The sequence below is a fragment of the Molothrus ater genome, chromosome 28 (genome assembly GCF_012460135.2).
Source record: "Molothrus ater isolate BHLD 08-10-18 breed brown headed cowbird chromosome 28, BPBGC_Mater_1.1, whole genome shotgun sequence".
NCBI lineage: Eukaryota > Metazoa > Chordata > Aves > Passeriformes > Icteridae > Molothrus > Molothrus ater.
In genome coordinates, this window is record NC_050505.2 from 5314254 (window position 1) to 5379661 (window position 65408).

General features: G+C 56.3%; 6 protein-coding genes across 11 annotated transcripts in view; 4 read left to right on the forward strand and 2 right to left on the reverse strand.

Annotated features, from left to right (window-relative positions):
- Positions 1-6347: 6347 nt before the first annotated feature.
- Positions 6348-14760, forward strand: SLC20A1 (solute carrier family 20 member 1). Its single transcript, XM_036396776.2, has 11 exons — positions 6348-6517; positions 6664-7113; positions 7201-7341; positions 7437-7522; positions 8727-8823; positions 10372-10491; positions 11997-12245; positions 12330-12879; positions 13125-13310; positions 13561-13645; positions 14103-14760. Exons 2-11 carry the CDS (start codon positions 6804-6806, stop codon positions 14256-14258), a joined length of 1980 nt encoding a protein of 659 aa, XP_036252669.1. The 5' UTR covers positions 6348-6517; positions 6664-6803; the 3' UTR covers positions 14259-14760.
- A 930-nt stretch (positions 14761-15690) lies between these two features.
- On the forward strand, positions 15691-20352 carry LOC118695297 (cytosolic purine 5'-nucleotidase-like). The gene is made up of 18 exons (XM_036396779.2): positions 15691-15779; positions 16199-16272; positions 16359-16476; positions 16555-16650; positions 16736-16827; positions 16918-16975; positions 17089-17182; positions 17299-17352; positions 17452-17535; positions 17690-17731; positions 18201-18308; positions 18465-18531; positions 18616-18786; positions 18960-19011; positions 19094-19154; positions 19273-19449; positions 19564-19665; positions 19765-20352. Exons 1-18 carry the CDS (start codon positions 15691-15693, stop codon positions 19810-19812), a joined length of 1587 nt encoding a protein of 528 aa, XP_036252672.1. The 3' UTR covers positions 19813-20352.
- A 2336-nt stretch (positions 20353-22688) lies between these two features.
- CKAP2L (cytoskeleton associated protein 2 like) lies at positions 22689-31768 on the reverse strand. The gene is given in 11 exon segments (XM_036396780.1): positions 22689-23077; positions 23167-23314; positions 23606-23669; positions 24981-25036; positions 25039-25099; positions 25101-25136; positions 25643-25835; positions 26214-26782; positions 28694-28760; positions 31056-31122; positions 31723-31768. Coding segments are annotated over 11 exon segments (1518 nt in total). The 5' UTR covers positions 31736-31768; the 3' UTR covers positions 22689-22833.
- Positions 31769-33166: 1398 nt separating this feature from the next.
- On the reverse strand, positions 33167-34590 carry LOC118695114 (interleukin-1 beta-like). Its single transcript, XM_036396521.1, is given in 5 exon segments — positions 33167-33456; positions 33616-33761; positions 33871-34041; positions 34145-34464; positions 34550-34590. Coding segments are annotated over 5 exon segments (891 nt in total). The 3' UTR covers positions 33167-33243.
- A 1393-nt stretch (positions 34591-35983) lies between these two features.
- OGDH (oxoglutarate dehydrogenase) lies at positions 35984-61490 on the forward strand. Of its 4 annotated transcripts, none has more exons than XM_036396517.2 (24): positions 35984-36101; positions 39225-39473; positions 44043-44228; positions 44650-44740; positions 48378-48422; positions 50793-50908; positions 52005-52159; positions 52562-52708; positions 53166-53256; positions 54141-54320; positions 55355-55483; positions 56033-56212; positions 56371-56523; positions 57169-57271; positions 57480-57608; positions 58308-58458; positions 58554-58681; positions 58769-58947; positions 59084-59155; positions 59635-59757; positions 60305-60377; positions 60767-60930; positions 61033-61187; positions 61275-61490. In XM_036396517.2, exons 2-24 carry the CDS (start codon positions 39252-39254, stop codon positions 61393-61395), a joined length of 3093 nt encoding a protein of 1030 aa, XP_036252410.1. In that variant the 5' UTR covers positions 35984-36101; positions 39225-39251; the 3' UTR covers positions 61396-61490. The 4 variants fall into 4 exon arrangements, with proteins under 4 accessions (XP_036252410.1, XP_036252409.1, XP_036252413.1 ...); XM_036396516.2 differs by lacking the exon at positions 44650-44740 and adding an exon at positions 44858-44960; XM_036396520.2 differs by lacking the exon at positions 48378-48422.
- A 990-nt stretch (positions 61491-62480) lies between these two features.
- The window catches only part of ZMIZ2 (zinc finger MIZ-type containing 2), a 6669-nt gene continuing 3741 nt past the window's right edge, over positions 62481-65408 (forward strand). The window contains exons 1-9 of one of the 3 annotated variants that reach the window (XM_036396801.2): positions 62481-62561; positions 63270-63391; positions 63680-63794; positions 63883-64085; positions 64175-64367; positions 64448-64702; positions 64779-64952; positions 65042-65107; positions 65182-65353. In XM_036396801.2, coding sequence (XP_036252694.1) covers positions 63342-63391; positions 63680-63794; positions 63883-64085; positions 64175-64367; positions 64448-64702; positions 64779-64952; positions 65042-65107; positions 65182-65353 — 1228 coding nt within the window. In that variant the 5' untranslated portion in view covers positions 62481-62561; positions 63270-63341. Of the gene's footprint in view, positions 62562-63182; positions 63392-63679; positions 63795-63882; positions 64086-64174; positions 64368-64447; positions 64703-64778; positions 64953-65041; positions 65108-65181; positions 65354-65408 lie in introns of those variants that run through there. The other 2 variants (XM_036396802.2, XM_036396803.2) reach the window with 2 other exon arrangements.

Consider the following 65408-nt stretch of genomic DNA (forward strand, 5'->3'; position numbering starts at 1 on the left):
AGCTCCAGGAGCTGCACCAGCAGCAGCAGCACCAGGAGCTACAGCATGGCATGGGCATGCTGGGCCCTGGCTCTCAGCCTGCTCCTGCTGGCCCTGCCAGCCTGGGCAGCTCCGTGGCAAGCAGAGCCCGTGGGTAGGTGGCAGCCAGGATGCTCTGCAGTGCCTCATGGGCAGCAGGGGCTCAGAATTGCCCTGACTGTCTCTCTGTGTCTCTGCAGCGCAGGAGGAGGAGGAGGAGGAGGCGCCTGGGGAAGGCCTGGCAGGCCCCAGGGAGAGCACCGTGCACACAGCAGGTGTGTGGGGATGGCTGTGCTTTGTGCAGCCCCACTGTGAGACCCCTGAGGCCCCAACACAACCCAGGGGATCCCTCCTCACAACTGGGGGGCCCAAAGGCGTGCACTCTCCTTGGCACAGGAATGGGTTTTGTTCACTCCAAGGGTTGATTGGTCAGGCAGCTCCTGTCCAGCTGTGCTCCCCCTGTCCAGCTGTGCTCCCTGCGCTCCCCCCATCCTCTCTGTCCAGCCCCCTGAGTCCCGACCATGGGGACAGCTGCATCCTTCAGCAAAGATGGGCAAGTGCAAGAAGAAATGTGAAGGATTCCCAGGATCAGGGAGCACAGCCTGGTGTGCTGTGTTCTTCCATGATCCTCTTCCCTGTTCTGCTGTTCCATCAGGACAGATGGTGCTCCAGGCTATGGGGGGAGCTCCTGGGGGAGTCTGGGTGCAGCTGTGGGCACTGTCAGGGCGTTCCCAACTTCTCAGCTCGACCCTGCACTGGAGCTGCCCTGGTCACTCGTCAGTGCTGACCGACTGCACAGCCTGAGGGCTGCTCACAGGGTTCGCTGGGGGCAAAATGCAACTTTATTCTCTGCATCAAGGTCCAGGGTATCAAGATGGAAGGGGACAATCTTCCGTGGAGACAACCAAAGTGCTGCATGACATCCTGAGGGAGCTGAAGGCGATAGTAGGAGGTGGGCACAGGTCACTCCTGAGCAGCACGGTCGAGACGCCGAGGTTTTGGGTGCATGGAGGGGCACACCAAAGACCCCCCAGCCACACTCAGATCCTCGCTGAGGGACCCTGTGGGCACTGGCGAGCTGCAAGGGTGGCCCAGAGTCTGTACTGCCAGCTGTGTCTCCAGCTGAGTCCCGGGGACCGTGATTGCCCCAGTCAGATCATCACTGGCCAGAGCACAAGAGAAATTGTGGGAAGAGTCCCCAGGAGCAGGGAGCAAAGGCAGACACTTGAAGAACTGGATTAGGGTTATTAGCAACACTCTGAGGAGAGGGAGGGTGCAGAGGGTGGGGACCTGCAAGGCCTTTGGGAGTTCCCTTGGTTTTACTGAGGCTGAGGAAACGTTGCCACCACAGGATATTCCCCTGCTCAGAGCTGTGACCGTGTTCACAGGGGTCTGAGGATGAGGGAAGAGATGAGGATCTGACTCCATGTTTCAGAAGGCTTGATTTATTATTTTATGATATATATTATATTAAAACTATAATAAAGAAATAGAAGAAAGGATTTAATCAGAAGGCTAGCTAAGAATAGAAAAAGAAAGAATGATAACAAAGGCTTGTGACTGACCAGAGAGTTTGAGCCAGCTGACTGTGATTGGCCATTAATTAGAAACAACCACATGACACCAATCCCAGATGCACCTGTTGCATTCCACAGCAGCAGATAATCATTGTTTACATTTTGTTCCTGAGGCCTCTCAGCTTCTCAGGAGGAAAAATCCTAAGGAAAGGATTTTTCATAAAAGTTGTCTGTGACACAGAGCTGCTGGCGAGGTGGCAAAGAACATTTGGTGGCAATGCCAGCCCTCTGGTGAGATGGCCAGAGGCATGCAGGACACACTGACGTGCACTCCTCTGGCAGGAGTGAAGAGCCTGGGGCTGAGCGGCGCTGTCAGCAGGAGATCGGCCGGGGGCAGCGGGGCCGAGCCGGGCACCGGGGACGGCGAGGCAGAGCCTGACACCCCCGTGCTGGGCAGGGCAGACACCAACGCCGTGGATGCCAGCTCCTTCCAGACCTACTGCATCGAGGGCATCGTGGCCATCCTCGGCTCCATGCTGCTGGGGATGGTGCTGTGCTGTGTGATCCATGTGTGGAGGAAGAGGAGGAAGTGAGCTGGTGGGGCGGAGGAGAGCTGCTGTGGCAGCACGGGGTGGCACGAGGCGTTTGGAGCTCCAGTGAGTGGAGATTGGTGCTGTGGGCTGGCCCAGAGCCCTCTGTGTGCCCTGTGCAGGGGTGCCCACGGCCCAGGGGTGCCCAGGCTATTCCACACCCTCACACCCACCCTGTGCCCAGCACGCCTCAGCAGCTTCCTCTGTCCACAGGCGCCTTGCAGCTGCCTGAGCCAGCTCAGAGGGCCCAGGCAGAGGAGCCAGCATAGTGTTTGGAGAATATTTGTATTTATAAATAAAGAGCAGAAGCACAATCAGTTGTGTTGTACTGGCAGCAAACTCACACGGGTGCCACTGCAGGTCCCCTGGGTACTAAGGGGGTGAGGGGAGCCCCACATGCCACTGATTCTAATTTATTCCAATTTGATTTTCACTATGTGTATTATCCATGCTGTAAGCAATACAGTGACCCTGGACATGACCCTTCGTTGCGTTTTTTGCAAATTCATATTAATTCCACCTGAATGTGAGGAAGAACTCTGTGCAGGTGGCCATGCACTGGGACAGATTGCCCAGGTTGTGGAGTCTCACCCACTTGTGATATTCCAGGACTGTCTGACCACAATTCTGTGCAATGTGCTCTGGATGACCTCGCTTGAGGAGGGAGGTGGGACCAGATGATCCCACTGTTGTCTCTTTCAGCCTTACCCACAATGTGATTTGTGTTCACTAATGCCTTTGCCAGTGATCCACCAGCACGCAGTGAGTGGAAGGGGTCTGCCATGCAGGTTGTTTCATATGCTTGGGCACCATCCCCTGGAGAAATGCATGGCAAGGAAAGGAGCTGGGGCTAACCTTGGCAGGGCTTTTTCCATCCCAGCTTACTGGAACACCAGGAAAAGGTGAGGTGCCTGTGCGGGTGTTTCCTGTGGAGCTCTGCTGTGTCTGGCTGCTGTCCAGAACAAGCACTGAGTGTCTCCCAGCCTCCAGCAACTCACAGACCCAGGAATATTTTATATCTATTCTGTTCTGTACCTTTTGCCATGACATATTAACACTCTGTGGTTCATGCATTTATTCTGAACCTGCTTTCCTGTTGCTCCGACAAACCAAACTATTCATGGATCACGTATATGGATCATGTAAGTTCTCACAGAACATGACTGCACTTTCAGTGCCCAGCTGGTGACACAGGGAGGGGCCATGGAGGCACATGTGGCAGGGGCGAGAGCCATGGAACAACTTTTGGGGTGAGGTAAGGAGACAGAGATCATTCAACAGTTAAGTCATGGGCAAAACGCTTGACTCAGGAAAATTAATTTTAATTTATTACCAATTAACAACCGAGTAGGACAACGTGAAGTAAGAGGATCAGTCAGGAGTGGAGCCCAGGTAGGCAGGGACGCCAACAGCTGCAGTGCTGGGGGTTTCTGGAGACTGCTGGTGACACCCAAGAGGTCCAGAGTGTGCCAATGAGTGCTAGGATGCCCAGTCACGCTGTTGAGCACCCGGGCACATCCAGGAACCTGCAGTCCAAGCCAGCACCAGGACTGGGAGTAGTGATGCCAAGCAGGTGGATTTCAGGGCACGCTCAGCATCCATCAAAGGCTCCCAGTGCAGGAGTTACAGACTTACTGGTGTTACTGGGGCGGGGGATGCAGCCCCTGGCTCTGTGGTGAGACAGCCACAGGCTGGAGTGTTTCCCAGGGCGGTTCCCAGCAGTTCCCAGAGTCCTGCCTTAATTGCCTCCAGTGTCACAGTGCCACCGCTCAGGGTGGGGCTCACTGCAGGGGTGAAGCTGACAAAGGTCTGAGGATCCCCTCCCAGTGCTGGGAACCTGCAGTGCACTGTCCTGGGGCTGCCCAGCCTGCTCCTCTCCAGCACATCCTTGGCCCTGAGTCCATCTCTTCAGTTCTGTGATCTGTGCAAGGTTTGTACCCCGCTGTGCCCCCTGCAAGGCCCTTCCACGCCTGGCCCCTCACCTGCACACTTTGTGCTGTGCCCCATTGTCACTTTGATTTTTTAAGATTTTCTAAGCCTTCTGATGTTGACATTCTTGTAGTGAACTTTCTCACACACTTTCTGTAAATAACTAATTGTTTTGCATTCCTTTATGGAAGAAGTTGATAGACTGTTGGTTTGTCCAGTGTCATTGGAGAGGTGGCACTGTTACCCTCCTGTTACCCTCCACTGTTATCCACTGTCACTCTTAGAAAACTGTAAATGTTAGAGTCAGAAAATAAAGTTCCCTTTTTTCTTCACCTTGAGAACAGTGGTGTGCACTTGTGTTCTTTCGTGTCCTATAGCGACATCCCATGTTTGGTGCACCCCACACACCCAGTGCTGCACCCCACGTACCTGTGGCTGCACCTGCATGCCCAGTGCTGCTCCCCAGACCTGCCCCTACCCCTGCAGGGGTGCAGACACACCTGGATCCCTTCCCAGCTTTGAGGGTATAGGGTTATGGGATCTGCGGGCCCACAACATGGATCCTACCAGCTTCATCCAGGGACTCCTGCCAGTTTCCTCCCCAGTTCATGCACCTAGGGCAGGAATGTGGAGTGGGGACAGGGGAAAGGTGTGGGCTCACCCCTGCTAAAGCTTTGGGGAGCTGAGAGTGCAGGGGTTCCCCAGGCCGAGGTACACATCCCTCCTTCCCCCAGCCCCAACTGTGGCTCTGTGCAGGCAGTGCTGCACGTGGCCCTGGGGACACAGGGCCCATGGGGACACGGGCTGGACTCTGCCCAGGTGACGCAGGGGCAGTCATGCAGCAGGGCTGGGGCAGCCTGGCCACTTCCCCAGGCACCAGGGGCCACCTGCAGCCCCTGTCACTGCGTCCCCATGACGTGGTGGTGTGCAGTGGCCCGGCCGTGCCAGCCCCAGCTGCTGACCCGTGTGGTGGCACAGCCCCTGGCCACACACCCCAGCTTCCTGTGCCGGCTGACCCCTGCCCCAGGGCTGCGTCTGGGCACTGAGCCGTGGTTCCTGCTGGGCAATGATCACCCCAGATGGGAATGGGAGAGGGGCTCCCCCAGCTTGGGGCACACGTGTGCCCCCAGCGTGGGCCGGGGCACGTGGGGCTGGCTGTGCACACACATCCACAGCTGCTGCACGCCGAGGGGCTCACCCCTCCCGTGGCACCCAGGCTGGGGGGACCCTGCAGGACCTCCTGGAAACCTCCTGGGAACCTCCTGGGACCTTGCAGAATCCCCTGAGCTGCCACACTCAGCTGTGGATCTGGTGCCGTAGTTAATCCTGGTGGGAACTAGTTTCAGTCCCCACCTATGGTCCTTGCCAGTCTAGTGGGGGACCCCTGGGCTGGTGCTGGTCTCAACCAGTGCAGGCACAAAGCCTGTGTGTGATGCCAGTTCAGAGCTGGAGTGGCACTGAGCACACTGGAGAGGTACTGAGGCACACTGGAGAGGGACTGAGGCACACTGGAGTGCCAGCCCCGTGGCCAGTAGCTCCTTGCCCACCTGGGCTGGCACAGGCTGGTCATGCTGGAGCTGAGCAGAGCAGTTCCATACCTGGGCCAGCCCCACATCCGTGCCAAAGCGAGTCGAGCTGTGCTGCATCCCAGCCTGGGCCCTCACACCTGCTGGGCTGTGCCCGTGCCACACTGGAGCAGAGTCCACATCGGTGGAAAGCCGTGCCAGATGTGCCCGGCCAGGCCATGCTGTGCCAGTGCCGGTGCCGGGCCATGCCGTGCCGTGCCGTGCCGGTCCTGGAGCCATGCCGGGCCGTGCCGGTGCCAGTTCCGGTGCCAGTGCTGGGCCATGCTATGCCATGCCATGCCGTACCGGTACCGGGCCATGTCGTGCCAGTGCCGGTACCGGTGCCAGTGCCGGTACCGGTGCCAGTGCCAGTACCGGGCCATGCTATGCCATGCCGCGCTGGTTCCGGTGTCATGCCGTGCCGGTTCCGGTGCCAGTTCCGGTGCCGGGCCATGCTATGCCATGCTATGTCATGCATTGCCGGTTCCGGTGCCGGTTTCGATGCCGTCCCTCCCGGGGCACAGCGGGCGCGCACGTGGTTCGCCGGCGCGCTGCCCGCACGGGGGGGCGGGGCCGGCCTCGGTCTCCGTGCTCGGCGCTGCCCAATGGCGATGCGGCCCCGCCCCTTTCCCTCGGAGCGCGGACCAATGGGCAGCGAGGGCGGGGCCGGGCCGAGCGAGGGCGGGGCCGGGCCGGGCGGGGGCGGGGCCGCGGTCACGCGGGGGCGGGGGGCGGTGTTAAAGGCGCTGCGCGCTGTGGCCGCCTTAGACCGGGTGGCGGCACCGACCGGGACCGGGGGAGGGTAGCGGGGTCCGGGCGGCACCGCATCCGAGCGGCACCGCACGCGGCTAGGCATTCCCGGTTAACGCGGCCCGGCCCGGCCCGGCGCGGCGCAGCGGTGAGCGGCGGTGACGGGCAGGGGCGGGCGCACGCACGCACGCATGGCGGCGGGAGGGGGCGGTGGCGCGCGCGGGAGCGGCCGTTACCGGCGGCGGGAAGGGCCGGTTCCGGTGCTCGCCCCGCTCAGCTCTGTCCTTCCCGCAGGATGAGGAGCGGCGCGGACCATGGCGCAGCAGCCGGCCCCCAGCCCCTGCGACCCACGGGCCCCTAGGACGTCGCGGTGTCCCCGAGCCCTATAGCGATCCCTCTATTTAATTTTGTACCTAATTTATTAACCCATCGCCATGGAGCCCACGGTGCCCGCCGCCCCCATGGCCGACTTCCTCTGGATGCTGGTCCTGGGCTTCATCATCGCCTTCGTCCTGGCCTTCTCTGTCGGTGCGAACGACGTGGCCAACTCGTTCGGCACGGCCGTGGGCTCGGGGGTGGTGACCCTGCGGCAGGCCTGCATCCTGGCCAGCATCTTCGAGACGGTGGGCTCCGTGCTGCTGGGTGCCAAGGTCAGCGAGACCATCCGCAAGGGTCTGATCGATGTCAAGATGTACAACTCCTCAGAGGAGATGCTGATGGCAGGCTCGATCAGCGCCATGTCCGGTAAGGAGCGGGGAGGTCACGGTGGAGGGGCACTGTGTCCCGGGATGCCCTGGTGATGGCTTTCTTAGCAGGCTGCTTCTTCTCCAGGATCTGCTGTGTGGCAGCTGATGGCTTCATTCTTGAAGCTCCCCATTTCTGGAACCCACTGCATCGTTGGGGCCACCATTGGCTTCTCACTGGTGGCCAAAGGGCAGGAAGGTGTCAAGTGGTCTGAGTTGCTGAAGATTGGTAAGTGCAGCAGGACCACCCCAGACATGGACCCCATGTGTCCCTGGGCTTCCTTTTCCAGCAGCAGGATGCTGATTGTGCCTCTCACTTTCTAGTGTTGTCCTGGTTCATCTCACCCCTTCTTTCGGGCATCATGTCTGCTATCCTGTTCTTCCTCGTCCAGAGGTTCATCCTCTGTAAGGTAAGGGCTGTCTGCCCTGTTTTCTGATGCTTTGGGGCTCTGGGCTGCTCTCAATGGACTTGTTGGTTGGCTTATGGCCACCAGGGCTTCTCCTGGCACATCCTGGAGTGTCTGTGTTGGCATCAGGGGAGCCCTTTGGAAACTGAAGACGTGAGAAAATGGGGCCTGTGACCACTCCACAGAGTGGACTTGGAGGGTTTGGGGCATCACCTCCCCTCTGAAACATGGGAGTTGTTTTGCCTGGCTTCAGCAGGAACAGCCCTGTTTCCCAGTAATGAAGTAGCTCAGAATTGATAAGACCAGTGCTGTCATCTGGGCTTTTCCAAAATCCTGGTGTAAGGGGCTTTTTTTCCATGAGGTAGGCTGCAGGTAAAGGTATTTATCCACAGCCATGGCATTCCTCAGCTAGGAGGGACAGAATTGTTTCCGAGTCTGGGGAAGCCACATTCCTGAGACCCAAACTATGCAGAGAAACTCCAGTATTCTTTTCTGCATATCTGAGGTTAAATTCCTTTAAGTTTTACCTCTAACAATTGAAGAGATGTTAAGATTTTATCAGTGGCAGTCCTTTAGAACAGCTCAGCGTCACCACTGTCACAGTAACCTTGTGTAACCAGCCTCCCAAAGCGTGGCTGGCCCTGTCATGCTCCATCCTGGTGCTTGTGCTGCTTGACATTCAGGGAGGCTTGGTGTGCTTGTCCTGATGCCAAATCCCAATTGCTGGGCAGCAGTGGGGATTAAACACTCCTTCTGCTGGGGTGAGGGCCTTGCTGCCAGGTATGTGGTCAAATAAGCTCCTTTGTGACTAATGGACTTTTTATTTTGTTCAAGAGAGCTGAAAAGGGGCAAAAGCTTTGAAAGTTATTGGGGAGTTGAAAGAAAAATGTAAGTGGAGGTGGCACTTTGGGGAGCCAGGGAAAGGGTTCAGAAGCCAGATAGAGATGAGTTGTTCCAGGCCTGGGAGTGCTGGAAGCCTTGGCTGGGTCTGCCCTAGCTCTGTGGGGAGGCTTGTGGGATCCAGGTGTTGTGCTACCTCCTGCCCTCCATCTGACTGGCGGCTGTTCCCTAAAGGCTGTTGGGAGCTGTCGTCTGTAGGTGACTGAGGGCACAAACCCCTTCTGGAGAGGATCTGTTGCTGAGCTGCTCCTGGGCTGCTGCACAGCCCCCACTGTGCCTCTCTGCAGCACTGCTCTGTGTTTTCCAGGCAGATCCTGTTCCCAACGGCCTGCGAGCTTTGCCCGTCTTCTACGCTTGCACTGTGGGAATCAACCTCTTCTCCATCATGTACACTGGGGCGCCCTGTAAGTGCACAGCAAATGCTTCAACCTGAATTTTGAAATTCTTTCCAAAGCCTCCATTAAATGCACGATTTACCCCTTTTTTGCTTTACAGGGCTGAGATCTCCTAGAAGGCGGCTGGCCTGTGCCGGTTACGGAAGGCGGCAGGCTAGCCTGCACTGTCTGGGCTAGGTAGTTGCCCAGCCAAAGAGACCTGCTCAAACTAAACTCCTCCAGACCTTTCTCCTTAGACTTGCCAGGACTGGCCAATAACATGGCTTCCCCTTCCCTTCTCTTACCTGTGCTAAAACTCAGGTATCTGCTGGCTGCCAGCAGTGGGGCTCGGAGCAGGGATGGGGCTGCGCCTCCTGCTTCATCCTGTCCCTAAAAACAAGCTAATTACTCTTGTCCAGAAGAGCTGGCCTGTGTGCTGCAGAGTCTGAGCTTCAGGTTGAAAAGCCAAGCTAGGATGCTGTGTGGCAGGGGACAAGTCAGGAGCAGGACTAAGGGAGGGCTCAGCAGGGATAGGTGGATTTGCTTGTGGAGCCAGAGGCTCCGTCACCTCCGTTGTTTGCTGGGATGACTCGGCCTGAGCTGTTTTCTGGTGTCAGCGTGGGTTTCCTGTTGTGGAGGAGCCTCTGGAGGTGGGATGCGGGCAGGCAGTGATGGCTCTGGCAGGGTTTGCTCTGTAAACAGTGGCTGGAAAATTTTTTGGAGGGATGTCAGCTTCCCCTTCCCTGGGCTCTGCAACATGGGGGAGAGGAGGGCAGGCCTGCCGTGGTGCTGCTGGGGGCACTGGGGCTGCTCCCAAATTAACTTGGCATGTCCAAAGTGGATCTGTGTTCATCCTGAGCCCTGAACTGCTGAGTGAACTCTAGGTTGCTTGAGCACAGGGTTTGCAGGCGGACCTGTGCCTGCTGGAGGTGTCTGGGCTGCTTCAGGAGCAATAAGGCACTGCCTGCAGCAGCAAATGCAGGGTTTGGATAGTCACAAGCACCTGATGCCCTACCTGGGCTTGTGTGATGCTAGTCCTCTGCTCAAAGTCAGGCTGCCTGTGAGAATGCTCCTAAGTGGGTCATGTATCACCTCAGATGCTATGAAGCCTAAATTGCCATTGACTCCTGGAGCACAAGAGCTGCCCTCCCCAGCAGCTGCAGGGGCTGGAGAGCTCCAGGGTGGGAGCAGCCCAGTGTCCGTGTCCTCTCCAGAGCAGGGAAGCAGCACTGGTGCTGCAGCAGCCACACTGGGAAGTGTTTTTCCCTTTGACATTGCAGCAAATGAGGAGACAAGAGCTGTGTGGAGCCCGGGGCATGCACCACTCTGTACAGGGCTTGGCTGGGGGAAAGGCTGTGAAGGGTCAGCTACTGATGGGAATGTGACTTGTGGGGCTGAGAGCATAGCTAGGGTCTCAGCAAGGTCAGTGATGCCTTCCCAGCAGTGCTTCTCCCTGGCAGGTGGATTAGCTCAGGGCTCTTGCAGGTGATGGAGTCCCTGTGCCTGGGAAAACCAAAGTCATATATCGAGGAGGGTTTTGCCCAGAGGTTTTCAAAGATCCGTTGTTTTATTTCCTAGTGCTGGGCTTTGACAAACTTCCTCTGTGGGGTATCCTCCTAATTTCGGCGGGGAGTGCTGTTGTCTGTGCTCTCGTCGTCTGGTTCTTTGTATGTCCGAGAATGAAGAAGAAAATCGACCGTAAGTACCACGTCCCTCTGCAATCCTCGGGGAAGGGCACGCTCTGGCTAACCCACTTCTCTTCCCAGTGGGAGATCCCATTAGCTGTGGGGCTGTTATTAACAGAATCCTCCTCTTCACTCGGGGATTAACCTGCTCTGAGTCACTGGGGCACTCAGCGTGCTGGGCTCTGCCTGCTCCTAACCCAGGCACCCAGACCCCCCCCCAGGAGCAGCTGTTGTGGTGCTGAGCAGTGTCTGGGGCTGATTGATCTGCAGGGTGGTCTCTCCTGGAGCTGTGGGCAGTGTCAGACAGCTTGTCCCTCTCTAACAGAGGAGAGAGAAGGCAAGAGACAACGTGCCTGTTGTAATCTTTAATCTTCTCATACCTGCTGAGCAATCCTTGGCCTGGCTGATGCAGATCACAAGTTTAAAGCTGATGAAATCCTTCCCCTGTAGCAAAAAAACCCAAAACACTCTATTGAAAGGCATCCAAAGGATCAGCCTGGAGCTCTGCCTCCGGAGCAGTGCTTGGAACTGCATGTGGTCCTGAATATCAATGATGTGTGCAGGCTGGGGCCTTGGGAGTTGGTGATGAGGGGATGTCCTTGTTGTGCTGGTGTAATTGGGGTGTGACTAACAGCTTTATGACTGCTCTTGACAGTCCTCCAGCTGTTTAACTTAACTCCTGCCCATGAGGTGAGGTGGGCTCTTCTGCCTGTCAGGCATACTATGCTCCCTGCCTGCCCACAGCATCCCTGGGAGGAGGTGGGCATGCAGGGGGAGACAGCTCTGCTGGGACTGGATGCCAGGATGGAGGGTTGATGCCACAACCCAGCCCTTGAGGCAAACAAAGTGACAGGGAAATGGTCATGTTTATGACAAGAAGGTGGTTTTGGTTGTTGTCTGAAGGAGCTGACCTCATGTTTTCACCTGGAGAAAACATGCTTTTACTGTTAGAGGCGGAGGAACAGCCTCAGGTTCCACAGCTTGGTGCTGCTGGTTTGGCTGCCTAGGGTGGACAGGAAACCAGGCTGCCTTTGGGGGGTGGAGACCAGCTCCTGTTTGGGTTTGTCGTCCAGCAGTGGAAGCTGGAGAGGAGCCCAGGCTGGAGCTGCTGGGCTGGTAGAGGAGCTGGGCTCTTCTGGGCGCCTCTGTCAGCTTCAGGGGTCATAGCCGCTCCAGAAGTGGGTCCAGAGCATCCCACTGCCCACGGGGATGGGACAAACATGGCCCAAAGAGGAACCTCTGCACTAGACATTACCGACATAAAAGCCCCATAATGGTGTTCACCACACCCCGTGTGGGTGGGGGTGTCTAAAAATAGGGGATGAGCTGGCATAGATGGTTTGGCTGTTGTGCCCGGGACAAGGTGTGACTGTCCAGCAGTTTCCAAAGTTCAGGATGTGGAGGAGCTGTAAATTTTATTTGGCTGCCATAAATCTGAGTGGCAAGGGGTGTGGGCTTGCTGCTGGCATTGGGTGCAATGGTGGAAAGGGGTTTGATGGTGGCTGCCCTTCTTTGCAGGAGAAATAAAATCAAGTCCTTCTGAAAGCCCCTTGATGGAGAAGAATGCTTGCCCAAAGGAGGAGCAAGAGGAGGCCAAGATGCCCTTGGAAGATGCCAAGGGCCCCGCTGCTGATGCAGGGTCAACCGCGCCCCCTCGGGCAGCGGGGGAGGAGAGGATGGTCTCCTTCAACCTGGGGGAGCTGGAGGAGGCCCCAGAGCAGGAGAGACTTCCCAGCCTTGACCTGAAGGAAACAAGCATTGATAGTGGTGAGTAGCAGGGGGTGATTGGGGTTCTGAGACTCCCCCAGCCCAGGCACCCCTTGGTGCTAACCCCGCTGTCCCCCCTGGCAGGAGCTGTGCGGCTGCCCAATGGCAACCTGGTCCACCTGAGCCAGGCAGTGGGCCACCAGCTGGGCTCAGGGGGGCAGTACCAGTACCACACTGTGCACAAGGACTCCGGCCTCTACAAGGAGCTGCTGCACAAGCTGCACCTGGCCAAGATGGGGGACTGCATGGGGGACTCGGGGGACAAGCCCCTGCGGCGCAATAACAGCTATACCTCCTACACCATGGCCATCTGTGGCATGCCCCTGGACTCTCTGCGGGCCAGGGACGTCGAGGAGGGGGAGAGGCTCAGCTGGTCTGTGGTGGACACGAAGAAGAGGGTCCGCATGGACAGCTACACCAGCTACTGCAACGCAGTGGCGGATGCGCACCCGGCTGCTGACGTGGACCTGAACACAGCCCAGGCAGAGCTGGGGGCCGCTGACCGCAAGGGTAGCACCGGCTCCCTGGAAGAGTGGCACGAGCAGGACAAGCCTGAGGTGTCTCTGCTCTTCCAGTTCTTGCAGATCCTCACAGCCTGTTTTGGCTCCTTCGCTCATGGTGGCAATGATGTCAGGTCAGTGGCGTTGTGGGAGCCAGGGAGGCTGCTAGCTGGGGCTAGTGCTCACAGAATCATGGAACTACAAAATAGTTTGGGGTGGAAGCGACCTTAAATACCTTGTTCCAACCCCCTGCCATGGACATGTTCCTCTTGACCTGGTTGTTCCATGTGCCATCCAACCTGGCCTTGAACACTTCCAGGGATATTCTATCTTGCCAAGAGCCTCTGGCCCTCTAGACCAGTTCCTCTTTCTCTTCCAGCAATGCCATTGGGCCCCTGGTTGCACTCTTCCTGGTCTATCAGACGGGCGATGTGGCTACCAAGGTGGCAACTCCCATCTGGCTGCTTCTCTATGGGGGTGCAGGGATTTGCATTGGCTTGTGGGTCTGGGGAAGGAGAGTCATCCAGACGATGGGGAAGGACCTGACTCCCATCACACCATCCAGGTAAGGGCTACCATGGAGCAGAGGGGAGGCTCCATGAGGCCTGAGAGCTGCGTTCTGCTCCAGGAGCCCCTCTCCATTCTCTCCTGGGGGTTTCAGTGGTGGAGCCGGGGTGTGTGTGGCTCCAACACCTTGCTGCATCCTGGGGGGTTCATCCGGGGGCTGCAGAGACAAGCTGTGCTGCCTTGAGCTGAGCCCACGGTGTTTTGGGGTATCCCGTGCCCCTATTCTGATCTGCTCTCTGTCCCTGCAGCGGCTTCAGCATCGAGCTGGCCTCAGCGCTGACGGTGGTCATTGCCTCCAACGTTGGCCTCCCAATCAGCACAACCCACTGCAAGGTAGGAGGGCTACCAGGGGCATGGCTTTGGCTCTGTGTGAGCGCAGAGTTCCCAGCTCTTGGTGCTCACAGGGCTGAGCTGTGTGGGAGGCCCCACTCTGGGCCACAGGCCACTGTCAGCTCCCAGCTCCGCTGCTTGCATCTCAATGTGGGGTGGCAGCAGCTGCCCAGCCTCGGGGTGGGCCCCTGGGGCACTTGGGAGGTGATGGCAGAACAAAACCCCTTTCATGATCCCCTAAGCTCTGCCAAGAGGCCATGGGAAATCGAGTGCTGCGGGATCCTGGTCCTGTCACCCCTCTGGGCTGGCAGCTCCTTGCCCTGCACTCCCTGCCTGCGCTCTGTGTGGTGCCCATAGGCCGGGGCAGGACCCAGGGCTCTGCCTGAGACGTGGAGGAGTGCATGTTTGAGGGGTGCAGAGGGGTGCTCTGGAGCTGAACGTGCCCCGGCTCCTCATGCAGGTGGGCTCAGTCGTCTCAGTGGGCTGGCTGCGCTCCAGGAAGGCGGTGGACTGGCGCCTCTTCCGAAACATCTTCATGGCCTGGTTCGTCACCGTCCCCATCTCCGGCCTCATCAGCGCTGCCATCATGGCTGTCTTCAAGTTCGCTGTCCTGTGAGGGCACCAGGGTCCCACTGCTCCTGCTTCCCACTGCTGTCCTCCCTCGAGGAGCCACCGAGGCTGCCTGCTGTGGGGTGGCAGCTGCGCCCATCTGCGCATAGTGCTGTCACTGAAGTACTGAAGTATCTTTTTTTTTTTTTTTATATAACTGTCTTGGCGCTAACATTGTGGGGGTGCACTGCCAGGGCTGTATGTGCCCCCAGGTGACCCCCCTGATCTGCTGTAGCTGTAGATAAGCAGTTACTGGGGGCCACTTTCTCACTTCTGCCGATCCCCTGGCAGTGATTTTTGGGGGAAGGACAGAGGTTGGTCCTTGCCTGCCCTGGAACAAAGGGCCAGGGAGTCGTGGGGTGCCCCTCTCGCAGGCTGTGCAGTGTTCAGCTTTGCCTCCATTGCGTAGTGCTGTGGACACCATCCTGCTCGGGGGCCCTGGGGGCTGCCCTCTGGCCCCCTGTCACTGCTGCTACCTCGGACTTAATAAAGATTTCCTTCGTATGCCAGTGCTGCCTGTGGTTCTGGGGATTTTGGACACGGCAGGGGCCCCAACTGCTGCCCCACAGCCCTCGCTGCCTTGGCCCTGAGCCCCAGGAGGGAGCTGGGGACAGAGATAAGCGCCCCACGTGCCGCCTGTATCACGGGAGGGGCTGTAAACAGCCCTGCGCTGGGGTTATCGGGGCCCTGCACCTGGGGGCGGCTCCAGCCCGCTGTGGGGAGATGTGTGGCTGTGTGTCCGGCCTTCTCCGTGCCTCACAGCCCTGGCTCAGCAGCTGCTCCGCGGCCCCTCCATGTGCCGTGGGCTGCTCCCTCATGCCTGGGTCAAGGCCGGGCCGGGCCCCGCGTCAGCGGCCCCGGGGTGTCGCAAGAGACCTGGCGGGGGCAGCCGGGAGAGGGGCCGGGGCCTTGGGCACACGAAGGGTTCGGGAGGCTCTGAGTGGGGCCGTGAGGGAGCCCCGGGCGGGGACAGCACACGGAGGGTTCGGGAGATGCCGTGTGGGGCCCCGGGCGGGGGCTTGCGGTGTCTCCCGGGCCGAACGTGCCCCATCCTCCCGATCCCCCCGAGTGAGGCCGGGGCGGCTCCGCGGTGCCCTCGGGGCGGCTCTGGGGCGGCGGCGAGGCCGGGCCCTGACCCCGGTTAATGATTCGCCGCTGGGCAAACAGGGCCCGGGGCTGCGGGCCCGGCCGGGGGGCGCGGGGGCAGCGAGCCCCGGTGAGGGGGCGCGGGGAGCGCTCCCCGTGTGAGGGGCACAGGCGGGAAGGGGTGTCCGTACCCTGGGGGAAGCACGGGGGAACGGCTGCCCCGGCCGGGGGTCACTGCCCCGGGGTGCCCCGGCCCCGTGCCGGCTGTGCCGCCCGAGGCGGGGCCGGGGGGGCGGTTCCGCAGGGCCCCGTTAAAGCGGCGGCGGCCCGAGGCGGCGGCGGAGGCGGTGGCGATGGGCAGCGAGGGCCAACGGGGCCCGGCTGCGGCCCGGGGCCCCGGGCAGGGCGACCCCCGGGCCCTGCGGAGGGACTGCCAGCACCGGTGGGCTGGGGACCGCGGGGGCACTGCAGGAGCGGGGATGCGGGGCGAGGGCTGCGGGAGGACAGGTGGGGACGGGAGCGGGACCCCGAGCAAGGGCCCCGGGCCTCAGGTACGGGACCCTTGTCGCAGCGGGAGGGGGCAGAGGCCCTGGGTGCCATGTCGGCATGCCGGGGTGGGAGCAGGTCCGAACAGGGGCTTACTGTCCCCCCCTCCCTCCTCCAGTTCCATTTCCAGCTCCACAGCCCGTTTTTCTGCTCCAATAATTTGCTGTGGGGGCCCTGGGCAGGGATGAGCGCACAACCCTCCCAGAGCACTGACCAGGCACTGGGATAGGGAAACACGACCCCATCTCTTCCTCTGTGCCACCCCCAGCCCTAAACCTCTCCTCACCTCATAACTCCCCCCGTGGTCTCCCCCAGGATCTTCGTCAACCGGAGCCTGGCGCTGGAGAAGATCAAGTGCTTTGGCTTTGACATGGACTACACCTTGGCTAGTGCGTTTTGTGGGGGCCCTAAGGCAGGGTGGGGCAGTGGTGGCATTCCCCCAGCCCCTGCCCACATCCCCCTTTCCCCCCTGCAGTGTACAAGTCCCCTGACTATGAGGAGCTGGCCTTCGCTCTGCTGCTGGAGCACCTTGTTGCCATCGGGTACCCTCCTGAGATCCTGGCCTACAAATATGACCCCAGCTTCCCCACCCGGTCAGTTTGTGGAGCGGGTCCCAGGGACGGGAGGGGAGGGGAAGGCAGCCCCCCAGCACTGACAGCTGTGTGGTACAGGGGGCTGGTGTTCGATGCCCTGTACGGGAACCTGCTGAAGGTGGATTCCCACGGGAACCTGCTGGTCTGTGCCCATGGCTTCCGTTTCCTCAAGGGGTGAGTCTGGGAATTCACCATCCTTGGGGCAGGGGGAAGTTGGAGGTCCCTCAGGGTGGAGTGCAGCTCCATGCTCCCTCCCCAGAGCCGAAATCCTCCACTATTACCCCAACAAGTTCATCCAGCGGGATGACATGAAGCGCTTCCACATCCTCAACACCCTCTTCAACCTCACAGGTGAGTGAGAACCCCCATTGTCCTGGCCCTCCCACCACCCTGGGGTGCTATCCTGCCCTGCACCCCTTCTCACGGCCCCCTCCCTCACAGAGGCCCACCTCTATGCCTGTCTCGTGGACTTCTTCACCAACTGCTCCAGATATGTCAAGTAAGAGGGAGGTGGTGGGTGGGGGCTTGGTGTTGGATCAGACAGGTGTAGATCTTGGGGGGAGCTTCCCTTAGCAGGGCAGCCCTTTCACATTCCCTTCCTGCCTGTTGCAGCTGTGACACTGGCTACAAGCACGGGAACCTCTTCATGTCCTTCCGCAGCATGTTCCAGGATGTGCGCGAGGCCATGGACCACGTCCACCTCTCTGTGGGTGCAGGGGGCAGGGGGCTGGGGCTGGGGCTGGCGAGTGCTGGCAGTGCTGGGGTTTTCCCACACACACCCCCTGGGAGGTTTTGGCCAGCCCCACCCCATTCCTCCTGCAGGGCTGCCTCAAGGAGAAGACGCTGGAGAACCTGGAGAAATATGTGGTGAAGGATGTGAGTTATACAGACCCCAGGAACCCCTCCCCACTCTGCTCTCCTGTCAATTCCTCGTGGGACCCCCACGCTTCCCCCCACTGACTTGCCCCTCACTAGCCCCGTGTGCCGCTGCTGCTGAGCCGCATGAAGGAGGTGGGGAAAGTCTTCCTGGCCACCAACAGTGACTACACCTACACTGATGTGAGTAGGGGTGTCCCTGTCCCCCACCTGCGTGGATAACTGCCCTGCATGGTCCCCCCTGCCCTGCATGGGGGAGGCAGAGGGGCTGGGTTGAAGCACAGGCAGGGTCTGCCTTGCCTGGGGGCAGCAGTGATGATGCCAGATGTCCTTGCAGGCCATCATGTCCTACCTGTTTGACTTCAGCAATGAGGACAAGGTGAGTCTGTCCCCATTATGGGCTGGCTGGGTATTATAGTAGCAGGCCACTGAACAGGGTAATAATTAGCATTGGCTCCATGGTTCCAGAAGGCTGATCAATCACTTTATTATACTATACTATATTATACTATTAGAAAACCCATCACCCTTCCAGATAGTCCAGACAGTCTGATACAGCTTTTTCCAGATTAGGCCATTGAATCCAAACACCATCACCATTGGCCAGTTAAGAAATCACCCCTTGGTGAACAAATCTCCATAGCACATTGCATATGTTCACAACAGCAGGTGCAGCAAGTGAAGATAAGAACTGTTGATCATTCTTTTCTCTGATCTTCTCACAGCCTCCCCCAGCACAGTGCCTGGGAAAGCTGTGCCTGCTGCTCTCCATGGAGAGAGCTGCAGCCACAGGTGGAGGGCACAGCGTGCCATCAGCACCCTCCTCCTGACCCCCTCCCTGTCCACAGGCTGACGTCCCACGGCGACCCTGGAGGTCCTACTTCGACCTGATTGTGGTGGACACCCGCAAGCCCCTCTTCTTTGCTGAGGGCACTGTCCTGCGCCAAGTGGACACGGTGGGCACCTCTCCCCTGCTGCAGGGCTGGGGGGGTGGGCACTGGTTGGGCCCTGAGGGGGCTCCTGTGGGCACAGCAAGGTGGGTTCATGGCCGATTGGCCGCCAAGCAGGCAGAGGTGACAGTGTCCCCATCCTGGGGTGCTCTTGTCCTGCAGGACACGGGGAAGCTGCGCATTGGGACGTACACGGGCCCCCTGCAGCACTGTGCTGTGTACTCTGGTGGTAAGCACCCAGCTGGGCTCTCTGGGCTCTGTAGGCAGCAAGGGGGACGTGCCTACCCCCCACCCTGACCCCTGGGTGTCACAGGCTCCTCGGATGTGGTGTGTGACCTCCTGGGTGTGAAGGGCAAGGACATCCTCTACATGGGAGACCACATCTTCGGGGACATCCTGAAATCCAAGAAGCGGCAGGGCTGGCGCACCTTCCTGGTGGTGCCTGAGCTGGCCCGAGAGCTGCAGGTCTGGACAGAGAAGAGTGGTGAGCAGTGCTGGGCTGGGGACACTGACTTTACCGTGCAAGGGGAGGTGTCTGGAGCCTCCTACACCCCTGGATAGTAAAACTGCCTCAGTGGGCCATGCCCTGACGCTCTGTTGGTCGTGCTGGGCAGTGGGTGATGCCCCTGCACTGAGCTGGCCCTGTTGCCCTTGCAGAGCTCTTTGAGGAGCTGCGGAGCCTGGATCTCTTCCTGGCCGAGCTGTACCAGTGAGTTGGTTGGGGTGGGAGACAGGCAGGGGTGGGAGCACACCCTCCAGGTGAGCCCTTAGCTGGGTCTGTTCTGTTCCAGGCACTTGGACAGTGGCAGCAGTGAGCGCCCAGACATCAGCTCCATCAAGCGCCGGATCCAGGTGACACCAGGCACTGTGCCTGCTGCACACAGCTTAGCTCACCCCCCTGCCACAAATTCCTCTGTGGAGGGCCCCCCAGGAGCTGCCGGGTGCCCTGACCTTCCTGCTGCACCCACAGAAAGTCACACATGAGATGGACATGTGCTATGGAAAGATGGGCAGCCTGTTCCGCTGTGGCTCGCGTCAGACACTCTTTGCCAACCAGCTGATGCGCTACGCAGACCTCTACGCTGCCTCCTTCATCAACTTCCTCTATTACCCCTTCAGCTACCTCTTCCGGGCTCCCCCTGTCCTGGTAGGCAGCCCCAAGGCCCTGCTGATTACCCACTGTGCCTCAGTTTCCCTCCCTGCCTGAGCGGGCATGGGGCTGGTGCCAGCCTCTCTCTGTGAGCCTTGTCACCCCCCGCAGATGGCTCATGAGTCAACAGTGGAGCACTCTCACCGGGACTCAGGGGATGCTGGCACTGCCCTTCCTCCCTGGCTGGCCCAGCATGGTGACCCTCACCAGCAGGTGGGTGGCAGGAACACAGGGGCAGAAGGACATGGGCATCCTGCCACGCTGATGCCCTTGGGGTCCTGTGCCCACTGAGCCCCTTCTGCACTGCCTCAGGTCCCCCAGGACTCAAGTGGGGAGGAGGAAGATGATGGAGAAGCCTGAGCACACCCCAACTGCCATGCTGCCCACGGGAGGACATTCAGTGGCCCTGGACCACTTGCGCTCATGGCCAGCTGCCACCTCTGGTGGCCACAGGATGGCTGGTGGCCCTGACTTCTGGTCCCTGTCACATCTGTCCCCTGTCCCTGGGCAGTTGGGACCTTCTCCTGACTCTGCCCAGAGCCAGGAGAGGCTCCCTCCCCAAGTCTGCTAGCTCCTGCCCCTTTAATTCATATCTGCCTGTTGCCCCTTGAACTCATTCCTCTCCCATCAGCTCAGTGCCAGTCTGGGGGCACCCAGCACCAGGGTGAACAGGCAGTGCCACTGCTGCAGCATCCCTGGCAGCCCCACTGCAGCAGTTGGGCTCCAAGCAGCTAAAGCCCCCTGCCCCTTTAGCCTCTGGGCCTGGCCATGAGCACCACAGTGCTGGGTGGATGGGGTGGGGCTCTGCAGGTGACACCTGCTCCAGGGGAAGCCCCCGCACCTGCTGTTTCTCTTTTCTTCTTTCTACCCTTTTCTATTTATAAAACATCCTCAAAACTCCTGGCACTGCAGAGACATAAAATTGGTTTTAAAGGAAAACTGTTTTGTCCCTGCACCTGAGATCTGGGGGCAAAGGGCAGTCCCCCAGTCCTCATCCAGCAGCTAGGGCAAGCACAAGCCCCTAGGGAGAAGGTGGCAGCCCCGAGCTATCCCCAGCTCTGAAGAGGGGCCAGGCCAGCAGCACTCCACAGAGCAGAGCCACCCCGTGCCAGAACTGCTCTGAGACTTCTGCCCGCATCCCTGGCTCAGTGGAGATGCTGAGCCAAGGCTGGGGTTGGGAGAGAGGAGGAGAAGAGTGTGATGGGGCCAGGAGCACTGCCTGCGGGGGCTGGGTGGGTGACAGCAGGGCTCCCCCACCTTCCACAGCTGCAGTGTGGTAACTGTTCCCAGCAGAGAGCACCTGCCAGTGTGGGAAGATGGGTTGGAGAATAGAGAATAGAGACAGTGCTGAAGGCAATCGCACCCCTGACAAGTTGCAGCTGTACTAATTACCAAAGAGTAGGAACAGGCCTGCCCTTAATTGGCCACAGCTGTGTCCAATAAGGGTGACTGTTAAAAAAGAGTAGGTTAGCTAGTTGAGAGGAGAGTTGGAGTTTGTTAGCTGTGCTGAAGGACAGGAAGGAGTCAGCTGGCCATGCAGAAGAAAGAGAAAAGGAGTCACCGTTGTGAGGAGCTGCCCGTGGGAGATCACAGAGAGAGGGTAGGAAAGTTTTACAGTAAGATAACAAAGTGGCAATGACAGTTTCCATGCACCACGGTTGGTGCCAAGCACCAACAAGGGTGGCCAGGATGGGTCCCAACATGCCAATCCCTTCGCCAGTCTCTTGCTCCTGCCTGCTCCAAGTGCAGGGACAGCACCAGTGGGGGCCTGAGTGCACTTACAGGGCTCATCAGTCCCCAGACCCCAACCATGTCCGGGAGCTGGTGCCTGGCCTGCTGCACCCCAAGGTCCTCCTCAACCCTTGGTGCTGCTGCCAGTCTCTGCACAGAAGCTGCTGGGGGCACTTCAGGGTCCCCAGCTCCTCCGGCAGAGCCATTGCCACCACCTGTGCCTCAGACGCCGGGGCTGCAGATATCCCTCTCAGGAGGGGCCATACAGGTGTGTCCAGGTAGGGCACAGGGCAGTTCCAGAGCAAATTGCTCAGGACGTTGCTTCCAGACACTGGGAGGTGCCTGCACATTGCAATCCAACTGAGAGCATTCTGCAGCAGGAGAACCAGAGTGTGTGTCATGGCAGGGGAGCTGAGGGCACTCCTGGGGGACACAATCCCAGGAGACACAGCTGCTGTCTCCACAGCACTCACTAGCCCACACACATCTCCACTGCAAAGTTCCATATTTAAACCTGCATTTAGATATTTAAAAACACACTCTTCTTGCATGTACTGAATCGGTGGGAGAGGTGTGGTAATCACATACAATCTGAACAGAGATTATAACTCCCCAGGAGTTTCCTGGGAAGCTGTGAGAAAACTTAGATAAAATAATTAAAAGAATTATTATCTCTCTTTCTGCACATGTTGTTTACAGATACAATTTTCCAGAGTGTGCTATTCCTAATTCACCAATAGTGTGAGAGGTTTTTACTCCAGAACCAATCCAGCCTTGGTTTAGCGAGTCGGGTTATAAAAGCCGCACCGTTCCCGCCATCCAGCGCCTCGGATTATGATACTCCACCTCTGCCGAGCGGAGTCTCTGCTCCGTCCCTGACTCAACGGCGAGCCCTGCAGAGCCCGCGTGGAACCGCAGCATGGCCCGAGCCGCGCGGCCCCGCCGCCCCTCGCCACCGGACGCCTCTCGCCCTCCGGAGTGAGGTAACGCTGACTGTGCCCCGCGCCGTTTGTCCCCTTGGGATCGCGGGCATTGACCCCGGGAGGCTGAGAACTGAGTAAGGGATGGGTTTTCCCAACACAGCAGACTGTCTCTTGGAGTGGGAGCCTGCTGAGGAATGGGTTTTCCTTAAAAACGGGGAAGCAACATTCCACAGATGAACAGGCAGTTGTTTCTGTGTGGAGGAATCTGATAACTCTCATGAGACTCCCTGTCTCTGATCAAGCACTTTGCGATCCTTTCTTTTGGGCCAAAATCACGGATCCGTGGCTCAATGGAGATGCTGAGCCAAGGCTGAGGTTGGGAGAGAGGAGGAGAAGAGCATGATGGGGCCAGGAGCACTGCCTGCTGGGGCCGGGTGGGTGACAGCAGGGCTCCCCCACCTTCCACAGCTGCAGTGTGGTCACTGTTCCCAGCACCTGCCAATCCCCTTGCCGGTCTCTTGCCTGGTACCTTGTGCTGCTGCCTGCTCCAAGTGTAGGCACGCACATCTCCACTGCAAAGTTTAATAAACATGCATTTATTATTTAAAACAAAATTTAGATATTTGATACATACTTATTCTGTGCCAAACCCTCCCCCCTACATCTGAGGGGCAGAAAGAGCAGTCAGGGGAATGTGTACAAGGCAGCCTGCTCCTGCTGGGAACCCTCAGGTGCTCTTGGGGGGATATGAACTCAAGCCCTCCAGCTCTGTCACTTCTGGTAAAGCTTTGTTTTTCCGGAAGAAGAAGAGAGTCCCCTCCTCAGCATCCAGGATTTCACTGAGGGATGACACCACAGGGTCATGGTCCTTTAGCATCTCTGGGTAGCGACTCCGAGCCCTCTCAGTCCGCAGGGAGCGCCGGACGGGTGTTAGAAATTTCAATTCTGGGCCTTCCAGGAATTCCCTTCCTCTGTGGAGAGAAGAGCCTTGGGTAAATCCTGCAGAGGACCACTGGCATGGAAGGGTGTGTGCTGCCTGGAGCAGGAGGTTCAGCCTTACCTGGATGCAGATGTAACCTGTAACTTGACTGAGGGGGGGAGGGAGGTCATGCACCTCCCCACCAGGCCTGGAGTTGATGCTATGGGATGCCTCTCAGCTGGACAAGGTGTGGTAGGCTCCTGAGGAGTGGGTTCCTCTGCCTTTTCTCCTGGCACAAAAGGAAAAGGGCAGCACAGTTGCAGCACTGGCTATGGATTACACCTCGTCACTCTGGACAGGGGCAGGGTGCCTGCCTGCAGAGGCTTGCAGGGCCAGGACCCTCCCTAGCCCAGGCAGAAGAACAGTGTCCCATTTTTCAGATCAGGATTCCAGACTTTCACCACACTCCTTAGGAGGGACACGAGGTGCTGGGACAGACTGTAAACTGTGTTGCCTCCAGGCTGGCAACAGCAAGGAGCACCCCTGCCCATGCTCATCAACCCCACAATGCTCAGGTTACCTTCCAGTTTTTGGCCTGCATCCTTCAAAATATTGAAAGCAGTTTGTCTGAGCTCTTCGACTGGCTGCAGGAAAAGCAGAACATGGGTCAGGGCAGGTCTGGCATGGGAATGGCGTCGTGGTTTGACAGGAAGTAGGTTTTCTGGGATATGCTGTGGTCACCAATAGGTCTTCAGATTTTAATATTGGCACTTGGTGTGGCCACTGGATACGCCTCTGAGAACACAGGGGTTAAAAGCAGAGCACTCCCGGGGGAAGTTCTCTTGGGTTTCTGGCAGGGAAGAGTTTGGGTCTCTGCCCCGGCCCAGCTGCTGGCTGGGCGGGCGGAGGGGAAAAGCCATGTGGCCGGGAGAGGTAGGCCTGACCCCGGGGGTGGAAGAGAGAGGGACACCGGGAGCCATCGGGCAGGCCCCCTTCCCCCTTGGCAGACAGAGACAGAGTAGAGCCTGTGCTTGTGACTGTGTTACCTTGAAACTTGATAAACATGTGCTGGCAGCACAGCTGAGAAGGAGAAGAAGGAGGGGTGCAGTGAGAAGGTGCTTGGCCGCTTGTGGGAGCTTTTAACCCCTTTTTGGACAATGAAAACTTTACAGAACATTAACCTCTCCTAGAAGAGAGACAGAGTGGAAGATGAAGAAGAAAATGGGCAAGTGTGATGAAGGTCTGGGCAAGTGAGAGATGTGGGAAGAGATGATGGAGTGGCTTTTGCTGGACTCTTTTTGTATAGGCATGGACAGAACCATGTTTCCTTGGGATACAGAGACTGCATCTAGGAGGAGGCAATGCCTCAGAACCAAGATGGTTCAGTGTTGGCACTCCTCGGCCCCAGGGGGTGCAATTTGGCGGGGACAGGTGTCCCAAAGGAGAGACGGTGCCCTTTGGATCGCAACAAAGCATCCTTAAAAAGACGACCCTAGAAGCAGCTCTGGTCCATGTGCAGTGGTGAGAGCACTGGACATGAAGGGAAGAAGTTTTCTTTATTTCTAAGTGGGAGCCTGCTTTGCTTATTCCTGGTCACATCTCACAGCAGAAACCAGGGAGATTGTAGTTTCATGGGGGGCACTGGCATTACACCAGCGTCAAACCATGACAAATGGAGACAAGAGTTAGAGATGAATGGGAGGAAAGGCTTTTGCTGCTCAGCCTGTGCTGAGGACAGGAAGAGGCTGCAGTATTCCCCTTTGCCCAGTGGGATCCATCAGCACCCAGCACAGCTGGCCAGGTGCCCACCCTGCATGGGCACATCCTGCAGCATGGAATGGGACTGGCAGCTCTAAATTACTTTTTCACCAGTGACTAATGCTGCTAAACTCATTCTAAAACCTGTCCCCTGGATCTTGTGGAAGCCTTCCAGAGCAGAGGCAGGGAACAGTCACCTCAGCCCCAGCGCTGACTGCTTCTCTGTACAGCTGCAACACATCAAAGGGGCCATCCGGGCCAGCAGCTTTGCTTGGCAGAACCAGAATTTGGCAAATTTCTCTGCCTGGAGCACAAGGGGACAGCACTGTTGAGATCTCCTCTGCATGGACACCCTGCAAGGAGAAGGGTAAGGGTCTGAAGAAAAGGTGTCCATGGCATGGATGAGTGTGTGCACCAGGAAGCAGACCGTGCCTGACCACAGCTCACAGCACTCTCCAGGAGGAGGCCCTCAAAAGTCTGGCTTTGCAAATCTCCTACATAATTGTGGCAGATAAAAACTGCCCTGCCTCTATCTTCCCCTTGGATTATTTGGTCTAGTATTCCAGAGGGGTGTCAAAGGATAGACTCCAGTGCTGGCATAATTGGGGCCAGTAAACCTTGGAGCAGGGCTAGAAGTCAGTGTTGGTCTGGTCTCTCCCTTCTCCCAGTCAGCACAGCTCACTGCCTGCCTTTGGCCTACCCATAACTTTATGAGCACTTGTATTTTCCTATGTTTCCCCTCTTGCCACTGAACACTTGTTCCCAACCCCTCTTAGCTACTGGAGGGACATGGCCCTCATCCCCTGGCATGCTTCAGGAGAGGAGAAGCTCATTCAAGCAGCTCCTTCCCTATTCTCACCGCCTCAATGAGCTTCGGGCACTCAGTTAATATGTTGTTTATCTCGACTTGGCAGTGCTGCTCTGGATTCTCTTGTTTCTCTGTTGGCTTGACCTTTCTGCAGGATGGTATCACCGCCTGCTTCTGAAGCAGAATCATCGGCGGCCGCTTGTATGTCCTGCCTTTGGCTGCCAACCACTCCTCCAGCTGTTTCCTGTCCAAGGACAGAGAAATCACAGTTACCACAGCAGACAGTAGCCTGGCAAGAGCTGGCTGTTTTTCCTTGGAGTCTTCCTTTAGCCAACTTCAGCTGCTTAAAAAGAATCAGTATATCTATCTCAGAAACACACCTGAGCGCTAGACTGGGAGAGGAAATCACACTCAAGCCGAAGCCTTGAGGCTGAAGCAGGAGAGTGGCCACACACTCTCCTTGCACTTACTGAATTGGTGGGAGAGAAACCCAGGGTGCCACCCAACATTATCCCCAACCCCTTTTTCAGGGCATCAACCTCCCCACAAGCTTTTGCTCATAAAAGACTTTGGACTCCATTTCCAGCAGGATCGTGCTGGCTCACTCAGAGCTGCCCCTTACCTACGATCTGCAGCTGATGGAGTCCTTGGAACGGGCCTAGAGTGCATGCCACTTGCCTTCGGCAGCTCTGGTTTAAGCTGATCTCTCCTGCTTCTCAACTCATCCTCAAGGACATGAGTTTTGGAGTTGTGTATGCTGTGAGACTGGTTTTTGTGACCTGTCCCTTGGGATGCTGCCGTGTGTCCAGGAGCCACCACCTTCATGTCCTTCCTGTCTGTTACCTTTTTAACTGTGGGCCTTGGCCGTGGTAAAGTGACACCTGGGTTCAGGTTTGATTTCAGGTTTGTGGTCCCCTGGGGCTTGCCCAAGGTGGGAGGCTTGGTGGGAAATCTTCTCACTGGGGGAGGCTGGCTGTGCTGCTTAAGACTTCCCCCTGCTGTTGTGCCAGGTTGCCTCACAGCAGTACTTTCTCCTTGCTTTGTCCCTGGGTATTTATGCATCAAATTAGAAGAAGCAGGAAGGGACTGAGAGGGCTGCAATGGCTGAGTTCTGTTATTTGTATTTTGTGACATGCTCCTTGATTCTGGCAGGGCTTTCCTGAATTTATCCAGAGCTGGCTCTTCCTTAGCCTGGTGGTTATATAAAAGAAACAAACAAAACTCAGGATGAAAACCTTCCAAACATTCCTCCTCCCAAGTTCCCAATGCATCACAGTAAGACAAAACCTTGGAATCTCAATTCAGTTGCCACCCCTCAGATCACTAACTCTCAGTCCATCACCACCCTTCAGATAATCAATTCTCAGTTCATTAAGAGGAGAGGAGTCCTTCTTGTGCTGTAGGCTTCCCCAAGAAACACAGTTGAAACTTTCTGTGTTTCCATGTCAGTTGTGGCACTGCCCGGAGAACATCTGCCATCCTGACATCTTCCTTCCATGTCCAGTGCTCTCACCACTGCACATGGACCAGAGCTTCTTCTAGGGTTTTCCTTTTAAGGGTGCTTTGTCCAGTTCCAAAAAGAGCACAGTCTCTCACCTTCGGGACACCTGTCCCCCCCAGATTTCACCCCCTGGGGCCGAGGGGTCTCAACACTGAACTCTCTTGGCTCTGAGCCATTGCCTCCCCCTGGATGCAGTCTCTGTGTCACAGGAAACACGGTTCTATCCATGGCTATACAAGAAAAGTCCAGCCAAAGGCCACTCCGTCATCTCCTGCCACCTAGAATTCTTCTCAACTTCTCTCGGACATCTTTCACTTGCACTAACTTGCATCACACTTGCTCATTTCCTGCTATTCATCCCTATCTCTCTTCTCATTCAGGAGGAGGATCAGCATTTGTAAGGTTTCCATCATCCAAGAAAAGGGTTAAAAACCTCAGGCTCTGCCTGTCCAGAACTCCCACTGCTGCCCTGCCGAGCGCATCCCCCCTTCTCCTTCTCAGCCAGCCTGCTATCACGTTTCAAGGTGGCACAGGCACCAGCTCTCTCTCTCTCTCCTCTCTCTCCTCTCTCCTGGTGGGGGATGGCTGCCCAATGACTCTCCTATGTTCCTCCACCCTTCCATCCTCAAGGGCCTCTTCACCTCCCTTCTCTGTCCAAGGCCTGGCCTACCTCACCCGGCCGCTTGGCTTCCCCTCCCCTGCCAGCCGGCAGCCGGGCAGGGCAGCTCTGAACCTTTCCCTGACCGACCAAGAGAGCTTTCCTGGGAGTTCTCTGCTTTTAACCCCCTGTGTTCTCAGAGGCGTATCCATGTCCTCAGTGGCCACACCAGGTGCCAATATTCAAATCTGAGCACCTATTGGTTTGACCACAGCATCCCAAAAAACTCACTTCCTCTCAAATTAAGACAGCTTTCTCACAGCTTCCCAGGAAAATTCTGGGAGAGTTACGCCTCTCTGTTAAGAGGATATGTGATTACCACATGACAAAGCAGCTGTCAACAGAACAATAACACAACAGCCACCAGGACATGGGCAAAGGAGCAGTCTCCTAAACTGAAACTCCTAACTAAGCTAAACTCCTTTGAAAAACAGCTAGTTGACTCATTGACAGCTATTTAGCAATCTGTGGTATGTCCCCCATTTGGAGTCAGGAACTCATGACCCTGATTTGGGGATGTGGTTTTCAAAGTAAGTTTTCTGAATTGCAGCCAGGATGAAAAATTATTATGACTAAAGTACATTCTCTTGTGACCCTATAAGCAGTGATCCCCAGTGAGACCTCTTGAGCTCTCTTGGACTGCTGTGGGCTGTGACCAGCATCTCCTGCTGAGTGGGGCTTCTCAGAGCCAGCAAACTCTCACATTTGCTGTACTTGGAGGAACATTTGTGTTCTGGTTTCAGATTGATTGATTTTAGATTTTAGCTTGCTTTTTCTCTATGTGCTTTAACCATCCAGTAAGCAGAGTGAAGCTTGACAATGAATTTTGTTGTGCTTTCTTTTAATATTAAACTTTTATATTAAACCTGCTTTTGCCTTTGCCAGTGATTCTTTAAGCAACCACTCACTTAAAGCATGAAAGATTCAAAAGCTTCCTACTTACATGCTTGAGTTTAGAGACTGGTTCTAAGGATGGATTCAGGCGATTAGTCCAGTCCTTTAAAAAGGGTCTGTAAAAGTCCAACAAGTTATCAGGTTATTTATCAGCCATAAGAAAAGCAGAAAGAATTAAGTATCTAACCCACTGCTGCTTGTCTCAGACACAGGAGCTTAGGAGTAGCTTTCAGAAATCAAAAACCTGTCAAGGAATAGTACCACATACTATTAATTCTTTTTCTTTTGTGTGGCAACAGAAAAGCAACACAAGCCTGTTGCAGACATCTTTTTATGAAAATCCTTTTCTTGGGATTTTTTTCTTCCTGAGAAGCTGAGAGGCACCAGGAACAAAATGTAAACAATGGTTATCTGCTGCTGTGGAATGCAACAGGTGGATCCATGATTGGTCTCGTGTGGATGTTTGGAATTAATGACCAGTCATGGCAAAGCTGGCTCTCTCTGTGGAGTGTGCCGGAATTTTCCCTCATCTGCCTCACAATTGTCATTGGGGGACCACTGAAGAGAAGACCCCCCCGTCTAGATTCTCTGGCTCTGAAGGAGAAAGTCACACGCCAAAGGCCCTGAGACCTGAAAGCACAGTGTTAAGCTATTTGTTTTCACAGGTGTTGTTTGCTGTATGCTAAGAAGGGAGCAACGTGCCCCGTTTGCAACAATAGCTTTGGAAGCTGTCCCTCCTCTCGGCCTGGCTGGACTTCTCCTGAGTTTCGGGTGGTCTCCCACAGAAGACCCTCACCTGTTTTACAAGCACCGTGACAGACAGACTGAGATGTAAGAAGCCTCTCCATCAAGGACTGAGAACGCCCCTCTCCTCCTTCCAAGAACTGGGACTGAAACCCCCAGCCCGGGGCAGCTGTGTGGGGGAGGCAAGCTGACCAAAGCGAGATGTTTGCCTGCAGGTTGTGACCACTGGACCAAGAACACAATGGCTCTCGTTTACTGCTGAGAACATGGACTACCTGTCACATCTATTCCTTATTGTATCTGTTCCCCCCCCCCTCACAATTTTCCATAATAAAAACCTCTGAGTTAGCTAGAGACTTTGAGATCTCCCCAGCATAACAGGCGGATCCTCGACTGGACCAAAGGACTTGGTCTCTACGTTGGTAGCTATATCCCCCCCCCCCCCCTTTCTCTATCTTTTTCTCTCCCTTAATCCCTCTATCTCATTTTTGCTGTGGTTATTTCAATAAAACTGCAATTGTTTTGATTATCGCTGCAAACCCCCTTGTACCGTGTCGGTTTTTTTGCACCCGGAGATCACTCCTATGAACCACCACGTTACCCGTTCACTAGGACGGGTCGTGACATTAATTGGCGTCACGGACAGGATTCTGGTAGCCAGAGGGATTTGCAGGTGTTAAAAAGCAAATCTCATGCTCAATTGAGTGCTCTTGTCTCCGGAATTGGCACAAAAAATCTCTCGGTGCAAAACGGGGGTAACTGTTACTGTTGTATTTGTGTGTACCTGGACTGTCTAGGAAGGAAGGGACACCTGATGCAACTACACAGAGCCTCCTAGACAGATTCTGTCCCTCACAGCCAGGGGAGTGAGGGGCGGTGCAGCAAAGGCTGAGTGGCTTTCCCCTGCCGTAGGTTCTGGTCCCCTCACAAAGGAATCGTTTGTGTGCATGTGTATACACTTTCTGGGAAGGAAGAGACAAACCTGATGTAACCACACAGAGCCTCCCAGCAGATTCTGTCTCTTCAACTACCCAGGGAAGCAAGGGGACACAGGAAAGGCTGTGTGATTTGTGTAGCTTAAGTTTACAATTAACTCCCTGGTGTAGCTTTGGTCCCCTCACAAAATGACTACAAACTTCAGTGCAAAAGGTGATGCTGAATTTTATGCTTTGCTTACTAAATACAATGCCACACCTTCTCCAGGAGGAGAAGAATGGGCAAACTGCAATTGGTTTAACTTAGAAAATGTTATTGATAGAATATCTTCTTTGCAACATGAAACAAAATTCAAACTGGGCACAAATAAAACCATCCTCTGCTCAGTTTTGGGAGCCTGCCTCACAGCAGCCATAGAAACTCGCTTTAAGCAAAAAAGTGAGGAAAATGCTATAATAGACTCCCTCCAAAACCTAGTTGAAGTTTTGTAAAACCAATTAGATTAAGAAAGAAATGTAAATAATTCATCACGGGCTGCCCCGAGAGAGGAACATGTTAAAAATTCGCATAACTACAGACTGGTACTAAGGTGCTGCGGGGGCAGAGCCTAGACAGGAGCTGGTTCTTTGTACACAGGCCAGAGAAGGTAGACACTGGCCAGTGGGCAGAGCCAGCTATACCTCAGACTTTTGCATATCATCTCATCCAAGCCCAACATCCTCCTAACTTACTTGGCACTTGAGCATTTCAGCCTTTCCTTGGCTACTTGGCAGTTCTGCAGCTGGCTCCTCCGTTGCGCTGCAAAGAGATGGCAGGAAATGCAGGGCACACAGGACAGTCTCAGTACTCAAAGAACTCATGACACTGGATTTCTGTTACTTTCAAACGCTACATGGCACACCTCTCGACCTCCCTGCCTGGGGAGCCTGGCAATGCTGTTCCCAGAAACTCCCTTGCACATGATAGTGCCCAGAGACTCGTTGCCACTTAAGCTTCCTGACCTTCACAGTATGATGCCACTCAACCCCTCAGCTGTGCAGGGCTCAGTTTGCAGAAGGAAAGGCTTCCACTGAGCCCAAGAGCAGCACGACCCTCCAGCACACTCCCACTACTCCCAGACCGCGTCCCTGGGCCCGTTTTGTGGGCACCTGCCGCGGATTCACACATCATTACTCACACCGCCCGCCCTCAGCAGCTCCCCACCGGCCCATCTGTGCCGCCTCCAGTCCAGCGCTCCCACAGAACTCGGGCCTCCCCACAAGGTACCCGCCCCCCCGGGGTCCGCAGGTCCGCATAGCTCCGTTCTCCTCCGCCAGTACCGGGACCCCTCAGACCCCGTTCCGAGGCTCCTTCACCCGCCGCCCCGCTCCCTCAGACCCCGTTCCGAGGCTCCCTCACCCGCCGGCTCCATCCCGGGCGCCACCGCCGAACGACCACCGGCACTCCCGACACCTGCCGCGCCGCCGTTATTAGCCACCGCCTTCTTCAAAGCGACCAATGGGGAGCCAGGCGCCGGCCGTGGCTCCGTGATTGGCTGGGCAGGGTGGGCGGGGCCGGCCCGGGGCGCTGCCCGCGGTGACAGATGCCGCGCCGTGACGGGCCGTGTCGTGCCGCACCGGGCCGCGCCACGCCGTGCTGTTAGAAACGGGACACGCGCCCGGGACTAAAGGGATTTCAGCATTTATTATAATTTAAAACAAGGCCTAAAGCATGATGGCCTGCGGGCCGAGCAGGAGCGTTCCCGTCGAGGATGCTGCAGCCCTGGCGCTGGGTTTGTTTGAGCAGCGATGTCCCCGATGTTCCAGGTGGAGCGGCACGGATTCACTGGCTCAGATGCCCCTTTTTATCCTGTTTTTGTCCGTTTGGATTGGTTTCTGTTTGGATCCTTCATTTGCATGAAGTTTTAAGGCGCTTGATTGGCCCATTACAGTTCTGTCCAGGCTGGCTCGTGGTGCACTTTACTGAGGTGTGTTATGGTACGGTGAGTACTATATTTCTTACAACTACCCTTTTAACCCCGTGCACAATATAATAACCAAACTAACAGCACATGCTTAACAATCTATCAACTATTTACAACAGTTTCTAACCTATTTTTGACACTGCCATGGCATGGTGTGTGATGCTGTGCCACATCTGGCCGTGCCATGCCATGCCATGCTCTGCCATGCCATGCCACATAATGCCATACCACGCCATGCAATGCCGTGCAATACCATGCAAGCACACCATGCTATACTGCACCATGCTGTTCCACATGATAAGACATGGTGTGATGTGACATTGTATTATATAGTGCACCACATGATACTGTGTGATATCATGCCATGCCTTGTAATGCTACGCCACTCATTGTCCTGCTGCACTGTGGCCCACCATGCCATTTGCTGGCCATAGCTGGGGCAGAGGTGACAGTTTCAGGCAGCTGCCAGGGATCCACCATAGGATGCCCACCTCAGTTGCCTCCCAGCTGTGGTGTGGGCATGGAGACAGAGTGGTGGAGGGTCCTGAATGGGTCAGGGTGGTCCCTGGGCTGTGGGGTGGCTCCCCACGCCCTGGATTTTCACTCAAAAAGCAGCCAAAGCAGAAGGATTTTCTCATCTGTAATCCCATTCCCCACGAGCAATGAGGTGAGCCATGCTGTCCTAGAAAACTTTTTATTTCCACCTCCATCCACATACAAGTTAAAAGCAAAAATGAATAAGGGGGCACAACAAGTAAGTACCAAAGCAATGGGCAGATACAATAAATAATAAATAAATAAATAAATATAGACTGGGATGGCTCAAGCCCATGGGGCCCAGAGCTGCTATTTCACATGAAATAGATGGGGAGAGGGGTTGTGTCCTGGGGGTTGTACTTAGTACATACAGCCTGAAAACCGGTGACTGCCGGTTGGGTTGGGTTGGTGCAGGGTCTTCAGCGCCCGCTCAGCTCGTAGGTAGCGATGTTCACCTGGTCTGGGGTGTTGGTGATGCCCACGGGCTGGCGGGGCTGCAGGGACGTGCAGACAAACCAGCCGGGGAAGGCAGCTGACTCGAAGCGTGTGGTCCCCTCAGCTGGGCTGTCCAGGCGGTAGAAGATGAAGCGGGTTAGCTCCACGCTCTCAATATCCCTCCTGATGTCAGCTTCCTGCAGCCAGAGGGGTGAAATGGTGGTCAAGGTTGTCCATAGGTTGACTTTATGAGTTAAAAATTAAAAGTTCTCTCCAAAATTTGCCCTGAACCAAAACAAAGGTGGAATGGAGCCCCCAGCCCCACAGAGGGCAGACTGCTGGGACCCCCTGCTCACCTCCAGCTGCAGCACGGGCTTGGTGCCACTCATCACACATGACATGTAGAGCTGGTAGCCCTTGATGCCCAAGGCCACTGGCACCCTCCCAGAGCCTGGAGCACCCTGCGATGACCGGGGACGGTACAGAGCAATGTTGAGCTTCACTGCAGAGAGAAGGGACAGGTAAAGGGGTGCTCCTGGGGTTGTAGGGCGGCTCCTGGGTGGTCCAGGGTTTGGAGACAGGGACATTGGGATGGGAGCATATGCTCTCACCTTTCTGTCCAGCAGAAGGTCCCTGCAGGTGCAGGGCCACCAGCTGGGTGGGTGACTCCAGTACGAAGCACTTGTGGTCAATGTCCAGGATGTCGAAGGACTGGGAGCGAGTGTAGCGGAAAACGGGTGCCCTGGTATAACTGCCCTTGATGCACTGGAAGGAGACGGGCTCTGTGGGGAGAGAGACAGTCAGGAGGATGCTGCTCCCAGGTCCAAGAATGTCCCCCAAGAATACCCTCTGCCTGGGGTGCCAGCCCTGACATCACCCTCATACCGAAAATATCATCCAAGAAGCTGCCAAGGTCACTGTCAGCAAAGTCCTTGCGTGCCGGCTGCTTCAGGAGCTTGGTCACAGCCACCACCAGGATGGCAGCCTGGCGAAAGGTCCTGGAAAGGGGTCCTTTTGTCACTGTCACCTGGATGCCCACCCCAGGTGATGTCCCCTCCAAGTCCAGCCAGGGCTTCTAGGGAAGAAAGGGGATGTAGGGTGAGAGTCTGGCTTCCATGCGACATGGACCCCACCACTCCCACCACCACAGCCTTACCTTCTGCGGGCACAGACAGCTGGGGCCATACAACGTCTCCTCGTTCAGGCTGAAAGGCAAAGGGACGTGGTGAAGTCAGGTTCAGGAATGCAGCATCACATCCCCAAAGTCCTCTCTGGCATGTCTATTCTTACCTGCTGCTCTCCAGTGTGTCCAAATCAGGGACGAATGCCATTGCTGCCACTGACTGCAGAGTCCTGGGCTGAGACTTCACAGCTCCTGCCAACTTCTGAGGCACTTGCTTGCCTGCTCCTGCCTGTCCTGCCTGCGGTGCTGCTTGGATCATCAGCGTGGCTGGTTTTCAAGAGCTTGTAGAAGGAAGTGCCGTCAGAGTGGGATTTCCAGGTTTTGCAACATCTAGGTTTGCCCAATTCTCTGTTGAGACTGGAGGGCTGAGGGGGGCTGAAGGGGCTCCAGGCAGAGCATGGAGCAGAGCAGGGGATACTCCAGGACCAGATATCAGAGCAGGGGATGATCTAGAGCTGGGTTGTGGGGCAGAGCAAAAGGATGCTCCAGGGCTGGTGTGTGGGGCAGAGAGCAGAGGGGAGTTTGGCATTGATGGGTGGGGCCTGTGACCATGTACCAATCTGCCATTTGGTTGACCCAGCAGGAACCTGGAGTCACTCAGAGCCAGTTCCGACCCCAGTCCCAGCACCAGCCCCAGCCCAGCTGTGACGACACCGTCAGGGCTAGGACTGTGGATGTCCTGGACGTGGCCAGTGATGCAAGCGCTGCCTCTCCACCATTTCGCCACAGCTTCCTCCCGTACTGCCCAGACCTCTGCTGCCACAGCCAGCTGTGCCTCCTCTGCCACCCCTCTTGTCTGCACTGCCCCAACACCAGTTGGGTGCAGGACTCTGCTGTCTGCTCAGTTTCTTGTGCCTACTCATACCACCCTGGGGACATGGCCTTCAGAGACATGGCCTTCAGGGGCCCTCCTCATCCTCACGTCCATTGGTGTGCCGGAGATTGCACCATGCTGGGAGGGCCACGGATGTGTGTGGCCAGGCTTGCGTGGACTCGGGCTTTTGGGGTGTTTTCCTGGCACCCATTTCACTTCCTGAAAGTGCCATCCAGCCCTGCACACTCCCGTGCCCGAGACTGGGACCACCATGACTCACTGCCAGGAAATTGCCAGAAAAGCAGAGTTCCCAGAGCACCCACGTGGCTGGATATCCCCAAAAGCCTGAGGTGCCCCAGAGCAAGGGGTTCTCCACGACACAGTGGCCGTCCCTAGGCATGGCAGAGGCCCCCAGGGCACGGTTGGGGTCCTGAAGCCATGGTGAGAGTCACCAAGCCACGATGAAGGCTGAGAGCCATGAACAACGGTGGGTGTCCCCGGGCCATACAAGGTGTCCCGGCTGTGGTGAGAGTTCCCCGGCCATGCCGGGGGTCCCCAGCCCGTTCAGCGGCCCTCGGGCCATACAAGGTGTCCCGGCTGTGGTGAGAGCTCCCGGCCACGGCGGGGGTCCCCGGGCCGTACACCGACCCTCGGGCCCCGCCCCGGCCTCGCCCCACCGCTGCACGCCGGCCGGCGCAGACGCATTGGGCCGGGATCGGAGCGGCAGAAGGGGCGCGGTGACGCGACGTGGTGACGCACGGGAGAGGCGGGGCGAGGCGGGGCGGGAGCGGCGGTCGGGGCCGCTGTCAGAGCCGGGACCACGAGCGGGGCGTACGGACACGCCGGTGAGTTCCGCGGCTGGGCTGGACGGTGGGGCCGGACCTAGCCGGGCGGGAGGGCCGGGGACGCAGGCCGGGGACGCAGCCGGGGACGCAGCGGGGCGGGGGTCGCGCCGGGGGCCGCGCCGGGCCGGTAGCCCGCGGTCGCGCCCCGGTGTCCTTGGCGCCGCCCGGGCGCCTGGGAGGAGGGGAGCGAGAGGGGGGGCGGGACTGCGGCGAGACGGGCAGCCCTGCGGCCAATGGGAGGGCTCGGCTGTTCTCTTCGGACCTATAGACGACGAGGGACGCGGAGCCCGGGCGGCGGCGGGCCTGGCGCTCTGTCGGGGGCGGGGCGGGGGGGGGGGGGGGGGGTCCCGCTACCTCTTCCCGCGCGCCTCAGGGCGCCTCACGCCCCCCCGGGCCCTTCGCGAGGCCGCTCCGGTCTGTCCGCCGGCTCCGGGAGTACCGCCCGTGCCCCCGGCGCCTCCCGACATCTCTGGAGGGCTCTGCTGGGCCGCGGTCGGCCTTGCAGCGGACACGGAGGGTCTGCCCCGGCCCCCGCCCGCTCTGAGGCCCTCGCCTGCCGCGGGCCCGGTGCTGGATCAACTGTGCCTACAGCCGGTGGCGCTGGCCCCGCTGCTTCCTGGAAGGTGGAATTTGTGCTGTTTTTAGCCTAGAAAGTATTGCTAAGTCGCAGTCCTTACCAAGCACCTGCCATCTGGGCCGCCGTCCCCATCCCGGCTGCGGGTGGGTCACATTTAGCACTTTAATCTGCTTATTGGCGCGCTCCAGCCGTCATCTGTTGTGGGCATTCCTGAGGTATGACCTTTTGGTGAGGTTTGGGCTGTGGCTGGCTGCCCCTCTGCACGCTCCTCAGGCGTCACTCCCAGTGTGACCTTTGCATTCCTGTGTGACCCTGATATCCCTTATCTCAGACTTCGTTTCCTATGTCCTTGCTTCTGGTTCTCTACTTTGATCCAACTTGCAATCATCCCAGCTCCAAGCTTGCCTGTCTCTGTCCAGGCTCCTAGCTAACCTTTCCTGCAAGAGATCTTCAAAGAGCAGCTAGTTCTGCTCACTTTGCGTCAAACTCTGGCATTAACCTCACTGTTTTCCAGAGAGGTCACGGGATGCTGCTGAGTGACAGCACCAAAACTGGATATGAAACTGGAGATGATGATGATGATGCTACTTCTGCCTAAAGCTTTTTCCCTGCCATATGCATGCCTGTGCTTTGGCACCAGATTCAGTTTGCTCTCTGAAATATCATGGAATGCTTTGAGTGGGAAAGGATCTTAAAGATCATCCAGTTCCACCCCCCAATAAGCAGGGACACCTTACACTACCCCAGGTTGTTCCAAACCCCATCCACTCTGGTCTTGGACACTTCCAGGAATCCAGGGCAACCTGTACCAGGGTCTCACCACCCTCACAGGGAATAATTTCCTCCCAATATCCCATCTAACCCTGCTCTCTGGCAGTGGGAAGGCATTCCCCCTTGTCCCGTCATTCCAGGCTCTTGTCCCTCCTCAGCTCTCTTGGAGCCCCTTTAGGGACTGTGAGGGTCTCTAAGGACTCCCTGGAGCCTTCTTTTCTCTAGCTGAACATCCCTGACTTTCTTAGCCTTTCAGAAAAATAACAGTGTGTGTTTTGCTGTGTAGATCTGATGAGGGTGAATTGGGAGAATCCCCAGTGCTGTGGCACTTGTGGTCCTGCACCTGCTGGCCTTTCTTGCCAGGTGTTATTGTGGGCAGGGTGGAAATGACAAGTGACTCTTTGAACCAAAACCTTATAGTTTGCAATGGGGAGTGTAGCCCCTGCCATGCTGGGCAGCCAGAACTACAGAATCACTGAATATGCTCAGTTGGAAGGGACCCACAAGGATCACCAAGTCCAACTGCTGGCCCTGCACAGGACCATCCCAAGAGTCACACCCTGTGCCTGAGAGCACAGCCTAAAAGCTTCTTGAACTCTCAGGCTTTGACCACTCCCCTGGGGGGCTGTTCCAGTGTCCAAACATCCTTTGAGTGAAGAGCCTTTTTCTAATATCTGACCTAAACCTCCCCTGAAGCAGCCCTCGGGTCCTGTTGTTGGTCACTACAGGGGAGAGATCAGTTTCTGGACTAGATTCAGCTGGAAGGCTGGCTAGCAAACTGCTAGGTGTGATGGTGTGTTGTTTTCTCTAGTCCCTTGTGAAATTTCATTTTAATCTGGTGAACCGTGGTAACTGCTTTGCCATTGGGCTGCTGCTCGTTGGACTGGTCTGTGATATGGAAACCAGCCAGCTGGGTCACCTCTAGCCTTGGGTCCTGCCTCTTGCAGGAGGAGCTGGGTGGAAAGGGCAGCTCCAAGAAGAGTTGCTCCAAGTGCCTGCACTTCCTTCAGATGATTTCCAGCTCTTTCCTTGGGCTGCTGTGGTTGGTTGGATGTGTGTAAAACCCCCTGGCTGATCCCAGGCCTCCCAGTACATGCCCATGTGGAAAACTGCAAGGTGGGACCTCTCAGAGGTCCCACACCAGCTCAGGGTTACTTTTCTGGGTTCTCTGAGCAGGGGAGAGCCCCTCTCTGGGTCTTTCACCTTTCTATTCTTGGGTCTGGGCTTTTGAGGAGCAGCAGTCTTTCTTGGAGCCCAGTTCTCAAGTGCTTTGTACTACTGTACCCCTACTTTGCAAGCAATTTTCCCTGTAGACAGTTTCTTACCAGCTTTACTCTGGTGCACATCATAGCAAACTAAGCAGAAAACCTTGGCCAAGCAGAGTGGTTATAGAAATGGAAGCCCAGACCACCCTGGGAAGGAGAGTGATGGAAGAAGCTGAAATCAAGAGTTGTGGGTGGCTTTGGTGTGCAGTGGCTCATTCGAGACAAGGGTTGGGTACCCACCAAGCAGATTTGCATTGCACTGTTGTGACAGGGGAGGTGATGATGCCATGCTGCCAGGGATAGGAGAGGCAGACCTGGCCATGCCAAGTGTACTGAGCAAAAACTGCATTTCCGAGCCATCAGGGATCTGGCTGTGGGACAGGGTGGATGGATTAATCCAAATTAAAAACTGATCCTAAGCTCAGTTCTCCGTGCTCGGGGAGGGGGTGGTCTCTGTTCAGTGCTCTCCTGCAGTAATTAATAACCCACTTTTCTGTTCTCCCTCAACAGGAACGTGTGTAAGGCAACAGGACAAAAATGCTTAACTTAAGGACTTGTGCAGCAAAACTGAGGCCGTTGACGGCCTCACAGACTGTAAAGACAATTTCCCAACACAGACCGGCAGCACCCAGGACGTTCCAACAGCTCAGGTGCTACAGTGCACCCGTGGCTGCCGAGCCATTTCTGAGTGGGACTAGTTCAAACTATGTGGAGGAAATGTATTATGCTTGGCTGGAAAATCCCAAAAGTGTACATAAGGTAAGGATCAACCTTGCCAGGACATCACCTTCACTTCTCTGTGTGTCTGAACAGTGGGTGCAGGTAAGTGCCACCTCTTGAGGAGGAGTGAATTCGTCAGTAGGGCCTGGATGTTTGTGGATGGTCCTTCTGCTTCACTTTGCCCAAAAGAAACAGCAGTGATTCCTGGAGCAAGAGGCAAGAGGAGCTTTTTCTGTTCAAGAGGAAACGCCGTGGGCTTGGGACGTGGGCAGCATCCTGGATCACAATCGGATACAAGGAATGGCTCCTGGGAATCCTCCACTTGCTGTATTTTTTCCATCTCTGGTGGCTCATCAAGAGGATTGATTCTGGAGTGGAGGATGGGGAAAAGGGACAAGGAGGATATTCTCCACATTGTGACTGGTTTCCTTTTTGTCTCAGGCATGGGTGGCATTCTGTGTTGGGGCAGACATAGATAAGCTCGGCTTTGAGCTTGTGTGTGTAAAGCCAGATTGCTGATCTACAGACTTGGCCCCATTCTGGCCTTGTCTCTTGTGTGGACTCCACCTTGTTCCAGTGACCTTTTTACCAAGATTCCTTCCCAGCTCCTCTCTGTACTCCTCTGTCCTCTCTGCACTTCTTCATGGGTCCCCTGATGCTGAGCTGCTGTGCTCAGGCTGGGCTTGCAGCTGTCTCTGGTCATGTTGGCTTGCAGGCCATCAGCCTCTGTGCCCTGCCCAGGGGAGGAAAGTGCCACTCCTGTCCTTGATAAGCATTGCCCTCTGTCCTGCCAGATGGAGGGTCAGATCCTAGGCTGGAGCTCTTGGAAGGAGTCAGGCTGTCACAGGGCCTGGCTGAGGTTTTTCTATCCCTGTGTAGCACAGAGACCAGCTGCTCCTTGCTGTGCTGTGTCCCACCAGGGAGGAAGGACACGTTCAGCTGGGAAGAGCTGGAATGTCTTTGCTGTTGTCACCAAAAACCTCTGAGGCTTCCTGCGGGTGCAATGGTCCCAGCTGAGCACACTGAATTCATTTCCTCCATGTGCATACCAGGGGTTTAAACTGCAGAACAAGCTTTAGTTCTTGCTTAAAATAGGGAAGATAAAAAGTAGGTTATTTTAGGGCATTTTCTGCATGGAATCCTTTAGCTGAGCTCCAGTTTTCAAGCCTGATGAGCAGAGTTGGATAATAATAACAGTAAAATAATAAAAATTAGAGAAGAGTGGGAGAAAGAGGAGGTGAAGGCCTGATGGATGGGTGCCAGTGGGCTGCCCCAGGGTCAGTCAGTGCTGCTTGCTCCTGGGAGTGCATCCCCTTAAAAGTGGGGACACCATCCTCCTGCCTCCATTTGACCAGCTTGGGTGCTTGGTACAGCCCACACTGTCTCCCCATCCCCTAAGCAACATCATGGGTGCTTCAGGGAAGGTGGCCAAACAGCTGTGGCTGCAGGTGAGTGCTACCTGCATACATCTCAGGTAGGTTCAGCCTCCCTAAGCAGCAGCCCTGGAGTTTGGGTTGAACTGGGTGACAGGGACACAGCTCTCCCCATGGATCTGTACATGAAACAGCCCTTAACACAGACCCTTTACCTTGCCAATGTTTGGGATTTTAAATAGAAAGAGGTTTGATGACCCCATCACCCTCAGAAAACTGAAGGTGCTTGTCTGGGTTGATAAAGAACACAGCAATGTGCATAGCATGAACCCATTGCTTGCTACTTGGCTGCCTGCTCTCAGCAAAGAGTAAATTTCCCTTAAATTTGGTTGAGGCTACTCCTCCTCCTCCTGCCCCCCTAATTTCTGATGTTCATCATCTTCTCCCTGCTGGAGCAGGAGGTGCTTCCAGACCTGCAGACCATGCCAAGCAGGGTTGATGCTTCTGGAGCCTGAGCCGGAGGTGGAAGCAGTGTGTCCCTTAGTGCCTGCATTGGATGGGAAATGTCACCCCTCTTCCCTCGCTCTGCATGCCTGACCTCCAAGCTGAGAAACTGGGACATGACAGTATGAGCCCACACCCTTCTTCAGAAACTGCATTTGGTAGAAGGTGCTGGTTTGGCTTGGTGAGCTGGTTTGGGATTGTTCTCAATAAAGGAGCCTGCCCTGAGCTCCACTCACAGAACTGAGCTCAAGATCCCTCTAAAGCCTGAACTGTCCTGGTGTGTGGCAGGCAGCTGGTTCACCAATCCCACTTTGCCAGTGCATGGAGGAGCACTGGGAAAGCCATCCCGGGCTAATGCTTTGTGTTGCAGCTGTGGGACTGTCTAAAAATGCCCTGAATCTGGCTCTCTTGTACCCAAAATGTATATCTATGTATCTTATATCCTGTATGCCTCTACAGAGGGTATAAAAGTGAGTGGAGCACTCACAGAGCTGCCACGGGCACAGAAAAGTCAAAGAACAATAACCCCATGAGCTTATTGCTGCTGTTACCTTTGGCAAGTGCTGGATTATGTTCAAAGTTCTCCTTCCCATGATAAAGCAGGATAACTCTGATGGGGCAGCCTCTCCCATGGGAGATGGGAGCTCCAGAGGCACCTCTGTGCTCCTCAGAAACCCACAGGATAGCCCTTGGATTCTCTTGAATTCACAATCACATCAGCAAGTTGAAAGCTGATGTCTTTATGGCCCTTATCACGGCCCTAGCCTGCCCTGTGCCATCCAGACATCATTCTGTGGAGCAATAAAGCACTCAGTGAAAGTGCCACACCTTGTTTGCAGAGTTTAAAGTGAACTGTTTCTTCCAAAACAGAAGCTAATTGCAACTCCAAGAGAAATGAATGGCAGAAGGGAGAAGGTTATAAAGGCAACACCCCTGGCTCCGTCCCTGTTCCCATCACCCCCCTCTCAGGTTGTCAGGTGCTCCTTTTCTCTTGCCTGTCTTTATTTGCCAGTACATGAACCAACCTTAAACTGTGGAGCAAAGTCTCCAGCCAGGTTCCTCTCCATCCCAAGGGCACAGAGCCCATCCCTGGGTGCTTGTCCCTCTGTTTGCAGGAGCTGATGGCTTTGGGGGCACCCAGGAGCTCTGTGAGCCTGTGGAAGGAACAAATAGCAACTCTTCCTCTTTTCCCACTGAGATTTCCTTTAGCAGTCAGAACAGGGTTGGGTGTTTTCTGTCTTCCCTTTTTTCCCCTTGGGGGAGTTATTGTTTATCAGTAACAGTGTCAAAATGTTCCAGATCTTATTTATGATCCTTTAGCATGACCTGTTTCTAAATTTATTCACCTTGTGCAGTCATGTGATGGGACAATGGAGTGTTTGGGTAAATTGGGACTGGAAATACCTTCCTGGGCATGTGATGAGTGCTGCAACTGGAGGAGCTCTCGGGGGAGCAGCAGAGCTGGGGTGACTCCAGCAAAGGGCAGATTTTCAGTCCTATCCACCCTGCTTCCAGGGGACAAAAACTGTTTTCTGCCCCAAACAACCCCTGCTTTGAGGGCACTTTTCTGCTTGATTTAAACTCTCTGGGGATGGCTGGGCTTCGTGCATCTGATTGCCAAGGTTGTATTTGGTGCTCTCCAAGGTGCAGGATGCCAAGCTCCCAGTCGGTGGAGAGACCCTTGGGCTGAAGCCAGCATGCAAATCCCACAGGATTTCTTTGCTGTAGTAGCTTCCTGGGTCTGTGCTGCCGGCACACAGCTGCTGTTCTGCTGTGCCCTCATCCTTTGCCATCATTTGGTGGCATATGAGATGAGGCACACACCTGATGGGAGGATGTGCATTGGACTTTGTTTGGCCAGGCTCTCTCCTTCCCCAAATCTGTTGGTGCTTCTACAAGGAGACTGGTTAACTTGAGTTTGGCCTGGGATATTTCCAGACTTTTCAGACAGCGCTGGAAAAGTATGACAGTACACCAAGTCTGTCCAGGGCTTTTTTCCCAGTGTTTTGATTTGTTTTCTTAACACCTAGAAATGCCCATCTGCAAAGGGAACAGGAACAGAGGAGGCAGCTGCCTTGTTCTGGGCATGGGAGAGCTGGTATGGGAGCACCTCTGTAGTGCTGTCATTGGTGTCACCAAAAGGATGGGGGAAAATTGAAGAAGAGATAGAAAAATAAAAACATTGCTGGTTGAGGGCTGAACAAGACAGCTTATGCTGGGATTTAGGTCTCTGGCCATTCAGATCATGGAAAGAGGAAGAGGTGTATTTGATTACAGGGCAGAAATATTTTTCAGAAAATATTGGGGTATTTAGAGAGCAGTGGCCTCCCCTGAGGAGAAGGAAATGGGCTGGGAGTCCAGGCTGGGGCTTGTTGCTCAGAGCAGTGGTTCCAAGAGCAGAGCCAAGGGATGGGGTGTCACTCTGTCCTGTCCTGTTGCCACTGCCAAGGGAGGGGTGGCTCTGGTGTTGGCCTCATGCCTAAAGAAACAATCCAGATGGATGAGAAGTGGGATAGTGATGCAGCTGGAATAGTGGGAGAGCTTTATTGCTCTTTTGTTCAAGGCAAGTGGGTGCTTTCAGCAGCAGCTGCATGGAGATGAGGTACAGGGGAGGAGGCAGTTCTGTCCCCTGCTTTGGCAGTAAAGTGGAGACCTCTGTAACCTTGACTGGATGAGGTGTTTGGACTGCAAGTGAAGACCCTGGTCATCTCTCTTCTTTCCTTTTTCCTAGTCATGGGACATCTTTTTTCGCAACGCCAATGCTGGAGCTGCTCCAGGCACTGCTTACCAAAGCCCCCCTCCGCTGACCAGCCTCTCCACCCTGTCCCAAGCCCAGTCCCTGATTCAGGCACAGCCTAACGTGGATAAACTGGTGGAGGACCATCTTGCAGTGCAATCTCTCATCAGGGCGTATCAGGTAAGGGGACTTTGTGCCGAGGAGGGTCACGTCCTTTGCGGAGGGGCTTGCAGGGGCTGAGGTGGGCTGGAGTTAGTGCGAATGATGCACGTTTGCATGGAGAGCACGCAGGATAGGAGCTGGGCTGCCTCATAGGAGCAGCTGATCTCTTGGGGCAGAAGCTCAGCTGATGCTTTACTGGACAATAGGAAGATGAAAGCTATTGTCATCCAAACAGGGTGGCAGGGAGGGGGAGGTCGTCTCCACACTGGGTGGTTTGCTGCTGTCTGGAATGCTGCCCCAGTGCCATGGGCTCCTGCCATGCTTAGCAGTGGCGTGGAGCACCCATCCTGCTTCCCCCTGTTGCTGACAGAACTTCCGAGGAAAGGAATGTCTCTTCAGTTAACTTGTTTTAATGACTAATCTGTGTTGTTGCTTCCAGGTCAGGGGTCACCACATTGCAAAGCTTGATCCTCTCGGCATTAGTTGTGTAAATTTTGATGATGCGCCAGTAACTGTTTCTCCAAACGTCGGTGAGAATTACTCTGCAAATTAATTCTAATGTAATTTAACTTTTTTACCCCTCCCCTCTTTTTTTTTCTCTCCCTTTTGCTTCCTGTTCTCCTTTCCATTCCTGATGCATTTCATAGATTCGAGGGCATCATGTAGCACAACTCGATCCACTGGGCATCTTGGATGCAGATCTGGACTCCTCCCTTCCAGCCGATATTATCACATCCACAGACAAACTGGGTGAGGGCTTTGAGAGCAGTTGGTGCTGCATTGCTTGAGCTCCCCTCTCTTTCACAGCTTTGTAGGTAGACTGCTTCACAGGCCAGGGGTCTGAAGTTTCCTTAGTAATGATCACTCTAAAATTGTGGTTGCCGGTAGCAGCAGCAGCGCAGTCCTGCCACCCTCCGGCTGTCACTTCAGCACTCAGCTCATGTTTCTTCAACCAGTACCAATCAGTGTTATCACTGATCTTGCTCACCCAGAAGCAAAAACCCAGAAGGGCTGGAAGCAATTGTATCTTCTAGAAATGCAAAGCAGAGAGGTTTTTTGTTGGTGAGAGCTGGAGGTCTGTTCACTCAGCTCCTCTTGCTGTCCTTGGGGACCCTCAGAGCTGGGGGTGAATATTCTGGGTTCATCTCATCAGGGCTGAGGCTGCCCTCCTGAACTTCCAGCTTGCCCCAGCATCTGTAAATCCTTTAACTAATTAATCCTTCGTCCAAGACGGAGCTATGAGTCCCTACTGGTGATCATAACAAGGAAGCTTTGGGATGCATTCCTGTCCAAGTAGAGAGGTGACAATTCCAATGCGTTTGAGTGAGAGCTGCATGAGTGTTGTACAGAAGTGTGTGTGGTTCCCAGGACTTGAAATCCTGATCTGAAAGTGCTTAAGCCCAGCACCTCTCCATGTGCTTTAGAGCTGATTTCTGTAGTTTGCTACCATTCTCCTAGCCAGGATGAGGTTGCTGAACTCTGTCACCTCACTGGTGCTTCCCAGGGTGGTTCCCTGGCACTCCAAGTGCTCCAAAGGCATGCTCATGCTCCTAACGTAGAGTAGAGCAGCAGTGATGATTACTAACCCTGCCAATGGACACAGCCAATCAGAATGCACGGTGCATGTAAACCTCCTTGATTCCTTATTCATCTGCCAGCACAGGGACACCAGCCCTGGACCCGCTGGACCTTCGGACAGGATTACATGTACCAGGAGCGGTAGGGAAGGGAGTAGGTTTTGGTTGGACCAGTTCCCTGGATGATGAGGAAGCTACTTCATCCCATAGTCTGGACTCTGACATGCTTCTCTGGAAGATCAACCCTTGGATGAGCCTCAGGAGCCATCCAGTTCCAGCTGGGAGCGTGTCCTGTGCCTCTTGCCATTTTGATGGCAAGAGGTGGGGGATGATTGCTGTGAACCCAGCTGGGGGAGAAGACACATGTGCTCATAGTTAGCATTGTGAGGAAAGCAGGAAGACTTTTTAGGTGAACTTAAAGCCACTCACCATGGCTGTGTAACTCAGTTGTTACAGTGTACAGCTGTAACAACATTTGAGGGAAGCAGTCCAGGCTCCGTTTTTCCTGCTTCTCCAGGGTGAGTTGCCACAAGCCAAGCAGTCTGTCCCAGTGTGGCTCGCTGTGGTGTCAAGCATTCAGGTGTAGATAGTCCATAGGCATTGGCTGGAAGGAACCTCAGCATGGGATCTCTTGTGTATGAGCAAGCCCTTAAGCTTAGTCTCTGTTCCTTTGTGGCTTTCATATTAAAATGAAAGCCACAAAGGAACAGTGGGTAGCGGTGTTGATTTGCTTCCCAGGAATCCATGAATTCATAAGAAATAATGAGTCCTGGGAACAAGATATAATGGTGGCAGCTGCCAGCTCATGCTGGGGTTGTGTCTCATGGTAGAACCCCATACTCAGGTGGCTATGTCTTAGCAAAAGACTTTGTTTAACTTGCTATAAGTATTATTTATACTGAGTAGATTTTCCCTTGATATTCTTATCTTGGAAAACCTCTTCTAGTCAATCCTAGCTGTAACTGAATAAACTTAGCCTGCAAGTAGTGTTCAGGAAGTGGGGAAAGAGCTGTGGTGGTGCAGCAGACAGAACTCCAGCTGGGCCTAAGGTTGGGTGTTGCCTGCTTGTGGCAGAAAAAGCCAATTTCTAAGCAGATCCTGCTGTCTTTTTGCTTTGAAGGAATGTGTAGCACTTGACAGGGTGGTTAATAACAGGAGTGGTTTGGTTTTGAAAATTGGAAACAATCTTGTTTCTTCTTTCTGAACAGCAAAGTCCTTTAAAGGTCAGCTTTTGTGGTGTGATCACAGTTGCCAACAGTTTAAGTGGCAGTGCTGTGATTCAAATGAGTTGCATGGTTAATCTCAGAAATTGATCCTTCTTCTCAACTGCCTTTTGTTTAGCAACTGGTTTGGCTCTGGTTTGGAAGCTCTCTGGACTAAGCAGTGTGATCTTTGAGGAAAATGTCAGAGGGAGAAAACCTGCGCAGGGCTACTCAGTCTGAGCAGTGGTGGGGCTGGAGCCACCCAATTCCCCTTTCTCTTGTCTTTTCTATTAAAAAAAAAACCCAGTAATCTCATCCCGGTCTTCCACTGCAGCTGGTCTGGCATGGTAAGTGTGTAAAACAAGGACAGGATGACTACAGGAACTCAGTATGATCCTGAAAATAGAAAGAAAGAAGCACACTGAAATCCGGGTGGTGTATGGAAGGCTGTGTGTGTCTAAGTGTCTGTCTGTCTTCTCCCCGTGGAAGGCAGCTGCCTCTGCCTCATGCCAAGGGGAATTGATGGAAATCCTCCTCCAGCTCAGGAAGAGCCAGGCGAGCCCCTGCAGGGACCTGGGCTTGAGGTGCTCCCACCTTCCTTTTCCCCATTTTGGGGAAGTGTCTGATTTTCCCTGCTGACCCAAATGACAAGTGTTTCCAAGGCCTTTTTGTAACCTAGGTGAGATTGAGGCCCTTGGATCACCTAACCTAGCTGGGCAGGCAGCTCTGGTGCTGCATGTTTGCCCACTGTTGCAGCGTGCTGGCACTCCTGCCTGCACCAAGCATGCTCCAGAGAGGCGGCTGTGCATGCCTGCTGTGCTGCCGTCTTCGCTGTCTTCCTTATGAACTGCCTGCTTGTCAACACCCCAGTCCTCCTCCTCCTCTGTGCAAAGGCAGCATCCTTAACTCCGTGGGTTGACCTTGAGATCCTCCCAGTAGCACGAGCAGAGTAAACCCTCTGGAGCAGGTGTTGGTGGGAGGCAGCTCCCAGCTTCTGCAGAGGGTCCCACTCCCTGCAATGCAGCTTGGCAGGATGCTTTCCGTCGTGGCAAATGAAGATGCCAGGCCACCCTCTCTTCCATCAAGGTGCAAGAGGAGATCTCAAACCATGCAGCTCAACTACTCCCCAGTGTCTGATGCCCCCTTCCCCTCCTGCTCCTCCCTCCTCTCATCAGACTTCCCACCAAGATTCCTTTTCTGCCTAATGTATAGTCATCCTCCATCCCTGCCCTTTTGCCTCTGATGGGTTTTGCCTGTATTTTAAATACTGTATTTTTTTGACTTGTGCTTTCCATGACTAGTTTTCACAGTTCCAGATTTTTTTACTAACTTTGACTGCATCTCTCTGTCTTCTCCCTTTCTGCATTCCCCCTCCCTGCCCTCCCCAGACCTCGCAGTGTTCAAGGAGCGGCTGAGAGTGTTAACAGTAGGAGGTATGCAATTAATGAGCCATTAACCCTCTGGAGTGCAGGACTCTCTTTGAATAGGTTATTCTGGGCATGAACTGAGCTGGTAAAGTGGACCCCTCCCATCTCCCACCACTCCTTAATTTTGTGGCATGTATTATTTTTAATTTCTACTCAAAGTTTGGATGTAGGTGTGTGGTTAGTGGCACTTTGTCTAGTATAAATCCTCAGTTTGAGCCTTGCTGGCCCTTTATATACTGTGTTTGCATGCCTGGCTTGCTAGAGTACATTTTGTTATGAATAATAATTTTACAAGGCCTCAATCTCCCTCGTTGGTTCAAGACTCCTAAAAATCCAAGCTGTCTTCTGCTGGTTTTGTCGCAGGGAAAATTTGGCAGCTCATCCCTTGTCTTCCTCCATCTGATGGTGTTGCTGTCTATAAATACTGAGCGTTGTCAGAGCTGTCAGGCTGCAGCAAAGAAGAAGCAAAGATGCTTAGATGTCCTAAAACTCCTTGTAAAGTCTGATACTCCCCAAAGTGTGCCAGAGTGTCTTCAAAGCATCACAGCAGAACAAGCCAAAGCCCTGTGCTGCACGTCTGCAAGCTTCAGCAAATTACTGAGGATTCCCTGGAACCCTTCAACAGGCAGTTTGTGTGGGATGCTCCCTGCTGCCTCTCTCTGGGATTTCTGTTTGAATGGGAACCAAAGAGAAACTCCAGAGACATGGGGCCAAACTCTCAACTCTTGTCTGGTTCAGTGTTCCTAGGCATAGCTCTGGAGCAGAGCTGCTGGGGCCTGGCTTCATTCCCTCTCCTGGGACTCCAGTGTCCCAGGAGCAGAGGGGATGAACAGCAGTGGCAGCCCGGAATGTGTTCCACATTTCTGGACTTGCCCCTCAAGGCTGCACAGGAATGAGTCATGACCAGCCCTGTCATCATGGGATCACAGACTGGCTTAGGCTGGAAGGGGCCTTTCATACTGCCTAGTCCCCTAGACCAGGTTGCTCCAAGCCTGGCATTGAACACTTCCAGGGATTGGCTGTCTACAGCTCACTGTCCATTCCTGATCAGACAGCAAGGGATAGACTTTTAACATGAAGTTCAAGGAAGGGGCCAGCTCAGGAGGGGCCAGGTTTTGCCTCCCATTCCCCCGAGGAAGGTGGGTTACACTGCTCTGCCATGCTTAGATGGTGTTCCCCATCCCCTCTCTAAAGGAACAGGTCCTCTAAAAGCTCCCTCTCTAAAATCTGGGGTCCTGGGCTGGTTTGGAGGAAGCTGGGAGGAGTGGTATGTGTGTCTACTGCAGCTCCTGCCCTGGGGTTAGGAAACACCTTGGGACCAGGCCTGGTTGGGAGTGCAGGAGGGATGAGCAGGAGCCTGAAAAAAGGCTGTAGACTGACTCCTTCATCCACGCTCCTGCTTCAGAAAGGTCATGGGACTCTCCAGTTCCTGGACCTACTTCTGCCTTTCTGCATTGGTTTAGCAAGGTCAGCACTGTCCCTCCTCCTCCTCTGTGCCTCAGTTTCTCCAGAGACAACCATGAGCTTCAGTGGGTAGAGAGGCACCTCTGATGGCTTTGGGGTACAGTGGGACTCGCCTGCAGCCCTAAATCCCAACCTCCAGTTCTTGAGGCCTGCTCGGTCCCTCTCCAGGCCCAGCTCAGCTCCCCACAGCCCCGTACCATGAGTAGGAGCTGCCTCCAAATCGTCATCTGCCAGCACCAAAGGGTGGAGGTTTGCTGAGCAGAGCTGGGCAAAAGCTCTAATTAAAAAGCTGTTGATTGGGGTGAAAGGGTACCTGGGCAGCCGAACCCCTGAGTGGCTGCTGGCCACCCTGCTCCTGGGCTGAGCTATTCAGGAGAGTCCATCAGAGCTCTGTTGCCTTTTCTCTTTCTTGCTTCTCTCTCTCTCCCTCCTTGGGGTTTTGTCTGTTTGGTTGTGTCTGTTTTAACTGTTTCTTTCTCTGCATTGACTCTCCCTTTTTAATTCCTGCCACGTGCCGACACCTCTGGTGTGCTCGGTGACTCCTCAATTCCTGTTTCTTTTCTCTCCCCTTTGTTATAATTTGTTGCATGTTTTTTGTGTTCTTGGGGCTCCAAACTCCCCAGCTCACCCTGGATTTTAATTGCCCATTTCCATGCATATACATTGCTTTGTGGTTCATTTCCTGCGGTCCCTTCTGTAATAACTCATTGTTTGGTGCTTAATGTCTTTTTGTTTAATTATGGCTTGGTTTTTATCCATATAAACCTCCTTCATGTTTATTATTTTTTTATACTGCTTTTTTTTGTCCCTTCCCCACTTCTCCCAAACCTACCTGGTCCCTGTGTGACGGTATCCACGTCCCTCTTCCTTCCTTCTTTCTCTTGCTTCTCCCACCCATGACAAATCCTGCAGGCTTTTATGGTCTGGATGAATCTGACCTCGACAAAGTTTTCCACTTGCCCACAACCACTTTCATCGGTGGAAATGAATCGGCTCTTCCACTCCGGGAAATCATCCGTCGGCTGGAGGTGAGAAGGGCAGGAGTCTCACCGGGTCTGTGTGCAGCCAGGGGCAGGGGCAGAGCAGTTGTCTTTGGAAAGTCCTGGGTCAGCCTGCACATTTTAAGATTTTCAGTTTGGGAACTGCTTCTCAGCACTCACCCCACTCACAAGAGTCACCTCGAGTAACCTGCTCAGCTCTGATTGTCTCCAGCTTTCTGCTGCATTGCAGCAACGCACTTGGTTTGCCCAAGGTGGAGCAAGCCCCAGGCAGCTGGATATTGCCTTTTTTGAAACCTCTCCAGCTATGCTTTCCAGTTTGAAGCAGCAGCTGGTGCTTGCAGAGCACAGAAGTGATCCCCTCTTCAGGCACTGCAGCAGTGTTGCTGTCCTGCATGGGTGTCCTTCAGAGGGTCTTGGTGCAGGTTTGAGACCTCTGGGGCTGGGACTTCCAGCTCATACAGCCAGTTCCCCTTTTCTGCCAAATTTCATTCCCTCCTGTGCTTGGACTGATCTCAAGCAGCTCTCAGGCACGATGCAGGCTGCTCAGATGGTCTCTGCTGAGACTAGTTGACCTTGGAAGAAGCAAAACTCTGCCAACATCTTAGCCCATCTGCAGGAATGGGCTCCTCATTGTGGGGGGAGCTTCTTCTGATTCTCCCCTGCCCTGTGATGTGGGATTTTGGACTGCTCACAGGTGATGCCATGGAGAGGGAAAATCTCTCCTCTGAGGTGGATGTAAAGGATTTAAGGGACTGATTGTGGGCCCCTCCAGGAAGAGGAATTAAACAGCTTGATGCTGGGTCATGTGCTGGCCTGCAGCATCCTGGAACATGTCCTGCCACATCCCTTTTCCTGGGAATACAACTCACACAAGGCTCCTAAAGTGGGGCTGTTGCAGGGCTGGCAGCTGGCTTCCCCCAGGACCCCCTCCAGCTGCCAGGCGTGAGGGTCGATGTCTCTGCTGGCACAGAAGGGCTCTTTGGCTGAAAGGGTGAAGGGGGAAATGAAGAGCCCCTGGCCCTGTGATCCAGTGGGGCTGCAAGTGCTAGTCCTTTGGGGGTTTGAGGTGCTGAAGCCCTGGCTGTTGCCTGATGGCCCCTCCTTTCCCTCCCTGTTGGAGCAGATGGCATACTGCCAGCACATTGGCGTGGAGTTCATGTTCATCAATGACCTGGAGCAGTGCCAGTGGATCCGGCAGAAGTTTGAGACCCCAGGCATCATGCAGTTCACCAATGAAGAGAAGCGCACACTGCTGGCCAGGCTGGTCCGCTCCACCAGGTACCCTGGGGGGGCTTCACCTTCTCCATGTCTTCCCCAGGAGGTTTGCTCCCAGCCAGAGTGATGCAGTCACCAGCTGAGTCACATCTTGACATCATCTTTTGCCTTCATGAGCAGGTTGACGCCACTGAGCTGCCAGTCTGGCAGGCTCAGGTGCTGGCAAACAGCCTGAAAATGTGGATGATCCTGAAAGAAAAGGTCTAAAAATAAGGATTAAGTGCAGCATGGTGTTGGAATGGGGGGAAATGGCCAGCTGAACTCTGTGGGAAGACACTGAAGTGACTGTTGTGCACTGCATGGTACCAGCTTGAGCATCAGCCAGTGCTGTGGCTCCCTTGGTGCAGTCCGTGTCCCTTCCCTGGTTTCTGCCCTCAGTGATCCCTCCCTCCCTTTGCCTCCTAGGTTTGAGGAGTTCCTCCATCGGAAATGGTCTTCAGAGAAGCGTTTTGGTCTGGAGGGATGTGAAGTGCTGATCCCAGCCTTAAAGACCATTATTGATAAGTCAAGTGAGAAGGGAGTGGATTATGTGATCATGGGAATGCCCCACAGGTAACCTTGCCTCTAGCCATGCTGCTGCCTGGTGCGGGTAGAAGGTGGGGGGGATGCTGCTGGGGTTTGGTACTGGAGGGCACACTGGTTTCTACCGTCACCAAATGGATCTTGGTTGGTGATGAACCTCAGCTGGAGAGGTCAGGCCTTGGCTGCTCTCTGCTCATCGGGATCTTTCCAGCTTAGTAAATTCATTTGGAGAGGGGTGGTGGCTTGAGGTCAGAGCTGGAATCATGCTGGAATTCCAGCACCTACCCACTCTGGGGCATCTCAGCAAGTATGTAGGATGTGGTGTTGGCCAAACCATCCCTGTGCTGAGGGATCCTTAGACTCCTCCTGGTTTGTCCCTGTATCTGGGTGACCCCACAGCCATCACAGGAGGTGTGGCCTGTGGCAGTGGGGGTTGTAGATCACCATCAGCACTCAATGGCTGTCAGCAGTGGCCTTGCTTTTGCAGGGGACGCCTGAATGTTCTTGCCAACGTGATCAGGAAAGAGCTGGAGCAGATCTTCTGCCAGTTCGACTCCAAGCTGGAAGCTGCTGATGAGGTGAGCTTCTTTCCTGCCTGCAGCAGGCTGCTGCCGCCTGCCCCTGAGCACTCCCCAGGGGCTGTGGCTGGATTGTGCCACTGCGTCTGGTGTCACTCAGTGGCACCGGTGTTGCACGGATTTCCACGTTACAAGCACACCTGGGTGATGGGAGCCTTTGTAGAGCTGCCAGTGCTGGTCTGTCCTTGCCTGTCCTGGGGGTGACATGTGCCATTGTCTCCAGCACAAGCTTGGCTCTTGGCAGCTCTCCAGAGCATGAAGCAGCCTTGGGGTGGTTGTTGAGAGGTGGCCAGGAGCAGAAGTTTATTTGTGCCCCTGGTCCCCATCTGGGGTTCTAAAGCAGCTCCAAAAGCAGCTCTGTCACTGCAATAAACTCATGCTCCAAAGCTTCTGCATCATAAGCTGGGATGATTTGGCTTTTGGGAAGCTGGGCCGGGCTGGTTTGATCCTGCCATGACCTTCAGTGGGATTTCAAGGTGAGAAAGCAGCAGCCTGGGGCCTCGAGGTGCCCTGATGGGCTACCTGGCTGCATATTGGGAATGGTGCCATGGATGGCCATGCTGCTGCAGTGTGGGTTGAGCTCAGGCAAGCGTTACCTGTTATTCAGGGTCTTTGCCCAATCCACCACACTTGCTTCATTCCCCACACTTTCAGCTGTGTTTAGATGGGCTGGGTGCATGTCTGAAGTTGGCAGTGGTTTGGCACCTGGCACAGGCTTTCCTGGGTGCCAGTTCAGCTCCTCCAGTGAGTGCCTGCTGTATTGTGGCAGTACCTCCAAAAAATGCCCCCCTCTTCCAGCCTCGGGGTCAGCACTCCTCTTGTCTCCTTCCATGCCCCAAAAGCCACTCATGCCCCTGGGGTGACTCTCTTGTCCCCTCCACCAGGGCTCTGGTGACGTGAAGTACCACCTGGGAATGTACCACCGGCGGATTAACCGTGTCACTGACAGGAACATCACCCTTTCCTTGGTGGCAAATCCTTCTCATTTGGAAGCAGCTGATCCTGTTGTTCAAGGCAAGACTAAGGCAGAGCAGTTCTACTGTGGGGACACAGAGGGGAAGAAGGTGAGTGCTGCTCAGATGCCTGTAGTGACGTGGCCTAGGCTGGATGGATTTTGGTGGAGACAGGCTGGTGGGAAAGTGAAGTAACATGTCTGCTTTCTGTTTGATGTGCCACTTCCCCTGCCGTCACCCTGACTTTGCTCCCCATCCTTCCCTTCTGTTTTTGGAGATAACTTTGGGAGGGGCTTGCCCACCCTAGGTTCCCATTGCTGCTTTCTTCATCTCTGAACTGAGCTGAGCTGTGGGCACAGCAAATGCACAACCCCTGACTGGGAGACAGGAACATGAGGGGAACCCCAAGGCAATGCAAGCACCACACCTTGGAGGGCTTGGCAGCAGGATCTCAGTGTGACTAGAGATAACCATTCCTGGGACTGGGAAAGCTGGAACTGGCAACAGAAGGCAGTTCTCCACACCCCGGTGGGAAGGGGCTGTGGGGAGCTGTTTGCTGTGTGATTCATTGCAGACCTGTCTCCAATCCTAAGAAGTGGAAGAGTGAGATCCAAAGTGCTTCCCTCCCTCCTACACCCCAGGCGCTGGATATAAATAGACTGATCCTGTCCTTGCCTGGCAGGCGATGTCCTTAGCCAGCCCCAGGGATAGTGACAAAATAACATCAGTGGCTCTGGGGCTCCTAGGCCCGCTGCCCCCGCTGGGGCTTCTGGGCTGAAAGTGTGAGAGAACAGGGCTTCTTCTCTTCTTCCCCCAGTGAGAAAACGGCTTTGCTTTGGGGTGTATGTATTTGGGAATGGGATTGCTGCCCATCTGGGGCATACTGGGTGTTGTTTTGCTATCTGCTCAGGGTGCTCCAAGTGTGCTACCCTTGCTGGGGGGCGGGGAGCTGGTGGCCACAGTCTCTGCCCAGTGGTGTCTGACTCCCCTCCCATCCCCTGGGAAAGCATTGGATGTGTTGAGGAGCTGCTCTATGTCCTTTCTGGGACATAAAGGTGAAAGCTCATGGGGAGGAGAGCTGGGCCCTTTCCTGGTGGTGTCCTGCTCTCTGTCCCTGATGACCACCATGGCTTCCCCTCTCCCAGGTGATGTCTATCCTCCTGCATGGAGATGCTGCGTTTGCAGGGCAGGGCATTGTGTACGAGACATTTCACCTGAGCGACCTTCCCTCCTACACCACCCACGGCACTGTCCATGTTGTGGTCAACAACCAGGTGAGGAGCAAATACCCTGTGCCTGTGGGTCCCTGGCAGAGCTGTCGTTGCAGGCTCTGGTGCAGGGAGTAGCTAGAACCAGCAGCAGCTGTTTCCCTGCCAGTGTTCGTGGCAGGAGCCCTAACCTGGGGTCAGCAGGGGGTACTTCTCACCCAGCTGCTCAACAGCAGCAGCTTTTGAGCCCAGTCTGCTGCAGAGGTGATACAACCTGATGCTCAGTGTGTGAGTCTGACAGGGCTGATCCTGTCTACTGCCACGGAAACCAGAGATGTTTCACTGGGACCAGCCTGTCCCCACAGCTGCAGCAGGTACCAGGGTGTGCCACTGTGTCGAGACACAGCAGACAGGCAGCTTGTGCATCCGCAGCCCAGCTGCAGCAGCTGAGCTGCTCTTGGAGCTGTGTGGACAAGTTTCCTGGGACACCAAAGCAGCTGCCTCACGCTGAGGCAGCTGTGATACCAGTGTCCAAAGAAGGAGCTCATAGCAAAGCTGTATCCTAAATGCGGTTGGTAACACTGTGGCTATCCTGTCTGCCCTCACTTGCTACAGATTGGCTTCACAACCGACCCGCGGATGGCGCGCTCCTCGCCGTACCCCACGGACGTGGCGCGCGTGGTCAACGCGCCCATCTTCCACGTCAATGCTGATGACCCCGAGGCCGTGGTCTACGTCTGCAACGTGGCAGCAGAATGGCGAAGCACCTTCCACAAGGACGTGGTGGTGGATTTGGTAAGGAATGTGGCACAAGTGCCTGAAGCTGGGACTCTGCCAGGGGTGTGCTTGGGTCCCTCCTGGGCTGTTTGGGACTCTCCCTCATGTGGCCTAGGTAGCTCCCAAGTGCTTTTGGAGCAGTAGGTCACAGGCAGGCATCTTTCCTTTCCTGGCAGGTTTGTTACAGGCGCAACGGGCACAATGAGATGGATGAACCTATGTTCACGCAGCCCCTGATGTACAAACAGATCCGGAAACAGAAGCCAGTGTTGCAGAAATATGCAGAGCTGCTGATTTCCCAGGGGGTGGTAAATCAGCCGGAGTATGAGGTACCATCTGTGGGGCCTGAAAGGGGAAAACTGCTGGTGGCATCTCCAGGGAAAACTACTTACGTGGTTCAGACCTGGGTGTGAAGGCCCACGTGGGCCTACAAGAACCACGTTCTTGTGCTTGTAACCTAAAGGTGGCAGAGCTGTGCTGGGGTTGGGTGTGCGCTGCAGACCTGGCAGCAGTGGAGTTCAGAGCCAAGGCTCATCTTTGAGCCGTGCCAGCTCTGAAAAGTGCAGGAACATCTAGTTCAAGGATCACCCTGTGATCAGTGTGGAACAGGTGATGCAGCTCTGGGCCACTGCAGCACAGGCAGGTCTCAGTGCTCAGGATTGCTGTGGCCACGGGTATCTGGGGCAGATCCTGTCCTGGTTCTGCTGCTTGGGCAGCTCACGACGCAGAGGTTCCGCCAGCCCTGCTCTCAGCATCAGTAGGGTTGGACAGCTCTGAGCGTAGCAGAGCTATGCCTTGGGGTACAGGGCTGTGGCTGTGCTCTCTGAGGCTGACTGCACAGCTTTGGGACTTCTGTGGTGGGGACGACCTCTGCCCTCCAGCACCCTTGCAAGCTTACCAAGGTCCTCAGGCTCAACACCCTCATTTGGAGATCCCCCATTAATGTTTTCCTGCCTCTTGTTTCTGCCTTTCAGGAGGAAATTGCCAAGTACGATAAGATTTGTGAGGAGGCCCATGCCAGATCCAAGGATGAGAAGATCTTGCACATCAAGCACTGGCTGGACTCACCTTGGCCAGGTAAGGCAGTAGCGGTGATTTGAAGGCCAGAGCAAGGCACCCGGCCTCTCTAGATCCATGGCAGAGATTTTCTAGTAAGCCACCCCACAGGGGAGGTTAGAGGTGCTCTTCCCGTTCCTGGTGTCCCTGCTTTTGCTTGAGGGTGTCCGTGTCCTGGGGTCTTCCCACAGATCTGGCATGCTTGATGGTGTTTCTCCTTCTCTGACAGGTTTCTTCACTTTGGATGGGCAGCCCCGGAGCATGACCTGCCCTTCCACTGGCCTCAATGAAGAGGACCTGACACACATTGGCCAAGTGGCCAGCTCGGTGCCAGTGGAGGATTTCACGATCCATGGAGGTAGGAGCTTGTGAAAGCTGTGCAAGACTGGGCATTTGTTCCAGAGAGATGTGAGATAGGGCTGGGATGTGGCCTGAAAGGAAGGGACGTACTGGACTGCTTCAATATGGGTGAGCAGCAGGTCAGGGGTGGGGATCCTCCCCCTGAGTGCTGCATTCTTGAGACCCTGCCTGGAGCTTTGGGGGCCCCAGAACAAAACCTGGAAAATCTGTTAGAACAAAAATCTGTTAGAGCAGATCCAGAGGAGGTCTTGAAAATGATACCAGTGCTGAAGCCCCTGTGCAGGAGCTCCGAGAGAGCTGAGTATGTCTAGCATGGAGGAAAGAAGGCTCCAGGGAGACCTTAGAGACCCTTCCAGTGCCTAAAGGAGCTTGCAGAGAGATGGAGAGGCACTTTGCACCAGGGTATGGAGTGACAAGACAAGGGGGAATGGTCTCCCACTGCCAGAGGGCAGTGTTAGATGGGATATTGGGAAGGAATTCTTCCCTGTGAGTGTGGTGAGGCCCTGGCACAGGTTTCCCAGGGAAGTTGTGGCTGCCTTGGAAGTGTTCCAAGGCCTGGTTGGACAGGGCTTGGAGCAACTTGGTGTACTGGAAGGTGCCCCTTGTAGTGCAAGAAATCCCTATGGCAGGGGTTGTGCTGGATGATCTTTAAGGAGCTCTGTCCTGTGCTGGCTGTGAACCGGCTCTGTCCTGGCAGGTCTGAGCCGTATTCTGAAGACCCGTGGGGAGATGGTGAAGAACCGGACCGTGGACTGGGCCCTGGCAGAGTACATGGCATTTGGCTCCCTGCTCAAAGAGGGCATCCACATCCGCCTGAGTGGCCAGGACGTTGAGAGGGGGACATTTAGGTAAAGCCCTGCTTTTGGAGGCTGTAAAGGCAATTCCAGCCCTTCTGGGAGGGATCCAAAGGCTGATGATGAAGTTACTCTTTTCCCTTTTCCAGCCATCGCCACCATGTCCTGCACGATCAGAATGTGGACAAGAGGACCTGTATCCCCATGAACCACCTCTGGCCCAACCAGGCTCCCTACACTGTCTGCAACAGCTCCCTGTCAGAGTACGGTGTCTTGGGTGAGTGAGTAGGTCTGTGCTCACTGCCCAGGGTGAGGCCGCTCTGGAATGGTAACCCAACCCTCTCACTGCTCTTCCATTCCTCAGGATTTGAGCTGGGCTTTGCCATGGCCAGTCCCAATGCCCTGGTGCTTTGGGAAGCCCAGTTTGGGGATTTCCACAACACTGCTCAATGCATCATCGACCAGTTCATCTGTCCCGGGCAGGCCAAGTGGGTCAGGCAGAATGGCATTGTCCTGCTGCTCCCCCACGGCATGGAGGGCATGGTAAGGACTCCCCTGGCTCACCCTGAGGTGGAACCCTGCACAGCAGTGGCACTGCTCATGATGTGGCAGTGCCTGACTTGGAGTTCTCATGCTTGCCTTGGCCTGCAATGACCATCTCCCTTCTTGGTCCCCGTAGGGTCCCGAGCACTCCTCAGCCCGCCCAGAGCGATTCCTGCAGATGTGCAACGATGATCCCGATGTGTTCCCTGTGAGTGGTGGCCCCCATGGTGGTGTGGTGCTCAGCCTGGCCCTCCTGTGCCCTGGACTGGGCTCGGTGGAGGGCAGCAACACCTGTGTGGGCTTAGCACAGTGGGAGCCGATGGCTGGAGGCGTGGGATGCCTTGGTCTCATGCTGGCTGGAGGGTTTGGGGAAAGGGCCTGAACCTGGTGCCTAGGCTGCACCTCCATGGAACCTGGGGCCATGGCATAGTCCAAGGGAGAGGTGGCCCTGAAAGTGGAATGAGAGGGGCTTGCTGGCCACCCCCATGGCCAGACTAAGGTGGAGGACACAGCCCTGGAGCCTTTCCTAGATCTCTGTGGGTCTCTGTGCTCTGGAGAGTGAGGGAAGGGAGGGAGGGAGATAAGGAGGGAGGGCTGGGGACTACTCTTCTGCCTGCTGCTGGAGCGACAAGGCCAAGAGGTACCTTGTGTTTCCTGAAATCCCCTCACCCGTGCTGGCCAAGGCAGAAGCTGGATGACTTTGATGTGCGTCAGCTCTATGAGTGCAACTGGATCGTCGTGAACTGCTCCACTCCAGCCAACTTCTTCCACGTCCTGCGGCGCCAGATCCTCCTGCCCTTCCGCAAACCGGTCAGTGCCAGCAGCTCCGTGCCCAGCTTGGTGCCCAGGCAGGGCGCTGTGTTCCTGCTGGGTGTTTCCCTGGACTGGGATTGGGCTGGGGGCAGCTTCTTCCTGCACCTCGGACATGGGCAGCTGGCTGCTGCCTGGCCAAGGTGCTCATGGTGCTCAGGACTGGCTTGGCACTTGATGTGCAGCTGCTGTCTCGTGTGGGCTGCAAGGGCTGTGTCCCCTTCCCAAACTCCACGGGGAGGTCAGGGCTGTTGGAGCCAACAGACACTGCTACATAACCTACCTCAGCCAGTTCCAGTCAGCTCCAGCCATGGGACAGGCAGGTCCCTGGTAGCCCCTCTGCCTCTTCCCCATGGGACATCCCGACTGGGATGGGTTGGTGCTGTCGGGAATGGATGCCCAATCTGGCAGAGCACTGCAGCTGAGTGAGAAGCAAACCTCTGGCAGCTGCTCCCTTGCTCAGGCAGGATAGGCAGGGGAGGGCAGACAGGGGAGGTGTTTCTGGCAGGGCTGACCGCCTTGCTCTGCCTCTTCTTCTCCACTCCAGCTGATAATCTTCACTCCAAAGTCGCTGCTGCGCCACCCCGAAGCCCGCTCCAGCTTTGATGACATGCTGCCAGGTACAAGAAGCACAGAGCTGCCTGTGTGCCTCCATGCTGCTCCACAGGGTGAAGGGCAGGAGTCTGTGGCCTTGGATAAAGCCTGCCTGGCTGCAGCCACCCCATACTGGAGGCTGGCTGAGTGAGGCCATGGCCTTTTCCTCGGCACACCAGAGCCTCATTAGGGCTGAGCCTGCCACCCTCGGGAGACTTGGCTCCCTGGTGCTTCCTCCACGGGAAGGAATTTGACAGTCCCAAGTGGCACGTGATGGTTTGTGGTGGGAGTTGTTCCTGTTCCTGGGTGAACTGACTCTGCCTCTCAGGGTCCTGGCAGGGGCTGGCATGGGATGTGGGTGCAGTGGCTGCTGGCACAGTGCTGTGGCTCAGGGTGCTCTTCTCTTTCTTGGCAGGCACCCACTTCCTCCGTGTCATCCCCGACAGTGGCCCTGCAGCCCAGAACCCTGAGCAGGTGAAGCGGGTGCTGTTCTGCACCGGCAAGGTGTACTATGACCTGACCCGCGAGCGCAAGGCCCGGCAGATGGAGGCCGATGTGGCCATCACCAGGGTGGAGCAGGTGAGCAGGGTCCTGCCAGCACGGTGCCTGCAGGCTGGGGGTTCTGCAGCCCCTGAGATGCTGCCCCATGTCTCCTGTGACACCACTCTCTGTCCCCCGCAGCTCTCCCCGTTCCCCTTTGACCTCCTCCAGCGGGAAGCCCAGAAATACCCAGCTGCTGAGCTGGTGTGGTGCCAGGAGGAGCACAAGAACCAGGGTTACTATGACTATGTCAAACCCCGCCTTCGCACCACCATCAACCGTGCAAAGCCTGTCTGGTAAGGATGCAGGGGCTGGCTGAGAGGCTGGGAGGGAGCTGGTCGGTACAGACCCTTCTCCTTCACGGCCCACCTTCTCCCTGGCAGGTATGCAGGGCGGGAGCCAGCAGCTGCCCCTGCCACTGGCAATAAGAAAACCCACCTGACAGAGCTGCAGCGGCTCCTCGACACGGCCTTCAACCTCGATGCCTTCAAGGACCTGGCCTGAGCGCCGGCGCGGCGCAGCATGCTCCTACGTCTGTCTGTCCGTCTTTCTGTCCTTCGCTCGCCTCCCCCCCTCAACTACAGATCTTGTCAACCCCACACTGGTGCCTCGAGTCCTTGTCTGCCTCGTGCCAGGGTGGCTCTGGTGCAGCCACCCTGGGAGCATGAGGGTCTGGGGGCTGCCTGCTGCCATGGTGGGTAAGACCCATGGCCCCCCAGAGCCCTGGAATGTCTGCTCCCTGGGGCTCTTCTCTGGGGGTCTCCTGTACCCCCCCAAGAGGGGCTGGTCCCCACAGCTCTTCTACTGTCCAGTGCAGTGAGTCAGGCTCTTCCCAGTTCCTCTCAGTCTTCGACTTGCCCGTGTGCAGCCACTGCCTCTTGGAGGAAGGACATGGGGCATGTCCTGAGGGGCCCAGGCAGGTGTGAGAGTGCTGTGCCCATGTCTCAGCTTTGCCTGTCCTCGGAGAGCATGTTCTTCCCCTCTCATCCCCCAGCTCTGAGCTCCCACAGGGACAGAAAGGGCTGGTGCTGGGTGCCGTGTCCTCTCATTGGAGATCCTGAATGGAGTCGAGAGAGGTGATCTCCGGAACGGGGCTCATTGTTGGCACCTCCCGAGCCCACCGCGTCCTCCCACAGAAGCCCTTGGGGGATGGGGGCGATAGGGCAGCCCCAGCTGGGACTCGCTGTCGGTGTCCCCAGAACCCACCGCCGCTTTTTGGGTCTGCAGGTCTTTCAGCGCAGGGGTGAGGTTGGGGGGGTACGCGTGCCACGCCCCGCCGCATCCCCGTGGCTGCGCTGTCACACACCGGGTCACACACGGTGTCCCCGCGCGCACACGAGTGCCAGGTGCCACATGCCCGCACGTCTGGCGGTGCCGCCGCTGCGGTCACGCTCCTCACGCGCGCGGGGCCGCGCGCTCCCCCGCTGCCCTCGCCCCGCTCACCCCCGCGGCCCGGACCCTTCGGCGCTCGGCTACCCGCGCCTGGCCGGGCGGGGGCGGGGCCTGCATACTGATGAGCGCGCGGCCCCATTGTGCGCGGCGGCGGGCCGACCCCGCCCCCGGCCCCGCCCCCCGCGGAGCTGCGGCCGCGCGCGGCTGAAGATCCCGCGCAGCCTCCGCGCAGCCGCGCGCGCCCCGCGCCGCCAGGGCCATCTTGGGCCGCCGCCGCGGTGAGAGCGGGAGCGCCGGGCGGGGGGACGGGGCGGAAGGCGGGCGGGGCTGGCGGTGCCCCCGCGGGCCCCCCCCGCCGTGCCGGGGGTGGTGGGGGTGGTTGCCATGGCAGTGGGGGGGGCCCGGCCCCGGGGCCTGTCCCTGCGGTGCCGCCGGGGAAGGAGCGGAGGGGGCTGTCACCGCCGGCGAGGGGCGCCGGGGGCCGGTGGTTCCGCGGTGGCGGCTCCCGGGAGCCGGGGCAGGCCCGCTGCGGGTGTTCCCCTCTCCGTGTCTTTCCTCGCGGCGACCCCGTCTCCGCCGCCCTCCCGCGGCGCCGGGAGGAACCGAAAGCGGCGGTGACCCCGCGGCCCCCCGCTGCCGGGCCCGGCTGGAAATACCCCAGGCAGCGGGGCGCAGTGCCGGGCCGGGGGCCGTGTCCCTTCCCCGGGAAGTCCCCGTAGTTCCCCCCGCCCGCAGGCGCGGGGGAAGCCCCCGACGCCCGCCGCCCCGGGGAGCTCTGACGCCGCGGTGGCCGGCGCGGAGCGGGGGGGGCGGCCCGGAGCGGGGGCGGCGCGTGCCGGCCGGAGCCCCGTGCCAGCCGCGGGCCGGACGCCGAGCCCCGGCCGCGGAGGCTGGGGGGTCGCGAAGCCTACGGGCTGTTCCCCCCCCCCGCCCCGGCCTCTCCGGGGGCGGCCGCCCCTCACCCGCCGCTCCACTGCTTCCCGCAGCCCCAGTGACAGACGGTGCCGCCGTCCCGCAGTGCCCGCCGCGGCCTCGGAAGACCCAGCCCACACCCGCTGATGAGCTCCATGAACCCCATGAAACCCTCGCTGCCGCCTGCGCCCCACGGGTGGGCGCCGGGGCAGCGTCCCTCCATCCATCCATCCATCCATCCATCCATCCATCCATCCATCCATCCATCCATCCATCCATCCATCCATCCATCCATCCCTCCATCCTTCCATCCATCCATCTATCCTCCCTCCATCCCTCCATCCATCCTTCCATCCATGCATCCATCCCCTTGTCTGTCCCTCCATCCTTTCCATTCTTCATCTCTCCGTTTCTTCAATCCCTCCATCCCTCTGTCCCTCCATCCCTCTGTCCTTCATCTTCATTAATTTGTTTTTCTTTCTAGTGATGGTTCATTTGCATACGAGGCTGTTCCTTGGCAACCAAGCACCAATCAGCCGCCGGGATCCCTCTCCGTGGTAACCACTGTCTGGGGTGTCAGCAACCCCTCCCAGAGCCAGGTACCAGCAGCACCCCCACCCCAGGCATCCCCCGCACCTGGATGCTACTGCCCCTGCCTGACCGACTGCCTCCCATTGCGCCCTCCAGGTTTTTGGCAGCCCCATGGGCCCTGGGGGAAGCAGCTCCAGCACCCCACTGCTGCCTGGCATGGCAGGCACCAGCTCAGGCATGAGCTCCCCACCATTCCTGCCACAGCAGCCCTTTGCTGAGGGGGCACCAGGGAAGGGCTATGTGCAGCCCAGTGTCTATGGGCGCAACACCTACCCCAGTGGGCCAGGCTTCGCTGCCAGGTAAGGACAGCCCTGTGATTTGTGGCCTGGCATGTGCCCTGCTGTAGGGAGGGCCACTGCATTCCCCTTCCTGCTTCTCTGTTCTCCAGCTACAATGGTGGCCCGAGTGGCCCTGGAGGGATGGGGCTCCCCTCGCATGCCAGCCGGGCCACTGCTGATTTCACCCAGGCAGCAGCAGCTGCTGCTGTGGCTGCTGCTGCTGCCACAGCCACGGCCACAGCCACAGCGACGGTGGCGGCACTGCAGGAGAAACAGAGCCAGGAGCTGAGCCAGTACAGTGCGGTAAGAACCTGGATGTGGCAGAACTGGGGAGCTGACAGCCCCCCTGGCCTGCTGTGACCCTTCTCTCTTTGTTGCTGCAGATGGGCACAGGGCAGTCTTTCAGCAGCCAGTTCCTGCCCCATGCTGGACCCCGTGGCCCCAACAGCATGAGCCCAGCTGGCATGGCAGGTGTTGTGGCCCCTTCTGGTGTCTCCCCTGTGAGCATGAGCCCAGTGCGGGCACCCGGGACTGGCCCCCTCTATGGTGGGCAGCGAGTGCCTCAGCACACCTACCCTGGACCTCCCCAGAGCCAGCAGCTGCCCCGCCAGGGCCTCAAGCGGGCATACTCCAACGAGGTGAGTGCCGCGTTGGTGAGGGCTATGGCATGTGGTGAGCCCCTTTCCCACTGGTGCTGACTCCCTGGCCCCACAGGGGTACCCACCGCAGCAGTACCTCCAGGGCGGGCAGTACGCTGCAGCTGGTGCCCAGTATGCCCCCAGCGCCCCCCAGTCCTCCGCTCCGTCCCCCTCATACCCTGGCCACAGGCTGCAGCAGAGCGTGGGCCAGTACCTCTCCGCTTCAGGCAGTGCTGGACCCTATTACAAGGTACCACAGGGGAATGTGGGCAAGGGGTGGAGGTCTGGGTGTCCACCATGCCCCGGTGCCAGCCCCTGGAGACCCTCCTCCTCCCATAGCCAGCTGACCAGTTCAATGGGCAGAGCACCAGCTTCAGCACCTACAGCCAAGCAGCCATCAATGGGGTGAGTGTGGCAGCGGGCGGTGTGGGGGCTCTGCTGGCCTGGCTGGACGCTGAGGGCACGTGCTGCCTCTGCAGCCGGGCCGGTCACTGCCGGGCTACCCCAGCTCACCGCTGGCCGGGAACCCCACGCCGCCCATGACACCAGGCAGTGGCATCCCCACCTATGCGTCCCCTGGGCAGGATGTCAAGTCGCCCTTCCTGGCAGACATGAAGCCCAGCGTTGCCCCCCTGCACCCATCCCCTTCAGGTGGGTGTCCCTGGTGCGGGTGAGGGGGACTTTCACAGAGATCACCCCCGTGTGT

What these genes read in the sequence shown, in the direction of transcription:
- SLC20A1 (XM_036396776.2), top strand. Translation starts at nt 6,804, where the DNA reads ATGGAGCCCACGGTGCCCGCCGCCCCCATGGCCGACTTCCTCTGGATG. An exon ending in ACTCCCATCACACCATCCAG is followed by an intron (nt 13,311 to 13,560) that starts GTAAGGGCTACC and finishes CTGTCCCTGCAG; the next exon opens with CGGCTTCAGCATCGAGCTGG. An exon ending in TCAGCACAACCCACTGCAAG is followed by an intron (nt 13,646 to 14,102) that starts GTAGGAGGGCTA and finishes CTCCTCATGCAG; the next exon opens with GTGGGCTCAGTCGTCTCAGT.
- LOC118695297 (XM_036396779.2), top strand. Translation starts at nt 15,691, where the DNA reads ATGGGCAGCGAGGGCCAACGGGGCCCGGCTGCGGCCCGGGGCCCCGGG. An exon ending in CGGAGGGACTGCCAGCACCG is followed by an intron (nt 15,780 to 16,198) that starts GTGGGCTGGGGA and finishes GGTCTCCCCCAG; the next exon opens with GATCTTCGTCAACCGGAGCC. An exon ending in TCCGGGCTCCCCCTGTCCTG is followed by an intron (nt 19,450 to 19,563) that starts GTAGGCAGCCCC and finishes CACCCCCCGCAG; the next exon opens with ATGGCTCATGAGTCAACAGT.
- OGDH (XM_036396516.2), top strand. Translation starts at nt 39,252, where the DNA reads ATGCTTAACTTAAGGACTTGTGCAGCAAAACTGAGGCCGTTGACGGCC. An exon ending in AGGCTGGTCCGCTCCACCAG is followed by an intron (nt 52,160 to 52,561) that starts GTACCCTGGGGG and finishes TTTGCCTCCTAG; the next exon opens with GTTTGAGGAGTTCCTCCATC. An exon ending in CCATCACCAGGGTGGAGCAG is followed by an intron (nt 60,931 to 61,032) that starts GTGAGCAGGGTC and finishes TGTCCCCCGCAG; the next exon opens with CTCTCCCCGTTCCCCTTTGA.